Below are 72,089 nucleotides of genomic sequence, written 5' to 3'. Positions count from 1 at the left end.
GCACACTGAGCGCTGGCTCCCTGCTCTCCTAGTTACAGCACACATCGGGTTAATTACCCGATGTGTACTGCAGCTAAATGTGCACAGAGCAGGGAGCAGCGCACACCGCTTAGCGCTGGCTCCCTGCTCTCCTAGTTACAGCACACATCGGGTTAATTACCTGATGTGTACTGCAGCTAAATGTGCAGAGAGCAGGGAGCCGCGCACACCGCTTAGCGCTGGCTCCCTGCTCTCCTAGTTACAGCACACATCGGGTTAATTAACCCGATGTGTCCTGCAGCTACATGTGCACAGAGCAGGGAGCAACGCACACTGCTTAGCGCTGGCTCCCTGCTCTCCTAGTTACAGCACACATCGGGTTAATTACCCGATGTGTGCTGCAGCTACATGTGCACAGAGCAGGGAGCAGCGCACACTGCTTAGCGCTGGCTCCCTGCTCTCCTGGCTACAGCACACATCGGGTTAATTAACCCGATGTGTTCCTGCAGCTACATGTGCACAGAGCAGGAGCCGGCACTGACAGTGAGAGCGGCGGAGGCTGGTAACAAAGGTAAATATCAGGTAACCAAGGACAGGGCTTCTTGGTTACCCGATGTTTACCGTGGTTACCAGCCTCCGCAGAAGCCGGCTCCTGCTGCCTGCACATTTAGTTGTTGCTCTGTCGCTGTCACACACAGCGATCTGTGCTTCACAGCGGGACAGCAACAACTAAAAAATGGCCCAGGACATTCAGCAACCACCAACGACCTCACAGCAGGGGCCAGGTTGTTGCTGGATGTCACACACAGCAACATCGCTAGCAGCGATGTTGCTAGCGATGTTGCTTAGTGTGACATGGCCTTTACTCCAACGGGTGCTTCATGAAGGTTGGTATAGAAAAACCCCAGCCTTGATTAAACGCCACCAAAGGGTTACATGACATCAGCAGATACAGAGCAGGGGAGGGGTATACGTCACCAGTGTCACATCATGGTCCTGGGTCGTCCTCCATCGGCTCTTTTTTCATTCTGATGAATATGTAGCAATCTACTCCTGTTTCTCTCCAAAAAGGCAATAAGGGTTCAGGGTTCCACGGTTTATAATCCAAAGGCTCGTTCTTGTCCTTTGTCCTATATAAGAATGTAATATTGTTGCAGGGCTCCAGGGTTATATTCCCAGAGCCCCACTTACTCTTTCTGGCTGCCATGGTTCGGCTCTATCGTCCTGCTTCAATAATAAAATAGTGGCAAATGGCTGTAAAGATCCCAGGAGCGGTTTGTTTAGAGCCTTTGATCATTGTGACATCACAAAGTGATGACATAGGCAAGTGGGCGGGGCATCTTTATTAGTCATCGGATGTGGTCAGATACAATTTGCATATTCTATGAAGTTGGATGGAATTTGCATATTTCATGATGCCATAAACCTCTGATGTCACTACAATGAGAACAGACATGAACATTCCATTCGGGGCCCGGCCGTCATCATCATCTGAACCATTCATGACTGCGGCGCAGATGTCAGGGTTCAGTTTTCTTGTCTAGTTACAAAGCAGAGGACTTAGTGCTATAAAAGGCAAATGTGCGATCAATGGTCCCCTGAATTCACAGCTCTAGAGCCGGAGGATCAGCCACTAAGGATTCTGGGAACGTTGAGTGACATGTTAAAATAAAAAAAAACTCTGAATTTTTAGAAATCTGGGAGAGACCCCTGGAGATGTAATGGGGGCCGCGTCTTGTGTTATACAGTCTTGTACAAAAAACATAAAATACATAAATGGTACACTCCAATAAACTATATTATGGGTGTAGTGTCTCACAACAAGTCTCCTTTTGGTGATTTTGGTTTTGCGGTCATGCTTTGCACAGTAAATCTCCTCTCTTATCCTGTTATATACAGCCACTTACTACAGTACATCACTCCTCTCATCCCCATCCTGCAGTACATGGCTCCTCTCATCTATATACAGCCCCATCCTGCAGTACATGGCTTCTCTCATCTATATACAGCCTCATCCTGCAGTACATGGCTCTTCTCATCTATATACAGCCTCCTCCTCTAGTACATGGGTCCTTTCATCTATATACAGCCTCCTCCTCTAGTACATGGCTCCTTTCATCTATACACAGCCTCCTCCTCTAGTACATGGCTCCTCTCATCTATATACAGTCTCCTCTTCTAGTACATGGCTCCTCTCATCTATATACAGCCTCCTCCTCTAGTACATGGCTCCTTTCATCTATACACAGCCTCCTCCTCTAGTACATGGCTCCTCTCATCTATATACAGTCTCCTCTTCTAGTACATGGCTTCTCTCATCTATATACAGCCTCCTCCTCTAGTACATGGCTCCCCTGCCTAATCCTCCCCCTTGTGCAGGACTGCGCTGCTATCAGTTTGTCTTCAGAGCAGTTGAGCCCGGCGCTGTGATACAAAGATGGTGGTGCATATGGACATGATAGTTAGTGGGAAAAGTGAAGAAAACCTTCTCTATGATCTGCTGATAAACACAAAGTAGCCTCTGGACCCGATGAGCAGGTGAGTGGCTGATACCAGAGAGTTGTGATCAGTCAGCAGCTGTTCCTGGTGCAGACAACACATTGGTGGACAGGACAGGACAGGATGCGTAGCGATGAAATCACAGCAGTCTGGAAGTTGTAGTTCCAGAGTTTGATAAGTCTACCTGTTCCCATAGGAAACATAGAAGTGCACACTTGGTATAGCAACTGCCTGGGACACCTCCTGGTCAGCAAACCCCTCACCCCCCACTGCTGTGGCCACCAGTGCCTCTCCCCCCTGCAACTGCACACCTCCCAACCGTCCCGGATTCTGCGGGACTTGCACGATTTGTCAGGGCTGTCCCGCACTCCCGCGGCTCACAGCTGATGTCCCGGCTCCTCCCCTCAGTGGAGTGAATAAATTAAATGAAATTATCACTGGCTCTGGATTTTCAGGGCGGCCGGGACTCGAACTCGTGGAACTGTGAGTTCATTGTTTCAAAGGCAGCAGCTTTACCACTGAGCTACTGCCTCTGCTGAAAGCAATAGGAAGATTTTGTTATCTTGACCTCTATACTGCAGGTGAGACACCAGAAGCAGATTATTCAGCTGCAAAGATGGATGGAGGGATGGATGAATGGAGGGATAGAGGGAGGGATGGATAGATGATAGAGGGATGAATGGAGGGATAGAGGGAGGCATGAATGGAGGGATAGAGGCAGGGATGGATGGATGATAGAGGGATGAATGGAGGGATGAATAGAAGGATAGAGGGAGGGATGGATGAATGATAGAGGGATGAATGGAGGGATGAATGGAGGGATAGAAGGAGGGATGAATGGAGGGATAGAGGGATGAAAGGAGGGATAGAGGGAGGGATGGATAGATGATAGAGGGATGAATGGAGGGATAGAGGGAGGGATGAATGGAGGGATAGAAGGAGGGATGAATGGAGGGATGAATGGAGGGATGAATGGAGGGATAGAGGGATGAATGGAGGGATGAATGGAGGGATAGAGGGAGGGATGGATGATAGAGGGATGAATGGAGGGATAGAGGGAGGGATGAATGGAGGGATAGAGGGATGAATGGAGGGATAGAGGCAGGGATGGATGGATGGATAATAGAGGGATGAATGGAGGGATGAATGGAAGGATAGAGGGAGGGATGGATGGATGATAGAGGGATGAATGGAGGGATGAATGGAGGGATGAATGGAGGGATGAATGGAGGGATAGAAGGAGGGATGAATGGAGGGATAGAGGGATGAAAGGAGGGATAGAGGGAGGGATGGATGGATGATAGAGGGATGAATGGAGGGATAGAAGGAGGGATGAATGGAGGGATAGAGGGATGAATGGAGGGATGAATGGAGGGGTAGAGGGAGGGATAGATGATAGAGGGATGAATGGAGGGATGAATGGAGGGATAGAGGGAGGGATGAATGGAGGGATAGAGGGATGAATGGAGGGATAGAGGCAGGGATGGATGGATGGATAATAGAGGGATGAATGGAGGGATGAATGGAGGGATAGAGGGAGGGATGAATGGATGATAGAGGGATGAATGGAGGGATGATTGGAGGGATAGAGGGATGAATGGAGGGATGAATGGAGGGATGAATGGAGAGATAGAGGGAGGGATGGATGGATGATAGAGGGATGAATGGAGGGATGAATGGAGGGATAGAGGGAGGGATGGATGATAGAGGGATGAATGGAGGGATGAATGGAGGGATAGAGGGAGGGATGAATGGAGGGATAGAGGGATGAATGGAGGGATAGAGGCAGGGATGGATGGATAATAGAGGGATGAATGGAGGGATAGAGGGATGAATGGAGGGATAGAGGGAGGGATGGATGGATGATAGAGGGATGAATGGAGGGATAGAGGGAGGGATGGATGGATGATAGAGGTATGAATGGAGGGATGAATGGAGGGATAGAGGGAGGGATAGAGGGAGGGATGGATGGATAGATGATAGAGGGATGAATGGAGGGATAAATGTAGGGATAGAGGGATGAATGGAGGGATAGAGGGATGAATGGAGGGATGAATGGGAGGATGAATGGAGGGATGAATGGAGAGATAGAGGGATGAATGGAGGGATAGAGGGAGGGATGGATGATAGAGGGATGAATGGAGGGATGAACGGAGGGATAGAGGGAGGGATGGATGCATGGATGATAGAGGGATGAATGGAGGGATAGAGGGATGGATGGATGGATGATAGAGGGATGAATGGAGGGATGAATGGAGGGATGAATGGAGGGATGAATGGAGAGATAGAGGGAGGGATGGATGGATGATAGTGGGATGGATGGATGATAGAGGGATGGATGATAGAGGGATATATAGATACACGACAGATAATAGATAAATAGAGATAGAATCATAGATAGATAGAGAGATAGAATCATAGATAGATAGAATCATATAAAGAATCATAGATAGAATCATAGATAGATAGATGGATAGATAGTATCATAGTTAGATAGAATCATAGATAGATAGAATCATAGATAGATAGATAGAGAGATAGAATCATAGATAGATAGAATCATAGATAGATAGAGGGATAGAGATAGATAGATAGATAGATAGATAGATAGATAGATAGATAGATAGATAGATAGATAAATACTGTATCTCAATGTTGGTGAAAGAGTCAGATTCATTTGTTCCCATAAAACTACTATAAAGAAATGAGGAAAAAAATACAAATACAATTTTTTTATTTTTTTTTATCTTCACCACCTTGGATTCAAACCAGCAACGTTCAAAACTTGTGTCCAGCAACCTCCTGGCTTTCCTAGCTGCTCTAGCTGTTGAGCCACTACGATTGATGATGTCAGAGGGAGGATTTCACATAAATGAACCTACAATGCAGCCTCTTACACAGCAGATTACACAGGACACAGCTCCATTGTACAGAGCAGCATCTCTATGTCCTGTATTCTAGAGGGAGAGGAAAAGAGGATTTTTTTTTTTCTAATAAAGTTACTAAAAATAATTAAAAAAAATAGAATAATGTCATTTTATTGCACTTTTTTTATAAAATAATAAACATTACAAATCAGCAAATAACATGGACATATTTGGTGTCTCTGTAATCGTAATGACCTGAACAACACAGCGATCAGATTATTTATGAGGATCGGTAAATGGCGGGAAAAAAGGCGCAATTTATTATTTTTCTTTATTAAAACCCATAAAAAATGTAATAAAAATGGATCACTGAGGCCGTGTTCACACATAGCGTAAATGCTGCATTTTTTTCTGCAGGTGTCCGCACCACGAGTGCAATAACAATGTTCTCTGATTATTGCGTGTTTGCGGTATTTTTTATACATTGTCCCCCTTATTTGATACGTTTGTTGCTGATGTGAATCCTGAAGCTTATAAAGAAAGAAACACCAAATCCGCACAGTTCAGCGGCGTCTTTCCACGCACCAGGAGCGGAGATTTCAGGACGTCTCATCCACTTTGCTTGGACAATTAGTCCATATTCACATGTAGTGTAAATGCTGCATTTTTTTCTGCTGTTTCTTTGCACATTATTCTGCTGTGTTAATTGTCCAAGTAAAGTGGATGTGGTTCCATGAGAAGACGCCGCTGAATTCTGCGGTTTTCGGGGGGGGGTTTCTCTGGAGGTTTCTATGTGGAGCTTAAAAAAGTGCAGGAAAAAGCTTCTCTGTACGATAAAAACACTTAAAAACGCAGATTCACATGTGAACCAAAAACACATTAAATAATGGAGAAAATGCAGCAAAAATGGAAAAAACAGAGAAGATTGTTATTGTGTAGTTTGGTGCAGACAGAAACAAAAAGAAACAGAATTTATGCAACGTGTGAACACGGATTGATAGGCACAAATAAGCAACATGTCATATAGTGACACATAGAAATATAAAAAAATTCTGACTGCTATAAATATGAATGAACAGTTCGGGGCATCTGCTGAATGACCCTTACTGCTAAATGGGTGTGGCTAGGGGTGTGGCTAGGGGCGTGGTCAAAATATCCTTTCTTGAAAAGTTGGGAGATATGCAACTGTCTCTGGCAATGTGTTTCCTCATCCCTCTGCAACTGTACCTGGCAATGTGTCCCTCTGCTACTGTGCCTGGCATTGCGCCCATCGCCCTCTGGAACTGCATCTGGCCTTGTGCCCCTTTGCTTCTTGCACCTGACAGCACACGCCTCTGCTACTTACGCCTAGCTGGCCGCCCCTCTGCTACTGCGCCTGACAGTGTGTCTCTCATCCCTCTGCTTCTTACACCTGGCAGCACTCCCCTCAGCAACTGTGCCTGGCAATGTTCCTTTTGCCCCTCTGCAACAATGCCTGGAATTGTGCCCCTCGCCACTCTGCAACTGCACCTGGCATTACTCCACTTGCCCCTCTGCTACTGTGCCTGGAATTCTGTCTCTTGTCCCTCTGCTATTGCGCCTGGCATTGGGTCCCTTTCCCCTCTTGCTATTTGCGCTTGGCATCACGCCTCTTTGTTACTGCACCAGGCAGAGTCTCCCTTGCCCATCTGCTTCTGCGCCTGGTGGCTTGCCCCTCACCCCTCTGCTGCTGTGCTTGGCTGCGGTGCCTGACAGCGCACCCCTCTGCATTGGCACCTGGCAGCACACCCATCTGCTGGGCGCCTGGCAGCATTCCACTCTGCAGTGGTGCCTGGCAGTGTCCCCCCCCAGCTGCAGCGCTCCCCCTGCTGCGGTGCCTGGCGCTTCTCACTGCTCTTTTACTATGGCTGGCAGTGTGCCCCTCTACTGCAGTACCTGGCAACAAGTCTCTCCATTGTGGTGCATACTAGAGCACTCTTTGCCCTCTGTCATTTTTGCTTGGCAGCACGCTCCTTGCCTCTCTGATACTGCGCCTGCAGCATGTGCCTCGCCCCATCTGCTACTATGCCTGGCAATATGCCCCTTTGATATTGCACCTGGCAGCTTGCTCCTCACCCCTCTGCTACTGTGCCTGGTAATATGCACCTCTGCTACTGCACCTTGCAGCTTGCCCCTCTGCTACTGCGCCTGGCACTCTCTGGCAGCACATCACTCTGCTGCAGTGTCTGGCAGTGCCCCCTGCTACTGCACCCAAATCCTTCTATGGCCTATTTTCGGGGTAGGTCTTATTTTCAGGGAAACAGGGTAGGTGTTGGCCGAATGACAGCTGCCAGTTATCGCTCCAGACTCTCCCACACAGGATAACTTGCTCAATTAAACTGTCCTGTGTTTTATATGAGAAAGCCGCTTTCCTTTCTTTTTTGACTCCTAGAAGAAGCATCGCAAGTGCGAAACGTGCGTCGGGTGTGTGGGACGCCATTACACTTTGTCTACCGACCTTTTTATAGGTATACTATATGTGACCATGGGATATTTAATATTTACCTGTTATTCTTTGTTACTTTAAACAACACACTTGTGTTTGTATAATTTGTCTGATTGTAATACCAGGTATTATTATATTATATTATTCCCATTATTACCTTTGGTTGTTATTATCAACACGACAACACGATATAGGGGGGTTGTTTGACTTGGTGTTCCCAACATAAATTTACATCTACTCTGTTGTGGGGGTCTCTTTTTTTTTTTTTTGAGGCATCCTTTTATGTTTAAAAAAAAAAAAAAAAAAAAACAAAAAGCCAGCACCAAATGTGCACTGCGGCACTAAACATTCCAAACTGTACTTATTTTAAAAATTTTGAGATTTTTGGCAAAAACTTGCAATTTCTTGAGCTGCTTCGCCACGTCACGGCAAATCTCATTTGAAGCAGTCCTACACTAAAATATTTTTATAAAATGTGCCATACGGCCTCACATATGAATAGTAGAACTGCTCTTAGCAGCACTCACCTGGTCTATTTCAATCCCGTACCCATGACTGAGTCATGGCTGTGGGCGGGACAGGTCCAAGCAAATGCTGCATGAAGTAAATAGCCTGTGGACAAAGCCTGATGACTTAATGTGAACAGTCACCAACCGCCAAAATCCAGACAGATGGAATAGATCCCAAATTGGGGTGCATAGCAAGGTGGAGGTCAACCACCGACCAATTCAATGAAGAAAAAACAAAAAGCCAGCACCAAATGTGCACTGCGGCACTAAACATTCCAAACTGTACTTATTTTAAAAATTTTGAGATTTTTGGCAAAAAATTGCAATTTCTTGAGCTGCTTCGCCACGTCACGGCAAATCTCATTTGAAGCAGTCCTACACTAAAATATTTTTATAAAATGTGCCATACGGCCTCACATATGAATAGTAGAACTGCTCTTAGCAGCACTCACCTGGTCTATTTCAATCCCGTACCCATGACTGAGTCATGGCTGTGGGCGGGACAGGTCCAAGCAAATGCTGCATGAAGTAAATAGCCTGTGGACAAAGCCTGATGACTTAATGTGAACAGTCACCAACCGCCAAAATCCAGACAGATGGAATACATCCCAAATTGGGGTGCATAGCAAGGTGGAGGTCAACCACCGACCAATTCAATGAAGAAAAAACAAAAAGCCAGCACCAAATGTGCACTGCGGCACTAAACATTCCAAACTGTACTTATTTTAAAAATTTTGAGATTTTTGGCAAAAAATTGCAATTTCTTGAGCTGCTTCGCCACGTCACGGCAAATCTCATTTGAAGCAGTCCTACACTAAAATATTTTTATAAAATGTGCCATACGGCCTCACATATGAATAGTAGAACTGCTCTTAGCAGCACTCACCTGGTCTATTTCAATCCCGTACCCATGACTGAGTCATGGCTGTGGGCGGGACAGGTCCAAGCAAATGCTGCATGAAGTAAATAGCCTGTGGACAAAGCCTGATGACTTAATGTGAACAGTCACAAACCGCCAAAATCCAGACAGATGGAATACATCCCAAATTGGGGTGCATAGCAAGGTGGAGGTCAACCACCGACCAATTCAATGAAGAAAAAACAAAAAGCCAGCACCAAATGTGCACTGCGGCACTAAACATTCCAAACTGTACTTATTTTAAAAATTTTGAGATTTTTGGCAAAAAATTGCAATTTCTTGAGCTGCTTCGCCACGTCACGGCAAATCTCATTTGAAGCAGTCCTACACTAAAATATTTTTATAAAATGTGCCATACGGCCTCACATATGAATAGTAGAACTGCTCTTAGCAGCACTCACCTGGTCTATTTCAATCCCGTACCCATGACTGAGTCATGGCTGTGGGCGGGACAGGTCCAAGCAAATGCTGCATGAAGTAAATAGCCTGTGGACATCCTTTTATGTTTGTGATTTTAAAAAAAATGTATTCAATAAAATTCTATTGTTATATGCATATGCAAATGTTGTCCTGTGTTTTATATGAAAAAGCCTCTTTCGAACAACTTTGGTATTGGTTTATCTCACTGGGAACAAAAGGAACGACAGTCCAAAATTGGACATGCCGGATCGTTAACACCTGCCATGACTAATCTAGGATTTAGTGGCTGCTATGGGCTGCCATTAACTCTTTATTACCCCAATTGCACAGCATCAGGGCAATTGGGATGAGCTGGGTAAAGTCCTGGGTCTGTCACATCTAATTGCTGCAGCAATTCTGGGTGGCTGCTGGCTGATATTTTTAGGCTGGGGGGCTCCCAATAATGTGGGTCTCCCCAGCCTGAGAATACCAGTCCCCAGCTGTGAGGCTTTATCTTGGCTGGGTATCAAATTAAGGGGGACTGCACGCCATTTTTTTAAAAATTATTTATTTATTTTATTGTACAACATAGACCCACCCACCCGCATCTGTGATTGGTTGTCGTCAGACAACTGTCACTCAGTGTGGGGTGCATCTGACTGCAACCAATCATAGGCGCCGGTGGGCGGGGGAAGCATTGAATATGAAGTGAACCTAAAGAGCGGCTGGAACTTTTAGAAGCAGAAGAGGCCGCGGAAGCAGTGTGACAGCCGCGCCGGTGATCGGTGAGTATGAAGCGGAGAGAGAATGGAAAATAGTTTGTGAGCTACATTTTTGTTAACAAAAATGCATCCAAAACGCAGTGCAAACACACAGCTGACATTTTGGTTGCATTTTGACACACCTCATTCATTTCAATGGGTGACAAAATGAGACCAAAACGCAAAAAGAGTGAACATGCTGCTTTTTTTTTTTTTTCAAGGATTTTGACAAATATTTGTCAATCAAAACGCTGCCTAAAAAAAAGCAACGTGAGGATGGAAATTGTGATTTCTCATAGACTTTGCTGGGGAAGCAAAAGCATGCAGTTTGTCAATGACACAGCGCAGTTTAAAACGCAACCAAAAAGCAAGAAAAAATGCAACATGCGGACAGACCCTTAGTGTTGCCAGTTGGACAGCATAAAAGGAACCCTGAAAACCCATACACATTGGACTAATTGCGGGCGAATCTGCTGATTTCTATAGGTTCAACCGACAGTCTAATGTGCACGGTCCGCTGGCCAACTGATGACCTAAGGTGATGTCAATTGGACATGTCTGATTTGGGACTGCTGATCGCATTGTTCATCTGGACATAAGCCTCTGGCCAATGTGTCATTCTTTATAGAGAATACAGGAGCGCTCAGCTGACCGAGCTCCTGTACATGGGAGATTTGGCGGACATGGTGTTGGCTGAACAATAAGCAAGAGGATTTTCTGGCTACTGCGATGTACGGGTCCCCTCCACACATCAGGGATTCTGGTGTGTATGTTGCTGTTTTCATACATACCAGAATCACGGACTGACACAGACCCATTAACATCAATAGATCTGCGCATACATCAGTGATTTCTCACTGATCGTGTTTCTCTGCGGTGTACATGTGTGTCCGTGTCTTCCGCATGGAGACAAGGCCATTTTTCTCTGGCATCACTGATGTCACGTGGACTACACAGTGATGTGATCCATGTGACACGTAGCAGAGAAGGCACGTGTCTGTGAAATCAAATGATTTTCTATACTCACCTGTCTCCAGTGCTGCTGTCTTTGGCACTGTTGTCACTTGGTTTGAGACCGGCTCATTATGCTCATGAGTAGTGTTGAGCCACTCCCCTAGTGTTCGAGTTCGGTTCGGTTCGTCAAACGGCAGGTTAGTTCGGCGAACGTTCGACGAACACCTTCGAACCCCATTGAAAACAATGGCAGGCAAACACAAACACATAAAAACACATTATACATATACACATACAGTTAATAAACGTTGCCATTATACTTACAGGTCCCCGCAACGCATCCTGCACTCTGTCTCCCGCCGCTTTTCCTTCCGATCATCGCTGCACCCTCCCGGTAACCAGCACTGATGATAGGACCTTCTGTGGTGTCGTCATAGCATGTGACCAGTCACGTGTGTATTTTCTCATTGGCTACAAACTGGTCACATGGCTAAACGTCATGCTAGGTCCTGTCAGTGCATCTCTTCGGTACGTGGTGCTTGAGCATATCTGTGTATCGGCGAGATGCTTGGGCACATGGTCAGCTCCCCGTTCCTGCATGTTGGCGCTCTTTACAGAGTCTTTACAGAGTCAGCCCACATGTAAGGACTGGATGCCACAGCCGGTGAATAGTGGCACCGTGACTCAGCTGATCAGAGATCACCGTTGCTATAGTAACCCGCCTGTCAGATTACTAATTCAACGGTGGCAGTGGTGACGTCACCGCTTACAACCCGCAGCCTCTGCTCACTCACTGAGTGATTAGACTGCACGGGAGCAGCAGCGTCTTCCTCCCATGCAGTGCTGTCTGATGTAGCAGAGCTGCATGGGTTGAAGGAGAAAGAAGACAGAAGACCAGGATCGTGGAGGGGTGAGAGGGAGTAATAAACATGGAGTCTCTAAGTGTGTCTGTGTATTTATTTCTATTAAAGTATTTTTTCTCTGTGTAGTGTCTTTTTTTTAACCCTTTATTGGAGATTCTTAATGGCCGGGTCAAACATGCCTGACATTAAGAATCTCTGGCTTAATACTAGCTAGTAAAACAAAGCTAGTATTAACCCATTATTACCCAGCGAGCCACCTGTCACCAGGGCAGCTGGAAGAGTTGGATACAGCGCCAGATGATGGCGCTTCTATGAAAGCGCCATTTTCTGGGGCGGCTGCAGACTGCAATTCGCAGCAGAGGGGCCCAGAAAGCTCGGGCCAACCTGAGCTGCGGATTACAATCCCCAGCTGCGAAGCCCATGTCGTTTTTTTTTTTAATTATTTCATGAAATTCATGAAATAATTAAAAAAAGGGCTTCCCTATATTTTTGGTTCCCAGCCGGGTACAAATAGGCAGCTGGGGGTTGGGGGCAGCCGTACCTGCCTGCTGTACCTGGCTAGCATACAAAAATATGGCGAAGCCCACGTAATTTTTTTGGTGGGCAAAAAACTCGTGCATAAAGTCCTGAATGGAGTATGCTGAGCCTTGTAGTTCTGCAGCTGCTGTCTGCTCTCCTGCATACACTAGTGAATTGAGCATGCTGAGCCTTGTAGTTCTGCAGCTGCTGTCTGCTCTCCTGCATACACTAGTGAATGGAGCATGCTGAGCTTTGTAGTTCTGCTCCCCCTGTTTCTCCCTCCAGCATACAGTCCTGGATGCAGCATGCTGAGCCTTGTAGTTCTGCAGCTGCTGTCTGCTCTCCTGCATACACTAGTGGATGAAGTATGCTGATCCTTGCAGTTCTGCTCCCCCTGCCTCTCCCTCCAGCATACAGTCCTGGATGGAGAATGCTGAGCCTTGTAGTTCTGCAGCTGCTGTCTGCTTTCCTCCATACAGACAGACAGCAGTTGCAGAACTACAAGGCTGAGCATACTCCATCCAGGACTGTATGTATGTATGTAGGAGTTTTTTGCCCCCCCCCCCAAAAAAAAATTACGTGGGCTTTGCCATGTTTTTGTATGCTAGCCAGATACAGCAGGGAATCATGAATGGATGAGAAAGTCGGGTTTAACACTGCGCTAAAACCATGAAGCCAAACAATGTGAGGAATTCTTTGCTATATTTTCTTTATTTAGGCCAAGTCTACGCGTTTCAAAGGCATGTCCGCCTTCTTCATCAGGACAAAGGAAAAAACAGCATGATTTTTTCTTTTTTCCTTTGTCCTGATGAAGAAGGCGGACATGCCTTTGAAACGCGTAGACTTGGCCTAAATAAAGAAAATATAGCAAAGAATTCATCACATCGTTTGGCTTCATGGTTTTAGCGCAGTGTTAAACCCGACTTTCTCATCCATTCATGATTCCCTGTTGCATCATCGGGGCTGCTGCTTGACCATTTTCTGCATACATAGGAGTTGTGCCTGTCACAACTTCCATAGGTGAGCACCTGTTTTCATTTTCTAAGCCTGCATTGTTTGCCAGATAAGACCCTATGTGCGCTTTTTTCTCCACAGCATTTTGAGCCAGATACAGCAGGCAGCTACAGGCTGCCCCCAACCCCCAGCTGCCTATTTGTACCCATATGGGAACCAAAAATATAGAAAGAGGAGAGAGAGAGGGAAAAGAGAGAAAAAAAGAGAGAGAGAAAAAGAGAGAGAAAGAGAGAAAAAGAAAGAGAGAGAAAAAGAGAAAAAGAGAGAAAAAGAGAGAGAGAAAAAGAGAGAAAACGAAAGAGAGAGAGAAAAAGAATGAGAGAGACAGAAAAAAGAGAGAGGGAGAAAAAGACAAAAAGAGAACAAGAAAGAGAGAAAAAGAGAGCGAGAACGGAGAGAGAGAATAGAGAGAGAAGAGAGAGAGAAGAGAGCAATGCAGCCTCATTCCGTGAACTGCTCCGATTTTAGAGGTGTGTCCCGCGGCTCACAGCTGATGTCCGGCTCCTTCCCTCAGTGCATAATTAAATTAAATTATAATTATAAATAAATAATAATTCTAATTTAAAATTAAAAATAAATTAAATTCTTTATCGGGACAGCTGGGACTCGAACTCGTGAACTAATTCTCCTGAGGCAGTAGCTCTACCCATTGAGCCACTGCCTCTAATGAAAAGCATAGGAAGATTTGTTAATCTTGACTTCTGTATTGAAGTCTCCGGTGACAGCGCGGCTCACTTCAGTTGCTACGTGGAGCTGACAGAGCGCTCGTGTTCTACGGCGCTCCCTGTCAGCTTCATGTAGCAGAGCTGAAAGCGTCGTATGGATTACTTCGGACCTGGAATGTTGTTTGGGGATTAATAAAGAGGTAAATGAGGGTTTTTTTGTTTTTTATTCCAAATAAAGGATTTTTCGTTGTGTGTGTTTATTTACTTTCACTTACAGGTTAATCATGGACGGTGTCTCGGGGAGACGCCTCTCATGATTAACCTAACCTTATTACCCCGATTGCCACCACACCAGGGCAATTCGGGATGAGCCGGGTAGAGTCCTGGGACTGTCGCATCTAATAGATGCGGTAATTCCGGGCAGCTGCTGGCTGATATTGTTAGGGTGGTGGGCTCCCCATAATGTGGCGCTCCCCATCCTGAGCATACCAGCCTTCAGCCGTGTGGCTTTATCTTGGCTGGTATCAAAATTGGGGGAACCGCAGGGTTTTTTTTGTTTAATTATTTATTATTTATTTTACTGCACAATATAGACCCTCCCGCCGGCGGCTTTGATTGGTTCCAGTGAGACAGCTGTCACTCAGCGTGGGGGCGTGTCTGACTGCAACCAATCATGGGCGCCGGTGGGCAGGGAAAGCAGGGAATACCAGATTGAATAATGAGCAGCAGCCATTTTCAAAAGAGGAAAAGCCGCTGGAGATTTATGACAGCCGTGCAGTGCCGCGCCAGTGATCGGTGAGTAGGAAAGAGAGAGGGATTGTGCTGGGGACGCAGGACGCATGCAGATACACAACATGCCCACATAGCCTTACTTAGAAATGCCCCGCTTTTGGTGATCGAACCGTTATCGAACGGTAATTGGAACGGCCGAACTTGAAGCAAATCGTTCGAGTTCGTCGAACACCGCCCAAAATCACTCGAATTTGAAATTGGCGACCGGTTTGAATCGAACATCGCTCATCTCTACTCATGAGCTTAAAGTTTTGCACCAGGAGTTACATAAGGTCACCCAAATGCAGTGTGAAAGACTTTTGGAAAGCATGCCAAGACGCATGAAAGCTGTGATTAAAAATCATGGTTATTCCACAAAATATTGATTTCTGAACTTTTCCTGAGTTAAAACATTATTAGTATTCTTGTTTCTAAATGATTCTGAACTTGTTTTCTTGGCATTATCTGAGGACTGAAAGCAGTGCATTTTTTTATTATTTTGGCCATTTCTCATTTTCAGAAAATAAATATAAATTTATTGCTTGGAAACTCAAAAATACACCTATACAGAGAAAAATGAAATAAAATGAAAATTTTGCTGCGGTCTCCCGTTGAAGAACCTGCGAAACACGTGTCGGAACCGGGTCCACATGTGAGGCTGACAGACTCCCCTCCTTGGGTGGTATACATACCACAGGTAGGTCCTTCAGGTGCCAATCTCCACCATTGTATGATTTTTTTTTTCTCTTTATTTGAGATTATGCTATGTACGGTGTATGTATGGTGGTGTTACATACTATTGTGTTCAGGCCCTGATTTGGACCTTATCCTGTTGGTTACTTTTCATGTATAAGCACTCCATTACTCTACTATCTTAAGCCTGCTTTACACGTTGCAATTAGTTGTACAATCGCATTTGCGATGTGACATGCCCAGGTTGCATACGGGATCTTATGAGATTGCACGTAGGTCGTTCATTTGCTGTCACACGTGCGTTAGTAGTCTATGTTAAATTGATCAATTTTGTGTGCGCGCCTTTAGATCATGTGTTCTGTGTCGTATGCATTGGGCACCCTTTTTTTTTTTACTTATTGACTTGCCAAGCGTGTGTAATGTGTAGGGATGCGTTTTTACTATATCATCTGCCATTCAGCTCTGCTACATGGCCGCTGACAGCAGCCACAGACAGCCATGTAGCAGAGCTGAATGGCAGATGACAGCAGACACAGACAGAGCCGCACTGTCAGAATTAACTCGGGTGAACTTCACCCGACTTCATGGTCATTCTGCGGCTCTGTCTGTGTCGCGTCCTGATTAGCGGTCACCTGTGAAGGACTCACCGGTGACCGCTAAACTCCTGAGTAACTGAATTGAGCAGCCCTTTCTCATACTCACCGATCCCCAATCTCCGGCGCTGCACGGCATTCACACTGCTCCGGCGGCTTTTACTGTTTTGAAAAAGCCGGCCGCCCATTAAACAATCTCGTATTCCCTGCTTACCCCGCCCACAGGCGCCTATGATTGGCTGCAGAGAGACACGCCCCCACGCTGAGTGACTGGTGTCACACTGCACCCAATCACAGAAGCCGGTGGGCGTGTCTATACTGTGCAGTGAAATAAATAATTAAATAATTTAAAAAAACGGCGTGCGGTTCCCCCCAATTTTAAAACCAGCCAGATAAAGCCATACGGCTGAAGGCTGGTATTCTCAGGATGGGGAGCTCCACGTTATGGGGGCCCCCCAGCCTAACAATATCAGCCAACAGCCGCCCAGAATTGCCGCATACATTATATGCGACAGTTCTGGGACTGTACCCGGCTCTTCCCGATTTGCCCTGGTGCGTTGGCAAATCGGGGTAATAAGGAGTTATTGGCAGCCCATAGCTGCCACTAAGTCCTAGATTAATCATGTCAGGCGTCTCCCCGAGATACCTTCCATGATTAATTTGTAAATTACAGTAAATAAACACACACACCTGAAAAATCCTTTATTAGAAATAAAAAACACAAACATATACCCTGGTTAACCACTTTAATCATCCCAAAAAAGCCCTCCATGTCCGGCATAATCCAGGATGCTCCAGCGTCGCTTCCAGCGCTGCTGCATGGAGGTGACCTGAGCTGCAGAATGCACAGCCGCTCCTGTCACCTCCACACAGCAACTGAAGACAGGCGCGCGATCAGCTGAGCTGTCACTGAGGTTACCCGCTGTCACTGGATCCAGCGGTGGCCGCGGGTAACCTCAGTGACAGCTCAGCTGATCGCGCTACTCACCGCCGCTCCTCTCACCTCCACGCAGCTAATGAAGGCAATAGCGCGATCAGCTGAGCTGTCACTGAGGTTACCCGCGGCCACCGCTGGATCCAGTGACAGCGGGTAACCTCAGTGACAGCTCAGCTGATCGCGCGGCTGTCTGCACTTGCTGCGTGGACGTGACAGGAGCGGCAGTGTCTTCTGCAGCTCTGGGCACCTCCAGGCAGCAGCGCTGGAAGCGACGCTGGACCATCCTGGATTACGCCGGACTTGGAGGGCTTTTTTGGGCTGATTAAAGTGGTTAACCAGGGTATATGTTTGTGTTTTTTATTTCTAATAAAGGATTTTTTCGGGTGTGTGTGTTTATTTACTGTAATTTACAGATTAATCATGGAAGGTATCTCGGGGAGACGCCTGATATGTTTAATCTAGGACTTATTGGCAGCTATGGGCTGACATTAACTCCTTATTACCCCGATTTGCCAACGCACCAGGGCAAATCGGGAAGAGCCGGGTACAGTCCCAGAACTGTCGCATATAATGTATGCGGCAATTCTGGGCGGCTGTTGGCTGATAATGTTAGGCTGGGGGGCCCCCATAACGTGGAGCTCCCCATCCTGAGAATACCAGCCTTCAGCCGTATGGCTTTATCTGGCTGGTTTTAAAATTGTGGGGGACCGCACGCCGTTTTTTTTAATTATTTTAATTATTTATTTCACTGCACAGTATAAACACGCCCACCGGCTTCTGTGATTGGGTGCAGTGTGACACCAGTCACTCAGCGTGGGGGCGTGTCTCACTGTAACCAATCATAGGCGCCGGTGGGCGGGGAAAGCAGGGAATACGAGATTGTTTATTGGGCGGCCGGCTTTTTCAAAACAGTAAAAGCCGCCGGAGCAGTGTGAATGCCGTGCAGCGCCGGAGATCGGGGATCGGTGAGTATGAGAGAGGGCGATAGACTGACATGGACAGAGAGTGAGGGACAGAGATAGTGACCGACTGACAGAGATTAGTGAATGACAGACATTGTGAGGCGCTTCAGAACGCAGCTTTTCAGCTGCGCTCTTAAGCGGACCTTTTTTAAGCTGCGGTGCAGAGCGCACACCTGCGCACATAGCATCAGACACCGAAATCGTATGAGGGATGTCACACGTTTCAATTGACTAGGTTCGTGCAACAAAACGTTCAATTCTAGACAAAGATACGATGTGTTTGCAATCAACGGTTTTGCGTTCAATCCTGATCACACGTAGATGTCACACGCAGATACCTCACAAACGATGCCGGATGTGCGTCACTTACAACTTGACCCCAACGACGGATTGTGAGATATATTGAAGCGTGTGTTGGGGGCTTTAGGGGATATACCTATGTTTCTCTGGTTATTTATATGGCCATCTGGAATTAATCTAACTATCCTGTTCCCCGCACAGAAATTAAGGGGTAGTCTGTCTTCCTCCCTGTGACCTTCTTTTCTCTGTCTCATTTAATTGGATTTTAACTATGTATGTCTAATCACTAACTGCAATCACATGTGATTTCCAGTATTTTGTATTTTTTGTAATAAAAAAAACTGTAGACTTTTTTCACAATTGTGGTGCAGTAATTCTTACTCCAAAAAAACATGGTAAATACCCCCCTTCATTCACAAGTTTTTGTATGTATTCTATAGGGTTCATGTACACTACTATCATTATGAGGTTCGCTGTACTTGGTCTTTGTTTTTCTAAAAATGTCCTTTGTTGCCTATAGCAACCAATCAGAGCTCCTATTAATGACCTGTAGCTCCCAGTGCTATTGACTTTAATGTAACCATTTTTTTGGTGAATAATTGTAAAGTGCAGTGTTAAATCTTCCCCTCAAAACATAGACTAAGACGTTCCCTGAGTTACATGAGGCGGCTGTGCAAAAGTTTGTAAATGCGACGGTGCGGATTCCTTTAGCAGACATAACACACACATACCTACATACACTCAGCTTCAGGGCGTAACGACTGCAGTCGCAGATGGGCTCGGCAGGTTAGGGGCCCGCCCTGCAGGCATGTTAGGGGCGGGCCCTGCGGGCAGGTTAGGGGTCCACCTTGCAGATCAGCAGAGCAGGCCCAGTAGATACCTTACAGAGAGGAGTCAGTTGTGGCGGCATCAGTCCTCACCCACAACAATGATGAAGCATGGAGCGGCCTGTGCCACTCCATGCTTCTTCATTCTTCCTCTGTGCCTGCGCGGTGACGTCACTACTGTACAACTGCTGTGCTGAGGTACTCAGAGCACAGGATGGGAGGACACTGACAAGAGCAGCGGGGGAACGAGGAGAGAGGTGAAGACAGAGCAGTGGTGAAATGAGAGGTGAGTACTTGTTCTTTGTTTTGTTTTAAATCAGTGAGGACACGTGGCCGGAGGCATAGGGGACTGCATTATACATGAAGGTCTAGGGGGCTGCATTATACATCGAGGCCTAGAGGGCTGGCTGCATTATACACGAAGGCCTGGGGGCTGGCTGCATTATACATTGATGCCTGGAGGCGCTGGCTGCATTATACAGGAAGGCCTGAGGGGCTGGAAGCATTACACACAAAGGCCTGGGGGGCAGGCTGCAGTATACATGGAGGTCTTGGGGGCTGGCTGCATTATACATGGAAGCCTGGGGAGCTGAATGCATTATACATGGAGGTCTGGGGGGCTGGCTGCATTATACATGGAAGCCTGGGGAGCTGAATGCATTATACATGGAGGTCTGGGGGGCTGGCTGCATTATACATGGAAGCCTGGGGAGCTGAATGCATTATACATGGAGGTCTGGGGGGCTGGCTGCATTATACATGGAGGCCTGGGGGGCTGGCTGCATAATACACGGAGTCCTGGGGGGCTGGCTGCATTATACACGGAGGCCTAGGGGGCTGCATTATACATGGAGGTCTATGAGGATGCATTATACAGCATGAAGGACACCTTATACTTGGACTATAGGGGTGCATTATACATGGAGGAGTATGGGGCTGCATAATACAATATAAAAGTTTATGGGGCTGCATTATAATACATATAGGACTATGGGGGCTACATTATAATATATGGAGGACTATGGGGGCTATCTTATACATGGACTATGGGGGTGCATAAACATGGAGGACTATGGGGGTGTGTTATAATATATAGAGAACTATGGGATGAATTAGAATATATGGAGAACTATGGCAAATGCATTAAAATAATTGGAGGGCTATGAGGGCTACTTTATACATGGAGGACAATGGGAAATGCATTATAATACATTGAGGACTATAGGGGTGCATTATAATATATGGAGGACTACGTGGTGCAGTATAATATATGGAGTACTATGGGGTGAATTATAATACATGGAGAACTATGGGAAATGCATTTTAATAGATGGAGAACTATGGGGGTGCATTCTAATATATGAAGGGTTATGTGGGACCCTTTACACTACATGGAAGGCTATGTGGGGGCCATTTTTGTATTTGGAGAACTATATACGAGCTGGGACAATTATACAAGCATGGGATGGGAAAGTTTTGTGCTGAGGGAAAAAGGCTCTTTCCCTCTGCACCCAGCTTTCCCATGCTCTGATATGGGAAAGCTGGGTGCTGAGGGAAAGATGTATAGGAGAGCATAGGGAAGCTGGATGTTGAGGATGAGATGGATATCAGAACATAGGAAGCAGGGTGCTGATAGAGGGATTTCAGATGATGGGAAACCTGGGTGCTGTGGGTAAGAGCCAAGTGTCAGTGTCATCACACACCCCAAGTGTCGGTGGCAGGGAGGGCCCAGGTCCAAACTTTGCACCAGGGCCCATCAAACTCTAGTTCCGCCACTGCATATATATATATATATACTAGAAGGTGGCCCGATTCTACGCATCGGGTATTCTAGAATTTACGTATTGTGTAGTTAATGTATGATTTTTGTTATATATATATATAGATGTTGTTGTGTGTAGTTACCAAGTGTTTGTGTAGGGCGCTGTACATGTTCTGGGTGTTGTCTGGGTGTGGCGGGGGGTGAGAGCGGTGTTGTATGTGTGTTGCGTGTGTTGCGTTGTTTGTGGAGCGCTGTGTGTCTGTAGCGTTGTGTGTGTGTGTTGCGCGGTTTGTGTGGGTGTGGTGTGTTTTGGGGGGAGGTATGTTTTGTGCAATGTGTGTGTTGTACGGTATGTGCGTATATTTATGTATGCTGCGGTGTTTGTGTGTTGGGTGTTGTGTGTGTGCAGCGTTGTCTGTGTGTGTGGGTGTCTATGTAGGGCGGTGTGTGTTGTTCCCAGTGTGTGTGTGGTGTGTTGTGTGTGTGTTGGGGGGAGGTGTGCACCTCCCATCGTGCTCCATCCCCCATGCTGCGCACCCCCCATCGTGCTCCATCCGCCATGCTGCACACCCCCCATCGTGCTCCATCCGCCAGCTGCGCACTCCCAAACGTACTCCATCCGCCATGCTGCGCACTCCCAAACGTGCTCCATCCGCCATGCTGCGCACTCCCAAACGTGCTCCATCCGCCATGCTGCGCACTCCCAAACGTGCTCCATCCGCCATGCTGCGCACTCCTAAACATGCTCCATCCGCCATGCTGCGCACTCCCAAACGTGGTCCATCCGCCATGCTGCGCAGTCCCAAACGTGCTCCATCCGCCATGCTGCGCACTCCCAAACGTGCTCTATCCCCCATGCTGCACACTCCCCATCGTGCTCCATCCCCCATGCTGCACCAGCATCAGCCTCTCTGCTCCCAGCATCAGCCTCTCTCCTCCCAGGATCAGCCTCTCTGTCCCCAGCATCAGCCTCTCTCCTTCCAGCCTCAGCCTCCCCCAGCATCAGCCTCTCTTCTCTCAGCCTCCCCCCTCCCAGCCTCCCTCCTCCCAGCCTCCCCCAGCATCAGCCTCTCTCCTCCCAGCCTCCCCCTCCCAGCCTCCCCCAGCATCAGCCTCCCCCAGCATGAGCCTCTCTCCTTCCAGCCTCCCCCAGCATCAGCCTCCCCCAGCATCAGCCTCTCTCATCCCAGCCTCCCTCCTCCCAACTTTCCCCAGGATCAGCCTCTCTCCTCCCAGCCTCCCTCTTCCCAGCCTTCCCCAGCATCAGCCTCCACCTCCCAGCCTCCCTCAGCATCAGCCTTCCCCAGCATCAGCCTCTCTCCTTCCAGCCTCCCCCAGCATCAGCCTCCCCCAGCATCAGCCTCTCTCCTTCCAGCCTCCCCCATCAGCCTCCCCCAGCATCAGCCTCTCTCCTCCCAGCCTCCCTCCTCCCAACCTCCCCGAGCATCAGCCTCCCCCTCCCAGACTCCCACAGCATCAGCCTCCCCCAGCATCAGCCTCTCTCCTTCCAGCCTCCCCCAGCATCAGCCTCCCCCAGCCTCCCCCAGCATCAGCCTCCGCCTCCCAGCCTCCCCCAGCATCAGCCTCTCTCCTCCCAGCCTCCCCCAGCATCAGCCTCTCTCCTCCCAGCCTCCCCCAGCATCAGCCTCTCTCCTCCCAGCCTCCTCCAGCATCAGCCTCTCTCCTCCCAGCCTCCCCTAGCATCAGCCTCCCCCTCCCAGCCTCCCCCAGCATCAGCCTCCCCCAGCATCAGCCTCTCTCCTTCCAGCCTCCCCCAGCATCAGCCTACACCCTCCAAGCCTCCCCCAACATCAGCCTCCCCCAGCATCAGCCTCTCTCCTTCCAGCCTCCCCCAGCATCAGCCTCCCCCATCCCAGCCACCCCCAGCATCAGCCTCCCCCAGCATCAGCCTCTCTCCTCCCAGCCTCCCACAGCATCAGCCTCCCCCAGCATCAGCCTACACCCTCCCAGCCTCCACCAACATCAGCCTCCCCCAGCATCAGCCTCCCCCTCCCAGCCTTCCCCAGGATCAGCCTCTCTCCTCCCAGCCTCCTCCAGCATGCCGTGCTCCTCTGCCGACACTCACAGATCCGATCGCATACACTCACACACACACACACCCACCCGATCGCATACACTCACACCCACCCGATCGCATACACTCACACCCAACCGATCGCATACATTCACACCCACCCGATCGCATACACTCACACACACCCGATCGCATACACTCACACACACACCCGATCGCATACACTCACACACACCCGATCGCATACACTCACACACACCCGATCGCATACACTCACACGCACACCCGATCGCATACACTCACACGCACACCCGATCGCATATACTCACACACACCCGATCGCATACACTCACGCACACACACATTGACGATATTGCACATACGCGCTCATACTCACAACATCCGGAGATACCACATGCTTCTGGCCATGTGATCCTCCGGCAGGTCCTGGAAGCTCACAGCACAGTATCGCGGCCGAGAAGCAAGCGATATCTCCGGATGCTGTGAGTGTGTGGATGCGATGTGAGGTGTGTGTGAGGTGTGTGTGAGAGTGAGTGTGATCTGATGTGTGTGTGTGTATGTGTTTGTTGTTATGTGTGTGCGTGTGTGTATTTTCCGCCGCTGCAGGACCTTGATGCGCTGGTAACTATGCTAGCATGGTTACCAGCGCATCACGTCCCCCACTCGCATGGGAGCCCACACCAGCATACGGCGGCAAACCCCAGCAATGCGAGGGTTTGTGTCGGCTGGGATGGCGGAGTATGCTGGTGTGGGCTCCCGGGGGTACAGTACTCACCTGGGAGTCGTGGCTCCGTGTCAGTTCGGGGGATGCGTGCGGGGGGCGGGGCCAGAGCGAGCATGCATTGCGTGAGGGGGGCGGGGCGTGGCCGAGTTGCCAATACGTGCAGGGTGCCGGGGCGAGAGGCCAATCCGTGTGGGGGCGGAGCCTGTGCGAGCGGCCGGCCAATCAGTGTGGGGGGGGAGCCAGGGCGAGCGACCAATCCGTGCGGGGGGGTCGGGGCCATGGCGAGGCCAGTGGCCAATCCGCTTTGTGTCACCGTAAGGACACAATTTTGGAGCAAGACAGACAGACAGACAGACAGACAGAATAAGGCAATTATATATATAGATATATATATACTGTACATATATATATATATATATATATATATATACGCACATATATATGCACCTCCCTCCTTTTTCTTCTCCGAACCTGCACATGTTTTACATGAACGAGAGAACTAAAATATAGGTCAGAAAAGAATGCCTCATTGACTTCTATAGAAGAGCATGATGGTGTGCCAAATACTCTCTTTTAGCAAAGTCAATGAGGCATTTTTTCTTTTTTTTTTGCTTAGATTCCTTATATTTAGGTACGTGCTGCAAAGCACATCTCTGCCATCACAGTTAGGCTGCTTTCACACTACGTTTTTTTAACATCCGTCATGAACGTTTTTTTAACGCAAAAACGGATCCAGTGCGAATGCATTTTCATTTCAATGCATTTGCAATGGACTCGCGTCAACATGCGTTCACCTGTGTTTGCGTGCGTTATAGTAAGGATCCAGCGACTTACAGTTTTTTTACTTTTTTCAAAAACGCTACTTGTAGCATTTTTGAGCTGCGTCCAAATACTGCAAAGTGCTGGATCCTGACTATACTGCACGCAAATGTATGCGACGCTGGCATGCTGATAGACAGGATCCTGCTTGCTCTACTGAGCATGCCCAGAAACCAGCCTCACGTGATCAGTCTCCCTCTCCACCTCCCTATCTCCCCCTCTCTCCACCTCCCTCACTCTCCACTCCCCCCCGCCTGAGAGCGGAGGACGCTCATAACCAAAGTAAACGTCGGGTAACCGCGGTCTTAGTTACCCGATGTTTATCTTGGTTACGTGTGCAGGGAGCAGCAGCCCTGCTCCTAGCAGTTGCAGACGCTCGTAACCAAGGTAAATATCGGGTAACCATGATTTTAGTTACCCGTTGTTTATCTTGGTTACGTGTGCAGGCAACCGGCTCCTAGCAGCTGCAGACGCTCATAACCAATGTAAATATCGGGTATCCAAGCAAGTTACCCGATGTTTACCTTGGTTACGAGCCTCCAGAGCTGTTAGATGTCGGCTCCCAGTCTTTCACGGTCAGTTCCCCTCACTCCCGATCACATGACTCCAATGCCCGCCCATGAACTTAAAGTGACAGGATCCTGCAAAATAACACATGCGTTTGCATGCGTTTTTCTTTGCAAAAACAGGATCCGCTTTTGCAGCAAAAAAAACGTTCATGACGCATGTTAAAAAAACGTAGTGTGAAAGCAGCCTTAGGCTATGTGCCCATGGGACAATGTACCCGCGGACTTTGCCACAGGTTTGTCTGCAAGTTTAGCTGGTCTCTGGAATCCGCAGCTATCCATTGCTGCGGTATATCTGCGGAGTTGTTGCGGTAAACCTGTGGAAACAGTGGCGATTTTGTGTAGAATTCCTGCAGAATTCACGACCTCTATCCCCATAGTTGAGGAGTGGGAATTCCACAGATATTTCTGCATGAATAATTGACATGCAGTTACGTGCGGCTGCGGGACATCCGCAGCATTTTCTGCAGCCGCACATACCGCAGCATTGATACAGCACTCCCCAAATTCCATATGGTAACAAGGGGAGTGTCTGTACTTGCTAGAACCTGCGGATTTATCTAGAAAATTCAAATAAATAAAATAAATAAATTCCGCGGGTACATTGTCCCGTGGGCAGATAGCCTTAACGTCCAACTTATGCACAAAGACAAAGAAAAATCGAAAATATCTGCGATCACAAAAAAAAAGCCTATTTGAAAAAAATAAGAATTTGCATCCCTATCAAATCAATGTGTAACAGGAAAAAGGTAAAACAAATAAGTAAATCATTTTGAAATTCTAATCCATAAAAGACCCTCTGTTAGGGCTCATTTTTACCCTCCCTCTTTATACACTACACAGTTAAGCGAAACGCGTTACCCGCCTTTTTTCAGCTTATTATTATACTTACACCTTGTCTACTAATGCAGGAATAGCTATACATAGCATATCCAAACTTGTCATTTACCTCTTTTTTTTTTCCCGATGGCTCCACTTTACTTGGAGGTCATTTTTAATGAGTACTTATACGCACCTGAAAATTCAGGTGCATAAATTAACTGCCAATTAGAGCAGCGAAAAAGCACAATTTAATTACTAGTTGCTAAATTTAAGTCTGGTAATTAGGATGCTTGCATGTTTGTTACGCAGCATTTAGGCTCTACAAGAACTGAAAAGACTTTCATTCCATCTCGTGCTAGGGAATAGATAACGAATGCTGCAGAAAATCGGCTTTTCATTTGGAATGTTCCTTGGCAATGCTGAGAAAGTACTATTACTATTTAATAGAACTGACGGATAATTATTTCTGGTGACTTTATTCTCATAGTGATATCATTATCTAAGTTGAGTTGGTGCTGACCTAGTTTTCACTTAATTACATTGAGAATTTTGATTCAAGCCATATTTCTTTGGTGACTTCTCCTGATTTCTAAGACACATTGTTAAATAGTTTAATTAATAATCAAGTTTGGATGAAACTTTCAGCCAATCAGATTACTTCAGCATAATGGAAATTATTATTTGGACCAATGTTTTTAAGGGGCAAATGGAACTGTATTTTGGATTATTTCTGTAACTGAAAGAGACATAAAGAATAGCAGTCATTATTAAAGAGGTTGTCCACTACTTTTAAATTTTTGGCCTAGGTCATCAATATCGAAACAACCAGGGTCCAACACCTGGAACTCCCAACGATCAACTGTTCTTGATCCTCAAGCAGGCAGTCGGAAATGCTCAGCTCCGGCACTGTACCGTCTTCTGATAGTGACCGTGTACTGCACATCCGCTTCCTACTGATCTGAATGGGAGGCGGATGTGCAGTACCAGGCCGTGGCCACTATCAGAAGACACAGCAGTGCCGAACTGAGCAATTCCGACTGATATAGTTTCTTTGTGGTTTTTCTAACTAATTCAGTGTAGGGACTCGCAAGTGTGAGAATCCTTGACGAACGGATTACGAGCTTACATAATTTGGGCCAAAATATAAACTAATATCTCACTATTTGAGGTATGGCACATTTTATCCATTTTTGCAGGATGTGTGTGGACCTTTTGAATTCAGGTGGTTAAATGGTGAGCCTGTCATGTGTTATGTACTCATAGTGCTAACTGACCCCGCCTGGACCTGGTGTTGTGCGTCATTTATAGGCCATTATTCAGACACTGTGCGTCTCGTGTATCCGTGCGAGATGCACCTATATAGTGCTGTTTTGCCCGCCTGACCTGGGTTTCTGGCGTCATTTATAGGTCACAGTTCAGACACTGTGCATTTCACTCATTATATGATGGGCTCCCAGTGCAAGCCTTATTAGTGTGCATGTCTTATGCTAAGCAGCCGCCCCTCCCCCCTAGTGTGGAGGTTGAGTGGCTGTGACATCAGCATCTTGCACCTCAGCTGCAGCCATCTTTATGAGGAAGGCTCACCACATTCTGTGTGTGCACATATCATTTGTCTTGGCTCCTTTTTGGTGTTTTTTTTATATAGTGCTTTGTGGTTTTTTCCAATTCCGACTGCCTCCTGCCACCACTGAGACCAAGAGCAGCTGATCGGTGGGGAAGCGGGGTATCGGGCCCCAACTGATCAGACATTAATGGCCTATCCTAAGGATAGACCATCAATGTAAAAGTAGTGAGTCAGCCCCTTTAAATGTTGGGATTCGCATATATAAATAAAACATAATATGAGATATTGTGGACATACCTCATAATTTTTAAATTGCCCTGGTGGCACTGCAGGAAATTTGATCACTTGTTGCCAAGTTCTTCATCCGATCACAGCTGCTCAAGAAGGCCACCTAGGTTTTGAGCAGCCTTTTAAGAGGATCTGTCACTAGGTGAAAAGTGCCCAGTTTTCGCCTGGCATCTAAGTGGTGAAATGCATGGCATGCCACTATAAAGAGGCTTATAAGCCAAGCAGTGTTCCTCTGGGAAATTAAATATGCAAATTGCCTCTGGATTTGAACCCTTGAGCCTGTGCTTTGTGGTCAACTTGTCTTTCCACTGAGCCACAGCGATACACCTTCTCTTTGGGTGTTTGTTATCTCCTATCCTTGCTTTTAGATCAGCACATGTTTTCATTTGCTTATTTGTCTGGCCAGTCACCTTTCGGGTGAGGCTATAAATACTTTCCCCAGCTGCTAGTTCCTGATGGTGATATTTTAATTTTGATGTCCAGCAATACTGCTGTTGTTTTATACCAGTCAATGAAAAAACAGCTAGGGGATTTTCTCTCTGTTTGTTTTACCCTGCACCCATTATCTGCTTCCCAGTAGGGAATAGGCGGCATACACTCTTGCAGTATTGACCTTATCATTTTTTTAGTATTTTGTGGTCTCTTCTATCTCAGCACTTCTTCCTTTCTGTTAGTACTTTACACACTGATCCGGTTCCTTGTAAAGAACGTGAAGCACTCAATGGTCATTTAGGAACCATAGGTCCAAGTTTCCACCTTTTTAGTCTGGGGTTAGGACCATTCCAGTCCATGCAGGGACCACTAAGGACTGCAGGGATCAGATCTCTAGTCAGTACAGGAACCAGCTTGGTCAATTGCAGTATTTTCTGTGCTTTAATCATTTATCCCGCTTAAGTTTACTTCATGATCATAACATTGCATATTCAGACAAAAAGAGGACTTAAACTCTAGTACCACCTATCATAAGTAGCAATCATAAACGTCGATATCAACCAATCAATGAGTTTACGTCCTGTTCCTTACTGAAGAGGTGGTTTGCATATTTAATTTCCCAGAGGATCATTCCAAGACTTATAAGCATCTTTATATTGTCATTTCTCCACAATGTGGACAAATATTATCCCTTAGAACCCAGTGAGAAGACTCTCATACAGCCAGATCAGCTCTCATGCTTTGCACTGATGAGGAGCAACAATCCAAAACACTGTCTGCAAATAGAGATTATGGTTTGATTTTTATCCTAAATCATGCGGGGTGTGGCTCATTAGATTTTGAAAGGAGGGCATGTCTAGATTATGACCCTTTGAGTACTGCCCTCTTGATAAAAATCCATTAGCACTAAAAAAGTCCCTTATTTCTGGAGCAATTGGTGTGCTTAAAAAAACCTGGAATACTCAGGGGAACAGCTGAATGAAAAATAAGAGCAAAAAAACTGGACACTTTAGCTCTAGTGACAGGTCCTCCTTAAGCTCCTGGGTTTCAATGGAAAATCCATAAGGGGCCATCTATCGACAAGTGCCATTTATAAAACTACTCTCCATCAGGCACAAAGGTCTCGGTGCAACTGTCGCTTTTAGATCTTTGTCCCAACCTACACTTGAGTTGTTGTCATGTTTAAAATTATGTATATGTGACGCCCTGGGCAAGCCAGGGATCACAGGTCACAACACCACATGCACCCCACATTCCCTGCAGGAACACCAGCTAACCCCAAAATCCTTGTTGCCTTCCTCCAGGGGCTGATGTCCACACCAGGGGGTGGGCCAGGCGGTTGGCTCCGCCCACCGAGGAGTTCAAAGCCCTGGAGGCGGGAGGAACCAAGCAGTTTAGCTCAGGCAGAGATGAGTTGAGGAGTGTGAAGTAGAAGGAAGTGGTAGTGGAGCTAAAGAGGAAAGCTGAAGTAAAGTGGAAAGTGAGAGTAGTAAAGCCTGAAGTTGGTCCGGGTGTGTGCCCCGGACTGTGACAGCAAGGTCAGCAGACGGTGGTGATAGTCTGCAGTGGGACTGTCTGGAGGTTGCTGGAAGGACCGCGGACGGGTGGTGACCCGGCGGTACTGGAGCAGTATACGAAGGACAGTCAGCACCAGGGCAGGGGCTTTTCGGATCCCGGCAAGGCTAGGATTCGCCATAATTTGCCAAATCCGTCAGTGAAGGGGACGTCTGTCTCCTAACAACCAAGTCCCGATTGAAGGCAACAGTCCGACCATTTAGGGGAGACACCGCCACCGCCAAGACACCAGTTTCACAGGGCCAGCGCCTGCGGGCAAGAGAGAGGCTCCTCCGGCCCAGATTGAAGCCGGGGAGCGGGTAACCGGTGGGGACCCATCGCTACCAAGGAGACATTCCATAGGTGCAGGGAAGAGACCGTCACCGCTAACTGCAGGGAACCGCAGCACCGTGAACCGTCCGAGGGACCCGTCCAACCAGCCATTTGTTTACCGAGAACTGTGTCGTGTTTACTGGCTGAGTGAGTACCTCCGTGCCGTGCGGCACAGCGCTGCCCCTGCACCCCTGCACCTCCACAGGCCCAATACCCGCCTGTCCACCATTCCAATCCCATCACCGGGCCCCGGGAGCACCACAACCCCTACCCACGGAGGGGCACATCAACAACTGGCTGCTCCATACCATCACTCCCGGGCTCCCCATACAGAGCAGCGGTGGTGTTAACAAATCACCACAACCGTGGGTGGCGTCACGGACAATCGACTATCCCAAAACCCAATCCCCTTTTCACTCACGGGCGAGGAGCGCCGCTCGAGTCCCCGGGATCCGGCCCATCGCTAGAGCCACCGAGCAGCGGCAGCAGCAAGCCGCAGCGGCAGCCGGACCCGAGCAGTAGGGAGAGCGCGGCGTCCCCTCCTCCGCCCGCGACATATACCTAGCACAATGTACAAGATCATGTGATCTTAAATACCAGCTTTTCGACCTTAAAACATGTGTCGTCACTGCTACATGCACTGACTCAAGTGCTATTTCAGGTAGCTGGTTTAGAGCAGCACCACATTCGACATTTCACATGCCTCTAATCTGTACATCAATGCACAGAGAGTAAGGCGGGCTTTACACGTTGCGACATCGCTAGCAATTGCTAGCGATGTCGAGCACGATAGAACCCGCCCCCGTCGCACATGCGATATCTCGTGCTTGCTGCCGTAGCGAACGTTATCGCTACGGCAGCTTCACACGCACATACCTGGTCGGCGACGTCGCTGTGACCACCGAACAATCCCTCCTTCAAGGGTGAGGTGCGTTCGGCGTCACCGCGACGTCACTAAGCAGCCGGCCAATAGAAGCGGAGGGGCGGAGATGAGCGGGACATAACATCCCACCCACCTCCTTCCTTCCGCATTGCTGGTGGATGCAGGTAAGGAGATGTTTGTCGTTCCTGCGGTTTCACACACAGCGATGTGTGGTGCTGCAAGAACGACAAACAACATCATATCTGCAGCAGGAGATGAACATTATTTCATTATGGAAATGAACGACGTGACACAGATCAGCGATTTTTTACGCTTCTGCGCTCGTTCATTGTCGCTCCTAGGATTTACACATTGCGATGTCGCTACCGGCGCCGGATGTGCGTCACAACAACCGTGACCCCGACGATATATCGGTAGCGATGTCGCAATGTGTAAAGCCCACCTAACAAAGTGAACAAATTAGCTTTCTTTTAACATAAAATACATGGCTGCTGAGACCTAAAAAAAACCTTATCAAAACATTCCCCATGTAATAAAAACCATACTCGCATTAATATGAAACTAAAAACTCTCTTTAATATACAGCTCTGGCAAAAATTAAGAGACCACTGCAAAATTGTCAGTTTTTCTGATTTTCCTCATTATAGGTATATTTTTGAGTAAAATGTAAATTGTTCCTTTATTCTATAAACCGACAACATGTCTCAAAATTTCCAAGCAATAAATTTTGTATTTATTTTCTGAAAAATGAGAAATGGTCAAAATAACAAAAATATGCATTGCATTCAGACCTGAAATAATGCGAAAAAAACAAGTTCATAATCATTTAGAAACAACAATACTAATAATGTTTCAACTCAGGAAGAGTTCAGAAATCAAAATTTTGTGGAATAAACATGATTTTGAATCACAGCTTTCATGCGTCTTGGCATACTTTCCACCAGCCTCACACTGCTTTTGGGAGACTTTATGCCACTCCTGGTGCAAAAATGTTAGCAGTTCTTCTTTGTTTGATGGCTTGTGACAAACCCTCTTCCTCTTGATTACATTCCAGAGGTTTTCAATGGGGTTCAAGTCTGGAGATTGGGCTGGCCATGACATGATTTTGATGTGGTGGTCCTTCATCCACACATTGATTGACTTAGCTGTGTGCCATGGCACATTGTCCTGCTGGAAAAACCAGTCCTTAGAGTTGGGGAACATTACCTGAGCAGAAGGAAGCAACTGTTTTTCCAGGATAACCTTGTATGCGGCTTAATTCCTACGTCCTTCGCAAAGTTTAATCTGCCAAATTCCAGCCTTGCTGAAGCATCCCCAGATCATAACTAGAGATGAGCGAACCGGTCGCGGTTTGGCTCGAGCTTGGTTCGTCGAACGGAGGTTGCATTCGAGTTCGGTTCGGCGAACCGGTTCGGCGAACCACTCGAACCCCATTGGAAACAATGATAGGCAATCACAAACACATGAAAACACCTAGAAAACACCCTCAAAGGTGTCCAAAAGGTGACAAACAACTCACAACACAACACAAACACATAGGAAAGTGACAAGAACAAATTCTCATGCGAAAAGAAAACAGCGTTACGAGGAAAAAGAGGACGAGACACAGATATAGGCATGGCATGCCCTTCTAAAATAATGTAAAACACTGCAAGGTGACTCCAAGCGGAGTCTCCCTTTTTTCCAAAAATTGGGCCCCACACACACCCACCCCTTCAGTGGCAGCACTTGTGCCCCAGTTGTACACTTCACAGGTAGATTTGCATCAAGCACATTCAAAAATACGCCATCCTTAACTGTCCCCAGGATGACCCCGGGGTAGGTAGCAAAGTCTTTGCTGAACCATGACTTGTTCATCTTGGCTTCTTTTTAAAAACACAGCAAGGGTTACTCCAAGTGGTCTCCCTTTTTTCCAAATATTGGGCCACACAGACACCCACCCCTTCAGTGGCAGCACTTGTGTCCCAGTTGTACACTTCACAGCTAGATTTGCATCAAGCACATTCCAAATACACAAGTATTTACTCTCCCCAGGATGACACAGGGGTAGTAAAGTCCTTGCGGATCCATGACTTGTTCATTTTGGTGAACGTTAGTCTGTCCACATTGTCACTGGACAGACGCGTGCGCTTATCTGTCAGCACACACCCAGCAGCACTGAAGACACGTTCTGAGACAATGCTGGCAGCTGGACAAGACAAGATCTCCGTAAGTGGCGTAAGTGGAGAGTTCAGGCCATTTTTCAAGATTTGAAGCCCAAAATGAGCAAGGCTCCATTTGCAAAGTCATGGCATCGATGTTCATTTGGAGATACTCCTGTATCATCCTCTCCAGCCGTTGACTATGTGTCAGACTTATTGTCTCTGGTGGCCTTGCAAAGGATGGTCTAAAAAAATTATGAAAAGATTCCATAAAATTGCTGCTACCAGCACCAGATACGGTGCTGCTGGTACGGTTAGACTGTTGATGACGAGACCGTCCCATGTTTGTTAAGTTACAACTGGGAGATTCCCTCCGTGCACCACGGTTGTTTGGTGGAAAAGCCGAGCTAAGATCGAGTAACAGCTTCTGCTGATACTCCTGCATACGTGCGTCCCTTTCTATGGCTGAAATTATGTCACAAAATTTGGACTTGTACCGGGGATCTAATAGTGTGGCAAGCCAGTAGCCACCATCACTTCTAATTTTGACAATACGAGGCTCATGTTGGAGGTAGTGCAGCAAGAAGGGGCTCATGTGTCTTGCGCTGCCATGCGGACCAAGTCCACGCTGTGTTTGTGGCATAGAGGTGCTAACCATTCTTTCTTCCTCTGACATCTCCCCCCAACCTCTTTCAACTGACATTTGACCAAGGTCTCCCTCATCCGCTGAGTCTTCCATGTCCATGGACAGTTTGTCCTCCATTTCTTCATGTTCTCCTGCACCTTCCTCAACATTTTGCCTGCTACCATGCGCCCTTGTTGATCCCTGTCCCCCATGGTCCCATGCCTGCCGCCTTGGTGATAATGAACGTCTGGACCTTGGTGATGTTGTTGTCCCTTGCGCATATGAATCCTCCTGTAGTTCCTCCCCTTCCTGTTGTCCCACCCCCTGACTCCGAATAGTGTTTAGCGTGTGCTCCAGCATGTAAATGACTGGAATTGTCATGCTGATAATGGCATTGTCAGCGCTAAACATATTCGTCGCCATGTCAAAACTATGCAGAAGGGTGCAAAGGTCCTTGATCTGAGACCACTCCATGAGGGTGATCTGCCCCACCTCTGCATCTCGTTGGCCCAGGCTATACGTCATGACATATTGCACCAGTTCTCGGAGGTGCTGCCACAGTGTCTGTAACATGTGGAGAGTCGAATTCCAGCGTGTCGGCACATCGCATTTCAGGCGATGAACCAGCAGGCCGAAAGACTTCTGGAACGATGCAAGTCACTCAGCTGCGGCGGTTGAACGGCGGAAGTGAGCAGAAAGTTTTCGTGCCCTGTTTAGAACGCCATCTAGGCCGGGATAGTGTGTTAAAAATTGCTGGACAACAAGGTTCAACACGTGAGCCATACAAGGCACGTGTGTGACCTTGCCCAGTGAAAGGGCCGCACTCAGGTTTGCAGCATTGTTGCACACGGCCTTACCAGGCTGCAGGTTGAGTGGAGACAACCATTTACCAAACTTAGTCTCCAGAGCTGCCCACAACTCAGCCGCCGTGTGACTCTTATTTCCAAGACATTTCAAGATAAAGACCGCCTGATGCCGTTGCGCTCTGCTGCCAGCATAGTAATGAGGTGTGCGTGATTCCTTATGCGCAGTTACAATGCTGGTGGCCTGACCAGGCAGGCTTGGGGCGGAGGTGGAGTACCCAGACGAGCTTGAGGAGGCAGAAGCAGTGGCGGAACTTGGACAGACAGAGGATTGACACACAAGTCGTTGGGACGGCAAGACTTGTGCAGCAGACCCTTCACCATCTATCACCATAGTTACCCAGTGCCCAGTCAGCGACATGTAACGTCCCTGTCCATGCTTACTGGTCCAAGTATCAGTGGTGAAATGCACCCGTTCACACACAGAGTTTCTCAAGGAAGCGGTGATGTTGTGTGCGACATGCTGGTGTAGCGCAGGCACACCTTTCTTTGGGAAGTAGTGGCGACTGGGCATCTGGTACTGTGGCACAGCGACGGACATAAGGTCTCTAAAATCCTGTGTGTCCACCAGGCGGAAAGGCAGCATTTCGGTAGCCAAGAGCTTACAGAGGGATAAAGTCAACCTCTTAGCTTTCTCATGGGTTGCAGGAAATGACCTTTTATTTGTCCACATCTGAGGGACAGAGATCTGGCTGCTGTGTGTAGACGGTGGTGAGTAGGGTGTCCCTGGAAAAATGCAGGTTTGTGAGGAAAGTGCAGGTGTAGACATGTTGCCTTCATCCAACGTTGGTGCTATCGATGTCTGAGAGAGCTGTACACACTCACTTGTTTCCCCGTCCAAACCAACTGATGACCTAGCAAGCAAACTTCCTGTTGCAGTTACAGTGGTGGAAGGTGTGCGTGGAAAACCAGGTGTGACAGCTGTCCCCACAGTCCTAGAAGATGAAGAGCTCGCGGATGCACTGGAAGGGGCAGGCGGTGGATGGTCCGCTCCGCTAGGCCGCATTGCAGCACGGTAGCTTCCCACTGGGACATATGATATTATTCATATGACGATTCATGGAAGAAGTTGTCAAACTGCTGAGGTTTTTGCCTCTACTTATAGATTCCCGACAAATTTTACAGATCACATGATTTGGGCGATCCTTTGCAAGGTCAAAAAAGGACCAGGCTAGGCAAGGCTTAGAGGACATACGACCTGCTGAGCCACCCTGACTAGTGCTCAGAGGCAGATTGGTGGCTGAGGATGCAGTTGTAGACTTGCTAACAGTACTCCTCCTCTGTCCAGGAAGGCGCAAGGTAACTTTGTCGTCAGTTGCATCCTTCTCCACCGCCTCTGTTGACCTCCTCGAGTGCCTGACTGTGGGTTGACAGTAGGTGGGATCTAGAACTTCCTCATCAAGCGTTGTGTTTGCACTCCCCTCACCCTCAGACCTAGCCTCTTCCTGCCCTGACTGAATATTTAAGTTGTCATCCCAATCAGGTATCTGCGTCTCATCGTCATCAGTATGTTCCTCATTGTCTCTACCAACAGGTGTTACAGTTTGTGAATAAGGGTCAACATTATGCTCAGAAACTTGGTCATCACAGCCTGAATCTGAGTCACAAAGGTTCTGGGCATCACTGCAGACCATTTTCTGGTCTGTACTCACTGTAGCTTGGGAGCATACCTCTGATTCCAAGGCTATAGTGTGACTGAACAGCTCGGCAGACTCAGCCATCTCTGTTCCACTATAGTGTGCAGGGCGGATGGAGACTTGAGAGCTGGGAGAAAGCAAGTGGGTTTGGGATGACAACTCAGAGGACTGTTTTTTTTTGGATGCGGTAGTTGAGGTGGAGGAGAGGGCACTTGTTGGATCACTTGATATCCATTCAAGTATGTGCTTTTTTTGTGTATCATCTACCTTTGTTACAGTTGTTCGGGTCCGTAAAAAAGGGAGCATATCGGATTGTCCATGGAAAGTAGTAGACATCTTACTTTTGCTGGAAGATGGCCTATCTTCAGCAGATGTTAATGTAGCTTTGCCACCTTCCCCACGGACAAAAACTTTTTTTCCTTTTCCAACACGCCTGTTCCCCTTTCCACCAGCATCTGTCATATTGCCACTTATTTTGATAGCGACAAGATTGTCCACTTAAAATGTGGTAGTAAAAATTGAGAGGTGGTGTAGATGGCAGAGGTGGTCTAGCTTTATTGACAGCTGAAGAAACAAACCTGACTATCCCTGACAATGCAACTATGGCCCTTAAAGTTTCAGCATAGTTTGCAATTATAATAGCTTAGTAAAAATGAGCAGGAGGGTGGAATGCAGAGGTGCTGGAAATTGCTTGGCACCAGTGGGACACTAATGGAGTACAACAGCCACTTTTTGGATGCCACTAAGTTTTAGCAGTGTTTGCTATTATAATAGCTTAGTAAAAATGAGCAGGAGGGTGGAATGCAGAGGTGCTGGAAATTGATTGGCACCAGTGGGACACTAATGGAGTACAGCAGCCACTCTTTGGATGGCACTAACTGGCAGCACTCTTTTCAATTAAAATGGCTTTGCAAAAATGTGCCGGAGGGGAGAATGCAGAGGTGGTGGGACTTGCTTGGCACAAGTGGCACAATAATGGAGTACAGCAGCCACTCTTTGGATGGCACTAACTGGCAGCACTCTTTTCAATTAAAATGGCTTTGCAAAAATGTGCAGGAGGGGAGAATGCAGAGGTGGTGGGACTTGATTGGCACAAGTGGCACAATAATGGAGTACAGCAGCCACTCTTTGGATGGCACTAACTGGCAGCACTCTTTTCAATTAAAACGGCTTTGCAAAAATATGCAGGAGGGGAGAATGCAGAGGTGGTGGGACTTGCTTGGCACAAGTGGCACAATAATGGAGTACAGCAGCCACTCTTTGGATGGCACTAACTGGCAGCACTCTTTTCAATTAAATTGGCTTTGCAAAAATGTGCTGGAGGGTACAGTGGCCGGGTTGTGGGTCAGTGTAGAGGAAAGGAAGCCTCACTTTCTATCCCTCCTAATGGTGAAATGCAGCAAGGAATTCCCTGAGCTTAGGTACACAGAGTTATCTGAAGCTGTATACAGCATTTCCACAGACCTGACTGTCACCTATGGCTCTGAGCCAGATGAAATTAGCCCTGAAAAGGGCTGAAATAAACTTCTGTCCCTAATCTGTAGAGCGCTGTGTGTATAGCATACACAGCAGGACCGGTAACAGGAGCTGCGTGAGCAGTGACTGTCACCCATACACAGAAGGTAGATAATGGCGTCCTGAGGGAAAATGTCCGTATTTATAATGCAAGGACATGTGACATAGACAGCCTATGACACATGCCCTTGCTTGTCTGGCAAAAAGTCCACTTAGCCGTGTGTGTGTCTGGAATTGGCTGACATGCTGGCCCGCCCCACTACACGCGCGCTTAGAAAAAAAAAAATGGCAATCGGCATTTTCTCAGCAGCAGTGATCTAAAACCCGTCCCCCCCGCACACTATACGCTGAAATTAGATAATAGTGTGAATCACAGAGTGACTCACACTATTATAGTGAAAAGCCAGCTAGTAATTAGCTAGGCTTTTTGCTGATAGAACCGTTCTCGAACATAACTCGAGCTGCCGAACTTTTAGCAAAAAGCTCGAGTTCTAGTTCTATCTAGAACACCCCCCAAAATCACTCAAACCGCAAACTAGCGAACCGCAAACCACGAACCGTGCTCAACTCTAATCATAACCGATCCTCAACCAAATTTCGCTCTGGCAAAAATTAAGAGACCACTGCAAAATTTTCAATTTTCCTATTTTTCTCTTTATAGGTATATTTTTGAGTAAAATGTAAATTATGCTTTTATTCTATAAACTACTGACAACGTCTCCGAATTTCCAAGCAAAAAATGTTGTATTTATTTTCTGAAAAATGCGAAATGGTCAAAATAACCTCAAATAGTGCAAAGAAAACAAGTTCATAATCATTTAGAAACAACAATACTAATAATGTTTCAACTCAGGAAGAGTTCAGAAATCAATATTTTGTGGAATAACCATGATTTTTAATCACCGCTTTCATGCTTCTTTTCATGCTTTCCACCAGTCTTTCAAACTACTTTTGCCACATCTAGTGCAAAAATGTAAGCAGTTTTTCTTTGATGGCTTGTGACTATCCATCTTCCTCTTGATTACATTCCAGAGGTTTTCAATGTGGTTCAGGTCTAGAGATTGGGCTGGCCATGACATGGTTTTGATGTGGTGGTCCTTCATCCACACATTGATTGACCTAGCTGTGTGGCATGGTGCATTGTCCTGCTGGAAAAAACTGTCCTGAGAGTTTGGGAACATTGCCTGAGCAGAAGGAATCAACTGTTTTTCCAGCATAACCTTGTATACGGCTTGATTCATACGTCCTTCACAAAGTTTAATCTGCCCAAGTAGACACTATCAGAAAATATGAGTTTTGAATTATCCCCTTAAAGGTGATGGTGTGTTACATTAACGCCAGCCTTAAATTGTACAAAATGAGTCATTCACACATTCAAAAATTATAATTTTGTAGTTCTGATACCTTTTAATGCCTAACAAAAATAAAATAAATGATGTTACAAAGCAAGATTTTGATACGTCTCAGGTCTCTTCATCAGGTATGGTATAATAAAGTATCTGAAGAAACATAAATACAGTATATACAGTACAGACCAAAAGTTTGGACACATCTAATTCAAAGAGTTTTCTTTATTTTCATGACTCTGAAAATTGTAGATTCACATTGAAGGCATCAAAACTATGAATTAAAACATGTGGAATGAAATACTTAAAAAGTGTAAAGCAACTGAAAATATGTCTTATATTCTAGGTTCTTCAAAGTAGCCACCTTTTGCTTTGATTACTACTTTGCTCACACTTGGCATTCTCTTGATGAGTTTCAAGAGGTAGTCACCGGAAATGGTTTTCCAACAGTCTTGAAGGAGTTCCCAGAGATGCTTAGCACTTGTTGGCTTTTTGCCTTCACTCTGTGGTCAAGCTCATCCCAAACCATCTCGATTGGGTTCAGGTCTCGTGACTGTAGAGACCAGGTCATCTGGCGTAGCACCCAATCACTCTCCTTCTTAGTCAAATAGCCCTTACACAGCCTGGAGGTGTGTTTGGGGTCATTGTCCTGTTGAAAAATAAATGATGGTCCAACTAAACGCAAACCGGATGGAATAGCATGCCACTGCAAGATGCTGTGGTAGCCATGCACGTTCAGTATGCCTTCAATTTTGAATAAATCCCCAACAGTGTCACCAGCAAAGCACCCCCACACCATCACACCTCCTCCTCCATGCTTCACGGTGGGAACCAGGCATGTAGAGTCCATCCGTTCACCTTTCTACAAAGACACGGTGGTTGGATCCAAAGATCTCAAATTTGGACTCATCAGACCAAAGCACAGATTTCCACTGGTCTAATATCCATTCCTTGTGTTCTTTAGCCCAAACAAGTCTCTTCTGCTTGTTGCCTGTCCTTAGCAGTGGTTTCCTATAAGCTATTTTACCATGAAGGTCTGCTGCACAAAGACTCCTCTTAATAGTTGTTCTAGAAATGAGAAGGTGTGTCCAAACTATTGGTCTGTACTGTACACAAACAGAGTGAAGGCATGGTATAATCAATGGACATTTAAATAAACACTGAGCTTTGTTGGTGACTGCTCGTAGGAGTAGGAAGAGTTGCAACTTCCTTGTTGCCTCCCATTGCTAAAGTAGGGGGCTTGTATTGGCAAATGATGGTGAGAAGATGTACAAGATGGCAGCGCCACATTACCCATAGGACAGGGAAGGCGTGCAGGAGACATAGGAATACACTGATAGCGGGTGGGCTTGGCTAAGTCTAGGGTATAAAAACAAAAAAACAAAAAAAAAGTGTTTACTAAGTACCCTATGTTTATATGAGCTATGCTTTTATTTAGTTACAGCAGGGTATGTTTTCACAATTTTTCCCTTGGTTTCTCTTTGTCTTGTGGCCAGTGGGAATATGAGCTCACAAGCTTCATATATAACATCTCATACTCCGGCTCACTTTTTTGTTTTTATGTAGTTTTTTTGTATTCAGTACAAATAGGGTGTGGCCCCCTTCTCAGTGAGCTGGACATTTAATTCTGTGCATCCCCTGACTGTGTGTGTCCTGTTGGGACCCGGTCACTCTCAGCCCTTAACCACATTGAGGCCTATTTTAGACCCATGGTAAGGTTTTAATATTAGAGAGTGTAGGTACTATCCCAACTGGGTACACCTTGACGTTTGGTGGGATAGCTTTATGCTTTTTTTGATCAAAAACAATGTTTATATGCACTATGCTTTTATTTAGTTGCAGCAGGGTATGTTTTCACAATTTTTCCCTTGGTTTCTCTAAGTCTAGGGTATGCACATCTCTCGTGTGCACGTCTTGGGACTCATATGTTCCGGTGGGAAGATTCGCCTTGTGGGACACCGGCTGCCGAAATCTTGCGCTCAAGCTTCAGGTGGATTAGAAAACTGCTCAGCTAGAATGCAGGGGAACCAAGCATCTCCTTCCCTCCTGATTCTCTTCATTACTGCCACAGCAAGGGGTCGGTCATTTCTCTCACCGGCAAGACAACAGCCTCTAAGTCTCACGCAGTTAGGAGGCACCGGGAGAGACAGTGAATAGGGCTGCTAAAGGGGAGAGAGGAAGAAAGCAAAATCATAGGTTAGTCACAAAGGAGGAGGAGATCAGAAATCAGACACAACATTATCCATAACAGGGCTCAGCAGTCAGGGGCATACAGGCCCAAACTGGACATTTCATATTACACAACAATTTTTTGTAACTTCTGGAAAATTCATTTAATTATATCAATTTTTTAGCCTGTGGAGTAAAGCAAGCAAATTATCACTTATTGATATTAAGCAAACATTTTTACAGTGTATGAGAGAGTTGCATTGCTTTATGTTGACTTGTTCACCAGGTAACACTAAACTGTGTAAAAATACCATTTACACACTAGCACATGTTAATTGATAGTTGACTGAGCCATGATAAGGTCTTTCGACCTCAGCAGAAGGCAAAAATCTCGAGTATTTTACTTTCCGGAATCCACATTGTCACAGCAGAGTTTTTATTAATGTATCAGCCTCTCCAGTTGCAAGGGTTAAGAGTATGTTGTATTGACTTTCTGACACATTAAACTAATTGATGGCCAAAGCTAAAGTTTAGATGCGGACCATTTCCTCTTTAAAACTGAGGATAGTACGCTATAAATCAGCAATGATTATGTCTACAAATGTCCAGCTGTCCAAAGCTTACTATGCCAAGAGAAGGGAGAGCTTATAAATATATATTACCCTGTGCTCTTTTCTATTATGGGCGATAACCTCGATGCCCACCCTTACAGAATGGGTTCTAAATCACGGGAATCTGCAATAGATAAAGGCTGACGGAGGAACACAACCTTCATTGCTGAATTGTTGCACTGACTTTCAAACAAATCCTAGAAAATGTGATTTTCAAGTGGAGGTTGAATAGTTCAGAAGCTTCATTGGAATAAGACAAGATCGGCAACAACGCAGGACATATTTTCTGTAAGACTACAGGTGAATCTCAATAAATTAGAATTTCATCAAAAAGTGAATTTATTTCAGTAATTCACTACAAAAAGGAAACACATATTATATAGAGTAATTACACACAGAGGGATCTATTCCTATATATTATATAGAGTAATTACACACAGAGGGATCTATTCCTATATATTATATAGTCATTACACACAGAGGTATCTATCCCTATATATTATATAGAGTCATTACACACAGAGGGAACTATTCCTATATATTATATAGAGTCATTACACACAGAGGGATTTATTTCAAGTGTTTATTTCTGGTAATGTTGATGATTATGGCTTACAGCCGATGAAAACCCAAAAGTCATTATCTCAGAAAATTAGATTATTTTATAAGACCAACTGAAAAAATGATTTTAAACTCAGAAATGTTGGCGCTTACTGAAAAGTCTGTACAGTAAAAGCCTCAATACTTGGTTGCGGCTCCATCTGCATCAATGCGGCGTGGCATGGAGGCGATCAGCCTGTAGCACTACTGAGGTGTTATGGAAGCCCAGGTTGCTTTGATAGCAGCTTTCAGCTCGTCTGCATAGTTGGGTCTGGTGTTTCTCATCTTCCTCTTGAAAATACACCATAGATTCTCTATGGGGTTTAGGTCAGGGGAGTTTGCTGTCCAATCAAGCACAGTGATACTGTGGTTTTGGCAGTGTGGACAGGTGCCAAATCCTGCTGGAAAATGAAATTTCCATCTCCCAAAAGCTTGTTGGCAAAAGGAAGCATTTAGTGCTCTAAATTTTCCTGGTAGACGGCTGCGCTTACTTTGGTCTTGATAATACACAGTGGACCTACAGCAGCAGATGACATGTCCCCCCTAAACCATCATTTTTGTGGAAATTTCACACTAGACCTCAAGCAGCTTGTATTGTGGCCTCTCCACTCTTCCTTCAGACTCTGGGACTGTGATTTCCAAATGAAATGCAAAATTTACTTTAATCAGTAAACAACACCTCGGACCACTGAGCAACAGTCCAGTTCTTTTTCTCCTTGGCCCAGGTAAGACGCTTCTGACGTTGTCTATTGGTCATGAGTGGCTTGACACAAGGAATGTGACACTTGTAGCCCATGTCCTGGATACGTCTGTGTGTGGTGGCTCTTGAAGCACTGACTCCAGCAGCAGTCCACTCCTTGTGAATCTCCTCAAATTTTTCAATGGCCTTTTCTTATCAATCCTATCAAGGCTATGGTTATCCCGGTTCCTTGGGCACCTTTTTCTACCACACTGTTTCATTCCACTCAACTTTTCCATAAATATGCTTGGATACAGCACTCTGAACAGCCTTCTTCTTTTGCAATTACCTTTTGTGGCTTACCCTCCTTGTGGAGTGCGTCAATGGCTGCTTTCTGGACAGCTGTTAAGTTTGCAGTCTTCCCTATGATTGTATAGCCTACTGAACCAGACTAAAGCCCCTGTCACATTTAACGACTTACCAGCAATCCTGAAAACGATGTGACCTGATAAGGATTGCTGGTAAGTCGCTGGGAGGTCACTGGTGAGATGTCACACAGTCAGATCTTACCAATGATGTAGTAACGATCAGCTACCTGTATAACGATCTCAGCGGGCATTAAGGATCATGTTAGGAGGTCGTTGGTAGGCGTCAAACAGAGCGATGCGTCCTGCCCAGCAGGACATCGCCTTTGAAGAAAATGGTCCCAACCATTCGGCAACGACTAGTGATCTCACAGCAGGGGCCTGATCGCTGGTAGGTGTCACTCATAACGAGATCGCTGCTGCGTCACGAAACGGTGACGCAGCAACGATCTTGTTAGCGATCTTGTTAGCGATCTCGTTGTGTGTGATGGGGCCTTAAGGGAGCATTTTAAACTCTTAGGAAACCTCTGCAGGTGTTTTGTGGTAATTATTCACATTTTCTGAGATAACGACTTTTGGGTTTTTATTTGCTGTAAACCATAATCATCAACATTAACAGAAATAAACACTTGAAATAGATCCCTCTGTGTGTAATGACTATATAATATATAGGAATAGATCCCTCTGTGTGTAATGACTCTATATAATATATAGGAAGAGATCCCTCTGTGTGTAATGTCTCTATATAATATATAGTAATAGATCCCTCTGTGTGTAATGACTCTATATAATATATAGTAATAGATCCCTCTGTGTGTAATGACTCTATATAATATATGTGATTCCCTTTTTGTATTGAATTACTGAAATAAATTAACTTTTTGATGAGATTCTAATTTATTGAGATGCACCTGTACATATTTTTGAGAGAGGATAAGGTTTCCATTTGGGTAAAAACATACAATTTTTAAAATAGAGAAGCACAAGAAGGTAACAACTCAGAAGAAGTGAATCACATATATTATATTGCTCTGTCTTCATGTATTATCTCCAGAGCACACACGGGTCACCCAAACCATCAAAAGCTCAGCAGATTTCATGTCAAAAACCAAAACGTGTGTAAAATTCCCACTATATTAGTTTTCATTGATTAAATATTTAAAATATAGGGTTGAAAAGTTCACAAGTTCTTCAAAGGTAAAATATTTATAGTTACACTTTTCACCCCTGAGGTGTCATTCATTATAAGACTACGCTACCGCCAAATATGATTAGGATCCTTGGAGGAGAAATGTGTTGCTCAAACTATAAAGCGGGCACCCCATCCTGATCTGCACTCGATTTTTAAATATTCATCAGAGAGTCATTTTGTCATTAGGATCAATCCTCCTAAGCCGTCTATATTGGCATGCAGGTCATAAAAATCTGAATAAAATGATACCTTTATATCTGCAATAAAATGAATGGTTCTCAAAAAAATCCATGTTTTTCTTAATATGTAAATGAACTGTTAATGTGCCGCCCCCACGTCTGCCGCCGGGCTGCTCGGATCCGGATCGCGGTGGCTCGAGGGGAGTGCGGACCCGTGGGTCGTGCAGCCACTCAAATTAAGGGGGATATTTACAGGGGATGTTGTAATTAAAGTTCGTGACGTCACCCGTGGTGTGTGGTAAGGTAGAGTACCACCGCTGCAGCTGGGGAGTACCCGGTGGCGATGGAGTGAGCAGCCAGGTGTTTAACTCCTCCACCAGTAGGGGGGATGCCCCGGGACTCGGTGATGGGGACAGGGATGTGCCGTTGGGGAGGTAAGGGTCACTTGTGTAATCACTCAGTCCAATAACGCTGACACCGACAACTTAGTAAACCAAAGTTCTGGACACCGCTGCCGCTGAGGGTAGCATGTTTGGGTCCCGTTTCTGCTGGTGTTGCCTGTTGATCTGAGACCTTTCCCTTGGCACCTTGTTCTCTTCTTAGTTGGCCCCTATAGCTTGAAACTAGTCGGGTCCCGCTCCCCAGTGTGGCTAACTGAGGGAGCTTGCTCTCAGGGTTCACGCTTGGTATTTCCTGGACCGTATGTGTGGAAAGTCCTATCCCCCTTGTTGCGCTAGTACCCGATTATGGAGCACGTGGAGAGCGGATCTTGAAGGCACCGTTCTCGTCGGATAAATTGTTAGGTTGCCTGAAGCTACGTACCCTGTCGTGCCCTGGTCCCAGCCCGGTGATGGTACAAGGCTGCCGGTTGTCCTCCTCAACAGTTCCGTGCCCCTTGTCATTATCCCCAGCTCCTCTAGGCCCAGACCACCGTCTGCTACCTAATACCTCCAAGGAGCCCAGCTCCTGACCTCCTCTCTTTTTCACTTCCAACACTACACTGGCCTACTCCTGACACTCCAGACCTCCCCTTAACCAACCCCCCAAGTGGGCGACCCTATTCCACTCAGGCTGTCCACTGGTGGGTGTAGTGCAGAGTGTTCCTAGGATTTTGATTAGCTTGTTTTGGCAACACCATAGGTTAGGGACCCGTAACCAAGGAGGAGGTGGATATTGCACAGAAGGGCGGATTGCACAATACCATGTGATGACCTGATAGGCCAGGGCAGCACATTAAGATCTATGGGCCAGATACAGATCTCCCTGAGAATCTGCCTGCAGCTGATTTTAATTGACCAGTGTCACCAGTGTGAGACATGTAATGAATGACAGTCTGCTCTCCTGATATACATGTCTCACACTGGTAATGTCCCTATTAACTTAATATAATCTCTGAAGGCAGAATCTCAAGTAGCTAAATATAAGAACTAATATTTATGGAGCATTTACACCAGCCAACAATCATTTCTAGGAACACTTGTTCCCAATCATCAGCCAGTGTACCCTTACAATCAAGGCCATTGATCATTTTGATTTTTGTTTATAATAGATATCAATGTCCCAAAGCAAATGGCTGTGTATAGTAACCAAAATTCTCATTTCTCTTAATAAAGATGCACCTGACTGACATTGGGGGGAAATTGATATTTTGTATTGTTGTCACAGCTGTAACCTCAATAGCTTCTGGTGTGATCAGACATAGTAGAGCATAACTGTCAGGATACCCCTTAATTGCCAGACCAAGATGGAGGTCTCAAAACCTCAAGTATGAAAATTTTAGCTCGAGACCAGAAAGCCACTTTGAATCAAAGAAAGAAAATAAATAGATATAAGGCAAATACCGATTGCCTCTTATTTGTTTAAAAAAATCCTTCCAGACTCTGAATATCAGAACTGGAATAAATTACCAGATAAAAACTCCATCTGAAGAAATCTATCGCCTCTGAAATAGGGATGAACAAACCCGAATTGTAATGGTCGGGGTTCGTATTGAATACCGGGTGTCTGGGTATCGGACTCAAACACAGACTATGAAAGAATGTCTCAGTTCAGGTAATGTTCAAATGATAATAAAATTTGTTGAAAGGCTGCGACACAGCTATTCACCAAGCTTTATTGCATGCAGAAGCTGTCTATCCGCTGCTATGAACAAAAAAGATTTTTAAAAAATGACTGGCTCCTGCTAATTTTTGATAACCAGCCCAGGTAAAACAGACAACTGCAAGCTGCAACCCTCAACTGTTAGCTGTTACTTTGGCTAGTTATAAAAAATAATACAAAGGATCCCACGCCATTTTTTTAATTATTTATATAAATATCTAAAAATATTGTGGAATCCCTCCTATTTTCGATAACCAGACAAGGTAAAGCAGTCAGCTGGGGGCTGGTATTTTCAGGGTGGTAAGGCCCATGGTTATTTGGCCCTGCCTAGCTAAAAATTGCAGCCCACAGCTGCCCCAGAAGTGGTGCATCTATAAGCCAATTCTGGCACTTTGCCCGGCTCTTCCCGATTGCCCTGGTGCAGCCGTTTCAGGATATGTAACTGTTATTGCTTAATGCTGCCCTGTTATATTGCTGTAAGTTTTGGAAAATTTATAGTTGTGCGCCAACTGTTAATACAAAATTAATATTCACCCCTTCCCTTGCGCATCCCTTTGTGTTGGCATCGGTGATAGGTGCAGTCAGACTACTATACTTGCCCGCTATTAATGAAAAATGAATATTCTCCTCTTCCTCCGCCCACCCCTCTATGCCAGCGTAGGGTGATTTAGTCAGACTCATATTCCTTGTAGGATGATTGCATCACAATCTTTGGACTGGCCAATGGCTCTCCTGACTCGAGCATTGCAGTGTGTATTTCTATATATATGTCAAGCTCAGGTCAGGAGAGCATCGGCCAGTCCAAGGATTGTGATGTGATCATCCTACAAGGAATACAGCAGTCTGACAGAGTCTCTGACGCTGGCACAGAAGGCGCTTACAGCTACACAATGGGGCAACACACAAGAATAAAAAATATAAGATATCCCCTTGAAAAAAGGCTTTGCTAATCAATGATGAAAATTCCATAAAATTATTTTTCTCAAAAGTGTATAAAAAGTAACAAAATGATAGGTAATGCAATTGAAGTTCCAGTGAATACATTTTAATATGTACTTTTGTTCTTTTATCACTTGTTGCCATGGCTGCATTGTCTCATATGTGATACATGGTTCATGTGTATGGATCACTGTGAATTGTGCCGCACCTCCGAAGCTATTGTGGTGGCACGGATGACATCCTATTTTCTATGTGTTGATTTTATTTCACACTTTAAGCTGTTCTTTATTCATTTATTAACCTGAAGTCAGAGCGAAAAAAAGTGCTAGAATCTGTGACTCAACATTTCCAGATATGTATTTAAAGAGATAATTGTTGCCATTGACTGTAGGTGTTAATTAACGTATAAAAATAGTGCCCGACAGTGCTGTGCTATGTGTCACCTTAGCTTCCATCCCTCAGGGGGCGTTTTCCAAGGTGTATGGAAATTCTGTAAATGTAAATGTGTTCCTTTAAAACACCACTCCAGCATTTTTTTTTCCTTTCAGGGCTTTAACCCGTTCACAACCAATGCTGTACCAGTATGTCATAAATCATGAAGAGGTAATCACCGCCGGCTGCTGCAGTGAGCCGCTGGTGACCCACACATATCTTCTAATTTGAACAGCAGACATATGCGGCTAACAGGCACAGGTGGATCCAGTGATCCACCCGCACCTGGTACCCCCTTAGATCATGCTGTCAAAATACGACAGCACGATTTAAATGGCCGCAACAGGGAAATCACCTTTTCCCACCACTATCAGAGGCCCTGTGACGTGATCATGGGGTGCCGATGGATACCATGATAGCGACGGATAATGCAATGACTCCTGTCGCTATCATGATGTAGTTCCCGTTGCAGCCGACAGAGCAGCAGCTCTAACAGGAACGCAGCATTTCTGCTGATCAGAGCTGTTCAGCTCTGATCAACAGAAATGAATCAGCAATAAGACTGCTGATCCTTATAGTCCACTAGGGGGACTAGTAAAATTAAAAAAAGTAAAAAAAGTTTTAAAAAGTTTAAAAAAATTAAAAATTAAAAAAAATAAAAGTTCATATCATTCCCCATTTGCCCCATTGAACATTAAACGGTTAGAAAAATAAAAATTATACAAATAATTGATATTGCCACAATCAGAAATGCCCGATCTATCAAAATAGAAAATCAATTATTCTGATTGGTAAACGGCATAGCGGCAAAAAAATTCCAAGCACAAATATTCCGTTTTTTGGTCTTTGCAAACTTTGCGCAAAATGCAATAACAGGTGATCAAAACGTAGCATCTGTGCAAAAATGGTACCATTAAAAATGTCAGTTTGAGACACAAAATATAACCGATCATTAAGCCCCATATCCCAAAAATTGAGAACACTACGGGTCGTGGAAGATGGCGCAAAAATAGCACCACTTTTTTTGAACAACTTTCTAAATTTTAACCCCTTAAATAAAAGTTAACTTATACATGTTTAGTATCTACGAACTCGTACTGACCTGAGGCATCACACCAACACATCAGTTTTACCATATAGTGAACACGGTAAATAAAATATCCCAAAAACCACTATGCAATCGCACGTTTTTGCAATTTTTTCGCACTTTAAATTTTTTTGCTGTTTTTAAGTACACTATTTGGTAAAACTCATGGTTTCATTGAAAAGTACAACTCATCCCACAGATAACAAGATCTCATAGGGCAAGATTGAAGGAAAAATAAAAAAGTTACGGCTCTCGGAAGAAGGGGAGCAAAAAGTAAAAACGGAAAATCGCCCTGGGGTGAAGGGGTTGAATCTAAGTCCCCCTGCCACTGTGTTATACTCTGTATTATACTCACATTCTGGCAGCTTCACCTTCTATTGCTGCAGCTCCGGTCAGTCTCCAGCGATTTGTTACCTGCCGGCAGCTCCAGTATTTCATATAGCATGCCGGAGGTTACAACCCAATCCAAGTCTATGAGAGCCTCATTCTGTCCTCGTTCTCATAGACTTATATTGAGAACTTGTAATGTAGCTTCTGACTTCTGGCTAGCTAGAAGTTACAGGCACAAGATGGACATGGAGCTGGGGTCACGTCAGTAAAAGGTTAAGCTTCCGGACGGTGAGTGTCAGAGTTGTGTCACGAGTGACAGACAATCATGTGGTTTCTGGTCATAGAAGGTCACAGTGTTTGGCAACGCAAAATGCTCCCTGACTTTCCATTGTTCTTGCTGTTAGCATTCATTGGTATAGGTAGCTTTCCTGCTGGATTCATTCTCAGCTGTTGATTATCAGTATTCCCTTGGTGTTTAAATACCCCTTCCTTCCTTTCTTTGGACTGGTGCTGGTGATATTTTCAGTTCCTTCAAGCTGAGGATGCAAGCAGGAGGCTTATACTCCTCTGTGTTATCATTGCTGAAAGCTCTGCTGAACTTCTACTTGAGTCATCTAATAATAAGTTGTATGTATACCCTCTTTCACTGTAAAGCGCCATGGAATAAATGGCGCTATAAAAATAAATAATAATAATAATAATAATTAGATCATGTTTTCACCCTGTGTCCCCATTCTTTTTTCTATATTTGTTTAGTGGGGTTGACAAAGAGCTCATCCCACCCTTTCCCTATTTAGGGTCCAGAATTAGGGATACCTTGGATCAGGTATCCGGCTCGGCGCATAAGTGAGGAACATATCTAGGGTGGTGAGGGACCCCAGGAACCAGCTGTAGGTTTGGTCAGAGGTCACCATCTTCCCTCTCCCTAGACACAGGGTTTGCCTTCCCTTCCCTTTCGCCATGCGCTTGGAACTTCCCCGTACCTAGCGTGAAAGTGAGTATAATGCAGGGGCTTACATTTAAAGCACCACTCCAGTTCTGGAAAAAAGAAACCCTGCTTGCGTGGTGGTTTGAAAGGGTTTATCAATCACAATGGACAATTCTTACCTGTTAGATGGATTCCTTGACAATAATATGATTGATTCAAAGAGCTTTGTAGGATTCTAAATTTCTTTCATAATTTACTATGAATGTATTGATTTGGCTCAGCCGTACCAGTCAGGGCAAAGCTTTGACCACTTTTCAAAAATGTTGATGCTTCTCGGCAAAAAGGACATAAAAAGCAAAAAAATTACCAAATTTGCAATCGGTTTACTATAGAAAACTGTTTACGGAAAAGGGCCAAAATCTACAAGGACCTATTATGTGCATTCCAATATGAACTCCTTCATGATCAGGCAATTTTCAGCGTTTTTTTTTGTTTTAGTTTTTTGTTTTTTTCCTCCTCTTCTCCCAAGAGCCATAACTTTTCTATTTTTCCATCCACATAATTGTATGTAGGCTAGTTGTTTGCGAGACAAGCTGTCATTTTGAATGAAATCATTCATTTCATCATGTGATGCACTGGAATGCGGGACAAAAAATTACAAGAGTGTTGAAATTGCAATAAAAGTGAAATTTTGCAATTGTTTTTAAGATTTTTTAATTTACCATATTCACTACAGAGTACAACTGACCTGTCAAAATGATTCTCCAGGTCGGTACAATTCCGCAGATACTCAACATGCATAGGTTTATTTTTTATTTAATTGGTGAAAAAAAAATGTAAATTTGTGTAAGAAATGTTTTTTTTTGCTTGTGTCATCATTTTCTGAGATCCATAACATTTTCCATTTCCGAGATATGGGCTTCTATGAAGGCTTGTTTTTTTTGCGCTCTCAGCTGACATTTTTAGTGATGTCATTTTGCGGTAGATACAATTTTTTATTACCTCATTTTTTATTTTATTGCAATGTTGTGGAAGCCAAACAAATGTTATTCTGATATTTTCATTTTTTTCTCCTTATGGCTTTTAAATATTGGATTAATATTTTGATAGATCAGGCTATTACAAAATGTAGTTATAACAAATATGCATATTTTTTATTTTTCTAATTGATTTATTGTTAGTAGGGCAAAAGGGGGTGATTTAAATTTTAATATTTGTTTTATTATTTTTTATAAATCATTAAAAACAGTTTTTTTCCACTTTCTGCTGTATTTTGTTAGTTCCCTTAGGAGACTTGAACTTGTGTTCATCTGATCGCTTGAACTGCACATAGAAGTGCACCAGCATTGCTATGTATTGCAAAAATCACAATCTCCTCTGAACATCATCTAAACCAGGGGTGGGCAATTAATTTTCCCATGGGGCCGCATGAGAAGTTGGGATGGTTTTAGAGGGCCGGACTAATATAAATAACTCGGTTCTACAATATATATATATATATATATATATATATATATATATATATATATATATACAGTTAGGTCCAGAAATATTTGGACAATGACACAATTTTCGCGAGTTGGGCTCTGCATGCCACCACATTGGATTTGAAATGAAACCTCTACAACAGAATTCAAGTGCAGATTGTAACGTTTAATTTGAAGGTTTGAACAAAAATATCTGATAGAAATTGTAGGAATTGTACACATTTCTTTACAAACACTCCACATTTTAGGAGGTCAAAAGTAATTGGACAAATAAACCAAACCCAAACAAAATATTTTTATTTTCAATATTTTGTTGCGAATCCTTTGGAGGCAATCACTGCCTTAAGTCTGGAACCCATGGACATCACCAAACGCTGGGTTTCCTCCTTCTTAATGCTTTGCCAGGCCTTTACAGCCGCAGCCTTCAGGTCTTGCTTGTTTGTGGGTCTTTCCGTCTTAAGTCTGGATTTGAGCAAGTGAAATGCATGCTCAATTGGGTTAAGATCTGGTGATTGACTTGGCCATTGCAGAATGTTCCACTTTTTTGCACTCATGAACTCCTGGGTAGCTTTGGCTGTATGCTTGGGGTCATTGTCCATCTGTACTATGAAGCGCTGTCCGATCAACTTTGCGGCATTTGGCTGAATCTGGGCTGAAAGTATATCCCGGTACACTTCAGAATTCATCCGGCTACTCTTGTCTGCTGTTATGTCATCAATAAACACAAGTGACCCAGTGCCATTGAAAGCCATGCATGCCCATGCCATCACGTTGCATCCACCATGTTTTACAGAGGATGTGGTGTGCCTTGGATCATGTGCCGTTCCCTTTCTTCTCCAAACTTTTTTCTTCCCATCATTCTGGTACAGGTTGATCTTTGTCTCATCTGTCCATAGAATACTTTTCCAGAACTGAGCTGGCTTCATGAGGTGTTTTTCAGCAAATTTAACTCTGGCCTGTCTATTTTTGGAATTGATGAATGGTTTGCATCTAGATGTGAACCCTTTGTATTTACTTTGATGGAGTCTTCTCTTTACTGTTGACTTAGAGACAGATACACCTACTTCACTGAGAGTGTTCTGGACTTCAGTTGATGTTGTGAACGGGTTCTTCTTCACCAAAGAAAGTATGCGGCAATCATCCACCACTGTTGTCATCCGTGGACGCCCAGGCCTTTTTGAGTTCCCAAGCTCACCAGTCAATTCCTTTTTCTCAGAATGTACCCGACTGTTGATTTTGCTACTCCAAGCATGTCTGCTATCTCTCTGATGGATTTTTTCTTTTTTTTCAGCCTCAGGATGTTCTGCTTCACCTCAATTGAGAGTTCCTTAGACCGCATGTTGTCTGGTCACAGCAACAACTTCCAAATGCAAAAACCACACACCTGTAATCAACCCCAGACCTTTTAACTACTTCATTGATTACAGGTTAACGAGGGAGACGCCTTCAGAGTTAATTGCAGCCCTTAGAGTCCCTTGTCCAATTACTTTTGGTCCCTTGAAAAAGAGGAGGCTATGCATTACAGAGCTATGATTCCTAAACCCTTTCTCCGATTTGGATGTGAAAACTCTCATATTGCAGCTGGGAGTGTGCACTTTCAGCCCATATTATATATATAATTGTATTTCTGAACATGTTTTTGTAAACAGCTAAAATAACAAAACTTGTGTCACTGTCCAGATATTTCTGGACCTAACTGTATATATATATATATATATATATATATATATATATATATGTAAGGGCCCAGATGTTCCCTGCTATCCACCCCCACACAGTATCCACAGCTGATGGACAGTCCACAGACACGGTCTTGGGGATAACAGTTGCTTTAATATAGCAGGAACAAAGCAAATCAATACGAAATATATGTTTCACAGTCTCTCTTGGGTAGGCCACGGCAAATACAGCTTGGAGTTGAATGCTGAAGTGCAATTAGGGTACTGGAGCTTTAAGTGCACGATTTGTTTCAGAATTAATAATGGTATGCTTTAGGTTCAGAGTCTATTGAGTTTAGAGGGTAGATATGATAAGATTGTACAGACCTGGAGTCCTGGGGTTAATTTCACTGCTAGTTCAGACACGTGCAGTACTTGGAAGCAAATGAAGACAGTTGCCCAGCTCGCTACGGGGAGCGGACGGCTGGTGCGTGGACAATGGCATGAAAGCCACTAATATTGCAGTGGGGCGGGAGACCCTCAAACTTCCCCAATCTGCGTGCAGTAGGGTCTGGTATATAGTCAGTATGGTTCACAGACTAAAAACTCCTTAATTTAAAAATTATCAATTTTATTAACAGAAGCAATTAAACACACTTCCACATTATATAGAAAATATTCATTGGTGCCATACAAAAATTTCAAACATATATCCCCCTTATTTTTATAGTCCTATGTGTTACCCCAATTTAGGAGCAAGAACAAATGTCAGTAAGGCGCAATATAAAAATATATCCCTAAACAGTCCAATAGTCAAGGGTCCTACAGTCAAGATCCCTAAAGGCAGCACTTTTTACCCTAAATTAGTTGGTTCTGCACTGAGATATAATTCCATATATTTTGCCACTTCCTATATTAGGGGGGAGGCTGTCAACCTTCTACCCCTAATCGACCCGACGCGTTTCCCCTTCTAATAGAAGGTTCCTCAGGGGTCATCAAAAAGTAGTATAGAAAAATACAAATAATTTATACATTATCCTCCAATCACACAGTGAATACAGACATAGTTTTTGATGTTTTTGACAGCGGATTTTGCAGAGGCTGGGAACGCTCTGAACAGTGCAGGGAGCCCCAACTACATGCTGGTATATAGTTTTAAATTTATTTGGACCAGGACATGCCAATTGCAACCTGAGGGGACTCTAGTCCATTCATCTACACGGACACAGAAAAGGGAAAAGCTTGCTGAAGGGGAATTATGAATGGGCATGTTATTAATAGGTGACACCATCATTCACCTAGAATATACAGCCTTGTCCCGAATGAGATGACAAAAATCTGAAAAATATTTCTATAACAGGAATTCTTTGTTCGGTAATATCCACGCTAATATTTTATGGAACTTTGTATTACGTGGCAATTTTTGGAGTTTAAAGATACGCCAGCACCAGAGGAGACTATAATAGTCATATGTACAATCTGAAGATCATTTGTTTGATGTACTCTGTTTGGGGAGATTACAAAAACTATGTCTGTATTCACTGTATGATTGGAGGATAATGTATAAATTATTTGTATTTTTCTATACTACTTTTTGATGACCCCTGAGGAACCTTCTATTAGAAGGGGAAACGCGTCGGGTCGATTAGGGGTAGAAGGTTGACAGCCTCCTCACTAATATAGGAAGTGGCAAAATATATGGAATTATATCTCAGTGCAGAACCAACTAATTTAGGGTAAAAAGTGCTGCCTTTAGGGATCTTGACTGTAGGACCTTTGACTATTGGACTGTTTAGGGATATATTTTTATATTGCGCCTTACTGACATTTGTTCTTGCTCCTAAATTGGGGTAACACATAGGACTATAAAAATAAGGGGGATATATGTTTGAAATTTTTGTATGGCACCAATGAATATTTTCTATATAATGTGGAAGTGTGTTTAATTGATTCTGTTAATAAAATTGATAATTTTTAAATTAAGGAGTTTTTAGTCTGTGAACCAGTTTTGAGCTCTCCTTGCATTACTTTTTTCGTGAGAAAAAATATATAGTCAGTATGCCCTACTGTCTGAAGACATGCACAATGTCAGGATAGGAAGCCTTCAGCATATTGGCTGTAAAAATCAGGAAATGATGAAATTCTAGGCCTCGGGCCTAGGAGGAGCATTGTGGTGAAGAGATTCTCCACATAATGTCTTCCCTCAGAGGAGACTCAGCCAGAACCAGCTCATTCCAGTTGTTTCTAGACAGAGGCTGAAGAATAGCTCCACCTATTGAGCCATGTGACCAAGAACTAGCCAATAGGATAACACCCAATGAACACTTCAGATTCTTACAGTTTTCACCAGTAGATGGTGCTAGAACACAACAAATGAAAAATGCTTTACTTATAACATATAGCATAATATTACATATAAGTAAATGTACTTAAAGAAACAGACACAATCTGGACCGGGCCACTACATACTCCCCCTCTGAAGGTGAGCCGTCCTCGGCGATTGTGCGAGTGGAGGACTGCTAAGAAAGGAAGGAAATATATATTTAAGGCACAGTAACAATAAGGCAATGAACAAATGCAAAACATGAATGTGGTAGTGCCAATATGAGATAGAGTCTCTTTCCGCAATATACTATCGTCCATATGAAAGGCTCTGGAAAGGCACTTTAGTGGTCCAGTCTATAAGTCCATGGCTGTATACAGAAAATTGTGCAAATAATAAACAAGGTGCTTGGTATTACTCAGGTGCAGAGGCTTAAACACTACTAAACTGACTATCCAGCTAAATAAATAAACACAAGATTATATACTCATGGAAAAGGATATGACCTTTTAGTCTCTGTAGCGGGCTGGAAGTGTTCCTTTTGTGCTTCGCTCTGAACGCCTCAACACTTGATCTTCCTCTTGAGCAGGAAAGATATTGTTTGCTGGCTCAGGTGAAGTTGGCAGAGGAGCAGCAACTGGAGCAGGAACCGAGACGGGGACATATTGATAGCATGGAAGGATAAATTGAGTGTTGTAGAGGGACTCTTCCACCTTAGGTTGTCTGGCTGGTGTTTCCATTGCAGGAATTGGTGTGTAGACCGGCAAGACTTGTGGAGGAGGTGATGACATCACCAGTAGATCCTCTTTGGTGCATAGCTTCATGCGGTTCCTGTGCACTGTCTGTGGGGCCATTCCGGGTTTATTCACTTCATAGACATCTGACTCAGGATATGGGATAGCTGTAACTGTGTATGGCTCTGTTTCCCAGAGTGAGTCGAGTTTTCCTGTACGGTGGTACTTCTTTAGCCATACCTTGTCTCCAACTTAAAGTGGGGAAGCATTAGCTCTTTGATTGTAGCTCTCTTCTTGTTGACGGTGAGCTTCACCCATGCGGTAATCAACAATCTGTTGGGCTTCGTGTATTCTTCGCTGATGCTCTGAGACCCAATCAGTTTTTGGCAAGGGATTGATCACGTCAGGGACTTGGATTCCTAGAGAACGATCTTTTGGGAGCTGACCTTGTCTTCCAAACATCAGATAATATGGCGAGTAGCCTGTAGAACAGTGGACAGTATTGTTGTAGATTTCCACTAACTCGTCAAGCAATTGAGGCCATTCAGCTTGTTTGGTAACAGATGCTGTTCGCAGCATATTGATGAAGGTCTGGTTGACTTTCTCACAGAGGCCATTCCCTTGGGGATGATAGGCGGTTGTTCTCAGCTTTTTGCACTCATGGAATTGGCAGAGTTCTTGAAATAATTGTGACTCAAAGGCAGATCCACGATCTGTGAGGACTGCTTCAGGGCAACCATAATGTCTCACATATTCACGGTAGAAGGTGATAGCTGTAGTCCGAGCTGTAAGGTCTTTTACTGGCACAACAGCAACCCACTTAGTATAGTGATCCACCATGGTTAAGGCATACGTGTAGCCTGAACGAGTTTGTGCTAGCTTCACATGATCAAGAGCGACTAGCTCGTTCGGTTTCTGAGAATGGATTGGATGAAGAGGAGCTCTGGCATCTTTCTTACCGACTTTGGTGAGGTTGCAAGCTGGACATTCACTACACCAATTTTCTATGTCTGACCGCATCCTAATCCAATAGAAGCGTTGGCGTATGGTGGCTTCAGTTTTGTGCACGCCAAAGTGCCCAGACTGGTCGTGGTAGGCATCAAGAACAATTCTGGCATCTCGCCGTGGGATTAGAATCTGATGTAGCCTTTCACCTGAAACCGGGTCTAAGGTATTGCGCAGGATCAAGCCCTTTTGAATGAAGAGTATTTTGCGCTGTCTCCAGAGACGATTAAGCTCAACATCAGAACATCTTCTGCGTCATCTGAAAGGAATTCTCCCAGTAGTCAGGTAATCATAGATCTCACCTAGGACACGAGACTCATTTTGAAGAGTTTTCCATCTCAATGGATCTTGGAATAGGTCAGGTTTCTGTGGAGAAACATCATCAGTTTGTGTAGCAGCAACAGCATTTTGTGTAGCAAACCTTTGATAGAAGGGAGACATCTCAACGTCTTCCCACAGATCTTCCTCAGGAGGCTCTTCTCCTTCGGGCAAACGGGATAACATATCAGCATTGATGATGATCTTGCCACTGCGATACTTAATATCATAGCAGAAATTCGCTAATCTTGAAGCCCATCTCTGTTCAAGAGCACCTAGCCATGCAGTATTGAGATGAGCGAGAGGATTATTGTCCGTGTAAACGGTGAACGGTGTAGCAGCGAGGTAATCTTTGAACTTCTCTGTGACTGCCCACACAAGAGCTAGCAGCTCTAACTTGAACGAACTGTAATTGCTATTGTTTTTCTCTGCACCTCTCAAGCTTCGGCTGGCATATGCAATGACTCTCTCTTTGTCACCCTGGACTTGTGATAGTACCACTCCGAGGCCTTGGTGGCTGGCATCCGTGTAGACACGGAAAGGATGATGGTAGTCAGGGTACGCCAGAATTGGAGGTGAAGTCAATAGACTTTTCAACATCTGAAAGGCAGTTTCTTGTCGCTCAGACCAATTAATTGGAAGTCTTCTGTCGTAGTTTTCTCTAGGGCAACCTCGTAGGAGCTCTGTAAGGGGTTCTGCTATTTACGCAAAATGAAGTATGAAGCGGCGGTAGTAGCCCGCAAAACCTAGGAAACTTCTGATTTCTTTGATGGTTCTTGGGGTGTTCCAGTTGTTCACAACTGAGATCTTTTCAGGGTCAGGCTGGATACCTTCGGCACTTACAACATGACCCAGGTAGTTGACTTTCGGCTTGAGCAGATGACACTTTGACGGTTTTAGTTTCAGGCCATGTTCAATAAGTACCTGAAATACTTCTGTAAGGTGGCATAGGTGCTCTTCATAAGTGCGAGAGTATATGACAACATCATCAAGATATAACAGAACGCTCTGGAAGTTGAGGTGACCAAGACATCTTTCCATGAGTCGCTGAAATGTAGCAGGGGCGTTGCATAACCCAAACAGCATACCATTAAACTCAAAGAGTCCCATTGGGGTGGTGAAAGCTGTCTTCTCTCTATCCTCAGGAGCCATGGGTACTTGCCAGTAACTGCTGGTTAAATCAAGAGTGGAGAAGTATGCAGCTGAGCCAAGAGCGGTGATGGATTCTTCAATCCGTGGAAGAGGATAGGCATCTTTGTGTGTAACATTATTCAACTTTCGGTAGTCGACACCAAAATCTGATGTTACCATCCTTTTTCTTCACCAGGACGATGGGTGCAGCCCATGGGCTTTGACTTTCTCGGATGACTTCAGAATCTTTCATCTCTTTTAACAGCTTCTTTACTTGTTGAAAGTTAGCAGGAGGTACTGGACGGTGTCTTTCTTTGATAGGAGGATGATCACCCGTGTTGATCTTGTGCTGGATCAGAGTAGTCTTGCCGAAGTCAAGGGGGTGTTTGCTGAAAGCTTGGCTGTGTCGCTTAGCAAGTTTAGTTACACCATTGATGTATTCGATAGGAGTGTTAGCATCTCCAACATTAAGTTCATTCTACCAGAAGGTAGTGGGTGTATTAGAGCCTTTGGGAGTGGCTTTTAATGACTTTTGATGAGCAAGTGTCTCTTCATCTATGATGTCTTCTGGCAGCTTTTACCAGGGGCTGTCCTTCAATCTGGATGGAGTCAAGAAGAGCTACATAGTCCTCATTGTCAATTCCTGGTCGAGCTCGACACCAGACTAGAGTCTCGCTGTTGGCTGAGAGGGTAACTGGTCGTGCGTCGGTGATTCGAACACGGCAGATCTCACCTTTACTGTTGGCAAACTTCTGTTGGGCGCAGAGCACTTTGATAGTCCGAACAGCTTGCCTGTAAGGGGAAGAAGCAGAAGGGAGAGAAGCATGCAAGGCAGCGAGCAATTCCGTAAACACATGGCGAATGACATTCATGCCTAACACTACTGCTGTTGTATCTCCCTCAGCCTCAGTAACAATTACACCTTGACCTGGTAACTTGCAATCACCAATTTGGATTGTGGGTTCCCAGTAGCCTAGCTGGGAAATAGGTTGACCATTACTTGCAATTAAGTCTAACTTTGCTTTACCCACTGGATTCAGGAGATCAAAGTCCCAATTCTTTTCAAAGGCTCGTCGCTCAATTGTGGTGACTTGTGAACCAGTGTCCACTAAAGCTTCTAGAGGTACACCATCGATCCATATGGTTATATACGGGCATTTGGAGATGAACCGGGAAATCCATTGTGATTGTCCTTTTGGGCCCTTGTATTCACCTCCCGAGGGATGGCCCTTGGCCTCGGGGGTGTCCCGTTTAACTTATAACATTGATACTTGTAGTGTCCAAGACGCTCACAATAAGTACAGTACACACAATCACCAGATGGAGGCCTTCCAGGAGGGGGCCTATCAGGACTTGACCTACTAGAATGTGGCTCTTGTGACAATGTCCGATTTACAGATGATTCACATGATGCAGGGGGTTGGCCTTTTAGCTCCTTTAAGGCTTGGCATACGGATTCAAGGACTTGGACAAGTGCATCCGTGGTAGGAGGTGCATGAATGAGAGTAGGGGCTTGCACAGACTGTGTGGCTTGCATAGGGGAAACAGGTGAAAGAGGAGATACAGTAGAAGTTCCAGCAGCAAGGTCTGAGGAACGAGGTGCAAGAGCATAGCTGGTACAAGGTGAGTCAGTACCCACTATTCGCAGGGCTAGAGCTTTAAAGTCTAAGAAAGTCATGTTTGGATTTTGTGCTGCTAGCATGTGGAGTTGACTTTGTACTAGCCTGGAGTCTACACCTTCTATGAATCTGTCGGTGATTATGTTTTCTGCAACAGCAGGATCTATAGTGTCTATTTGCTGTAAGGCCCTGTATGCAGACTGAAGGGCTAGTGCGTAGTCCCTAAGAGTCTCACCTTGCCCCTGACGTCTGTTGTAAAATTTGAGACGAACCTCGGTGGGTGATTGGCGTTCAAATTCTTTTCTCAGGCGGGTAAGGATCTGTTCTACATTGGTTTTCTCAGTAGATGGCCAGGAACGGACTTCCTCAGCAGCTGGTCCATCAAGCTGTCCCAGGAGAAGTTGTACCTTCTGATGGGGAGAAAGTGAGAAAAGCTCAAGAGTATACATCATCTTTTCTTTGAACTCAGCAAGTGTATGAGGATCTCCTCTGTAGCTTGGGAGACTAGAGGTTCCAATGAAGAATGGCATGCCGGTAGCCATGACAGGGGCTGGAACTGGGTTGGCGGCATTAGCCCGTTCCACTGGAGCACTAGCTGATGAGGATGATGATACAGAGTTAACAGACTCGGCCTGGCCATTATGAAGAGGTTCAGACATTTTGGTGATGATGCAAGTACTCTCTCTTTAAGAATAATGATGACACTGTAGCTTTAAGGGATGCACTGTTATGCACCAACACAGTCTCTGAGATGGAAGGCTCCCCCTCTTGAAAATAGCACTGCGGTGAATGAGGATTTGCACTTATTTGAGTAACTTGAAAGGCAGCAGAGTAGAAGAGCTGGTGCAAGTGCTGTTAACCCATGAAACAGGAAACAGTCTTTGGCAGTATTCACTGGCAAGATAGAGGTTAATGAGCAATGCTGAGACTTGCAGTGCAGTAGGAGAAGATAGGCACAGAGGAATGATCCTGTTCGTGATGCCAAATTCGACCTTTGAAAGGGCCCAGATGTTCCCTGCTATCCACCCCCACACAGTATCCACAGCTTATGGACAGTCCACAGAGACGGTCTTGGGGATAACAGTTGCTTTAATATAGCAGGAACAAAGCAAATCAATACGGAATATATGTTTCACAGTCTCTCGTGGGTAGGCCACGGCAAATACAGCTTGGAGTTGAATGCTGAAGTGCAATTAGGGTACTGGAGCTTTAAGTGCACGATTTGTTTCAGAATTAATACTGGTATGCTTTAGGTTCAGAGTCTCTTGAGTTTAGAGGGTAGATATAAGATTGTACAGACCTGGAGTCCTGGGGTTAATTTCACTGCTAGTTCAGACACGTGCAGTACTTGTAAGCAAATGAAGACAGTTGCCCAGCGTGCTACGGGGAGCGAACGGCTGGTGCGTGGACAATGGCATGAAAGCCACTAATATTGCAGTGGGGCGGGAGACCCTCAAACTTCCCCAATCTGCGTGCAGTAGGGTCTGGTATATAGTCAGTATGCCCTACTGTCTCAAGAGATGCACAATGTCAGGATAGGAAGCCTTCAGCATATTGGCTGTAAAAATCAGGAAATGATGAAATTCTAGGCCTCGGGCCTAGGAGGAGTCTTGTGGTGAAGAGATTCTCCACATAATGTCTTCCCTCAGAGGAGACTCAGCCAGAACCAGCTCATTCCAGTTGTTTCTAGACAGAGGCTGAAGAATAGCTCCACCTATTGAGCCATGTGACCAAGAACTAGGATAACACCCAATGAACACTTCAGATTCTTACAGTTTTCACCAGTAGATGGTGCTAGAACACAACAAATGAAAAATGCTTTACTTATAACATATAGCATAATATTACATATAAGTAAATGTACTTAAAGAAACAGACACAATCTGGACCGGGCCACTACATATACACACACATATATACACACACACGCATATATACTGTGTGTGTATATAATATATATACACATACACACAATGTATACATACATACACACACATTCCCCATATACTACATCACTACACCCGCCACATACTACACCTGTAATATACATCCCTATACACTACACCTGTAATAAACTACACCTCTATATACTATACCACTATATACTACATCACTACACCCCTACATACACCTGTAATATACTACATCACTATATACTACACCTGTAATAAACTGCCATACTACATCACTATATACTACACCTGTGATAACCTACATCACTACACCCCTATATACTACACTTGTATTATACTACACCACTACACCCCTATATACACCTGTATTATACTACACTACTACACCCCTATATACACCTGTATTATATTTCACTCCTATATACTACACCTGTATTATACTACAGCACTACACTCCTATATACACCTGTATTATACTACACCCCTATATACACCTGTATTATACTACACCCCTATATACACCTGTATTATACTACACCCCTATATACACCTGTATTATACTACACCACTATATACACCTGTATTATACTACACCACTATATACACCTGTATTATACTACACCACTATATACACCTGTATTATACTACACCACTATATACTACACCTGTATTATACTACAGCACTACACCCCTATATACACCTGTATTATACTACACCCCTATATACACCTGTATTATACTACACCCCTATATACACCTGTATTATACTACACCCCTATATACACCTGTATTATACTACACCACTATATACACCTGTATTATACTACACCACTATATACTACACCTGTATTATACTACAGCACTACACCCCTATATACACCTGTATTATACTACACCCCTATATACACCTGTATTATACTACACCCCTATATACACCTGTATTATATTACACCCCTATATACACCTGTATTATACTACACCCCTATATACACCTGTATTATACTACACCCCTATATACACCTGTATAATACTACACCCCTATATACACCTGTATAATACTACACCACTATATACACCTGTATTATACTACACCACTATATACTACACCTGTATTATACTACAGCACTACACCCCTATATACACCTGTATTATACAGGTGTATATAGGGGTGTAGTATAATACAGGTGTATATAGGGGTGTAGTATAATACAGGTGTATATAGGGGTGTAGTATAATACAGGTGTATATAGGGGTGTAGTATAATACAGGTGTATATAGGGGTGTAGTATAATACAGGTGTATATAGGGGTGTAGTATAATGCAGGTGTATATAGGGGTGTAGTATTATACTACACACCTATATACACCTGTATTATACTACACCACTACACCCCTATAAAATTACACCACTATATACTACACCACTACACCCCCCCATATACCACTCCTGTAAAACTACATTCCCATAAACTACACCACTACACCCCAAATATATGTCAACAGTTAACACCCCCCCCCATTGTCTCCACAGGTTACTAGTAACCACTCACCTCTCTTCTTATCGTCCCCGTCCTCAGGCACCTCCGTACGAGCCCACCGCTGAGCGGCTTCTCTTTCACATGCCCAGGCTCTGCCGACGCTGTATGCCTAGGAGCTGCTGCTTCTCTCCGTACAGGCCCCGCCGCTGCAGCTTCTTCTCCTGCCGGGTGGGAACTTTTCAAATGACACACGCGCACTGTACTGACGATATCAGGGCGTGCATGTGTCACAGAAAAAGGTGCCGGACAGGGAACGGAGGAGAGATTCCTGCGTTCCGCTGCCTGCACTGACTGTGCGGAGCTACAGGATCTGTCCTCTGTTTCCTACCCGGCACGCAGCGTGAGCTGAGGGCAATCTGACCACGTGCCTCCCGGAGCCTGGAGCTCCGGACAACAGGTCAGATTGCCCTCAGCACTGACCGGCCAGCAAGGACGCCCTGAACCAGGCAGGCCGGTCACAGAGAGTAGGCGGGCCGGATGTGGCCCGCGGGCCGCCCCTTGCCCAGGTCTGATCTAAACGCTGTCTGTCACAGGAGAACCATCAGGACAAGCACGAGGGTCTTCAGAAGAACCCCTGCTTTCATGGTAACCTTTTGGCACCCTGCAATTATGTCAGGGTGCGCTGATGGGTGCGTGGAAAGACGCCTGCTGGTGCAGATAAAATGCTTCTGTCAGAGATTGACAGCATCATTTAACAGGTAACACTCACAGGCAGAGGTCCATTTCAGTGAGGCAGATAATGGCTGCATAATTCAGCCATCATCTGCCAGGAAAGATGCAGGGTCAATATACATCATATCTGTCACAATATGAGTGCAGGGTAGCAAGGGACAGGGGTCTCCAATACTATCTCACCCTTGGAGACCCTAGGCTATCTCTAATCCTAGAGTTATGTGGGCGTCACACGGTACGATATATCTGGCGATATGTCATCGGGGTCATGTCGTTAATGACGCACATCTGGCATTGTCAGACATATCATACCGTGTGACACCTCCGAACGACTGTGAACGGGCAAAAATACTCACCTTATCGTTGCTCGTTGACACGTCGTTCATTTTCATAATTTCGTTCCTCCTTCTGCGCGCTGGTTGTTCGTCGCTCCCGTGGCAGCACACATCGCTCCGTGTGACACCCCGGGAGCGACGAACACAGCTTACCAGCGTCCCACCGGCAACTAATTGCCCGTGACGCACAAACGATGGGGGCGTGTGCGATCGCTTATGCGATCGCACGATTTATCGTCCAGTGTGACGCCTGCATTATCCCTGATGGTGGAGATGCCTGAGTCTCATGCCTGGCTATTCTCCCCTGCCAAAGCTAATCTGTTCCACCCTCTTCCAGGGTAGGAAGGGGCAGGAGTGATGACAACACAGATTTAGACACACAGGGAAAAACCAAAACTCAGACAGACTATGCACAATCATTGTTGCAGAGTAGATCTAGGGTGTAATGTAGGCTACTCTTACCTTATTGATCATTGTCATTGTCATTTTTTGGATGCATTTGTCCAGTTTCTTTCCGGGCCAGCAACACCTCTGTGAATTTAACTAGGTATAGTTTTTTATGGGTTTATTTATATGCGTGTGTAATATTGGGTTTTTAGGTTTTAATCATTATACTTACTATATATTAAAAGTTGCCTTTTAATAAATACTAAATTTTTGCTGGTCTACTCATTATCATTCTGTCAACACTTTAGGTGCTGGAACGTCTTTTCCCTCACTTTTCAGCATGCATTGCACCTCCCATTAGCTAATGGTTTGCTTTTCCCAAGTTGAAAGTCCACCTCTCTATTTTGCCTGCATACAGTTTGACAGACAGGAGAGCAGGAGCAGAGAAACAAAAAACAGCCACACTTCCTATATTGTGTCTCTGTATTGTGGCTCAAGATGGAGTTCAATAGGCAATGAACAGCAAATTAGACAGAACAAAGGCACTTGGTGGCAGGCACTTTGGAGACATTTTGGGCACAATACAGCATAACTTTTTATTGAAATGATTTGCAGATCACAATTTATCAAATGAGATTTAGGTAAGTGTAGCGATATTTTAATGAGGTACAAAACCAGCCCCAGGTGCGTGTGCAGAAGTGTGACATAGATTGTGGGCACAATTTGAAACAGAGAACTACTGTATATAACTTATGGAAATCTCTCTAAAGCTTATATTGCAGCTGTATATATGTGTCACGGAGGTACCACGGCAGGCTGACAATACAGTGGTAGCGAGTACTAGAAGATCACAGAGATTGGCAGCATGTGTTGCTCTTTGACAGTTCCTTGTTTCTGCAGCCAATGGTCTCTATGTCCCTGGTGAACTGTCGTTCTGCCTATTAGTTGCTATCCTCTGACTTCTTTTATTAACCTCACCCTGGGATGGTTTGGGTGTGGTTCATAGTTTGTTCCTTGCTGAGCTCTGGAGAGGTCGTCTTCTTTTGCTTCTGAGACTTCTGTGGTTGCTGATGCTCAGATAAGTGTTGACTTTTGCTATCTACCAGGACTCTGGCGATTGCAGTCGTGATTCCCGTATATTGTTCCCTTGTGTCTACCTATAGTATTAGTGGTGTTGACTTAGCGCATATACCCTCCATCCTTTTTTAGGGCCCATTTGCCAGAATAAGACAGGGCCCCAGGTTTCCAGCTTGGTGACAGGTGCAAAGCCTGTATAGGGTCGGCAAGGGTACTGAGGGTGAGCTGCAGGTTTTTGTCAGGGGTGGCTATTTCCCCCTTTCCCTAGATATAAGTCACTCCTTCCCTCTTCCTGTGTGTTGTCCTATACGGCTGCTATAGCCTCTCTCTCCCGCTGTGCCAATATAATACATAAGTAAAATACTGCTTTGTTGCTTCCTTCTAGGAAACCCCTGACTAAGTTCTCTGGTCGGGAAACGTACGTTCAGCTCATTCAGCAGCACAGACATTGACACAAGCTGCTTTGATATTTACTATCCTCACAAATTGTCCTCATAAATACTCCCATTATTGTGTACGAGGAAAACAACAAATAGCACATTGTCTACAAAGATGAAGCAAATTCTCAGCTGTTATAGTAATAGACGCAGAAATAGTAACAAGCCCAATTCTTTATCTAACAGAAGTTTATTTGCTGACTCCGCTTGTCAGGTGCATTACGAGAAAAACAAAATAAATCGAAGAATAGGTCAAAAGAAAAAGATGAAGGTAGCGGCAGATATACAGAGCCTAAATAAACCGATTGTCTATAAATATTTGTATAAGCAAGTTTCACCGCCCTCACCCTGACACGTGCGGCATCTCTTATTATTTATCTCATGAACACCATTGTTGGAATTTCCATAGAAATGCATGTAATACAACGCTAATGATCGTTTCACAACATCAGGATTTTATCCCTGCATATTTTAGCTGCATTAAAGAAGACTGAACAGTTTTGATGTTTTAGAGAATAACCAAAAGAAGCATGATACTTATTCCAACACAAATAGTTCTTAAATGAGGGAAGGAAGAAAGCCAGATCTGAATCAAAGAGAGTTTTCCTTTTTATTTGACCTCTTCTTTTTTTCGGAAGTAGAACAATAGAGCTTGAAAGAAGATTGGCAAAGATTTATTTTTCTGTTGACACTTCAACATTAGCAAAAAATCTTGATGCATAATGTTACTTCTGGGTTTTGACCTATTAATTATGTGTTTTATCCATTTTTTGTTATTCGGGAAGGAGGTGGGGAAATTTAGAAGTTAAAAGGAGATGGTCTATAGCTCAAGAGGCATGGTAAAAATTCACACAACTATACCTATATAGGCTTCGCTTTGTGCACTGGGTCAGAGCACAGTCATGAGGAACATAAAAGAACCTTCCCCAAAATGATCTTACGAAGTTGAAAGTTACAATTGTTCAAAATGTCTTGCTAAGCGAAAACATTAAAGTGAATCTGTCGGGTCCCATATGCTCTCTAACCTACAGTAAGATGAGGAGCTCTGGATAAAGGAGCGCAAAATAGGGTCTTACCCGGTAGGGATGTTGAGGGTAGTACTATGGTCGTACTCACCTGGTTCAGTTGTGAAAGTCACAACTGCTTGTTGCACATATAATGGTGGTGGTCAGCAGCAGCCCCGAAAGAGATTCAGTAAAGGAAGAGTAAGTACGGGTTTAAGCCGCGCTGGAATCATAAGAGCCAAGGGTTAATAAATTCCTTTTTAGTTGTTCACAGGTCAACGCGTTTCAGAGACATATCCATCTCCTTCATCAGGACATCCAAATAATCAAGTATCCTTAGTATCGGTTACTTGATTCCTTTGAATGTCCTGATGAAGGAGATGGATATGTCTCTGAAACACATAGACCTGTGAACAAATAAAAAGGAATTTATTAACCCTTGGCTCTTGTGGTTCCAGCGTGCCTTAACCCATACTTACTCTTCCTATACTCTAACCTACATTGGAGCAAATAAGTATCCCTTGCTGATTTTGTAAGTTTGCCCATGGAGAAAAACATGAACAGTCTATAATTTGAAGGGTTAGTTAATTTTAACAATGAGAGATAAAATAAAAATAAAATAAAAAAAAAATCACATTGTATAAATTATGTAATTTTATTTGCATTTTGCAGAAGGAAATAAGTATTTGATCCCTCTGGCAAACAAGACAATACTTGGTGGCAAAACCCTTGTTGGCAAGAACAGCAGTCAGATGATTTTTGTAGTTGATGATGAGGTTTCAGCACATGTCAGGAGGAATTTTGGTCCACTCCTCTTTGCAGATCATCTCTAAAACATGAAACAACTCGGAGCTTCAGCTCCTCCATACGATTTCTATGGGATTAAGGTATGGAGACTGGCTAGGCCACTCCATGACCTTGATGTGCTTTTGTTTGAGGCACTCCTTTGTTGCCTTGGCTGTATGTTTTGGTTCATTGTCATGCTGGAAGACCCAGCTAAGACCCATTTCTAATGTCCTGGCGGAGGGAAGGAGGTTGTCACTTAGGATTTTACGGTACATGGCTTCATTCTATGTCCCATTGATAGGGTAAAGTAGTCTTGTGCTCTTAAGCTTAGAAACACCCCAAAACATAATGTATCCACCTCCATGCTTGACAGTAGGGATGGTGTTCTTTGGGTCATAGGCAGCATTTCTCTTCCTCCAAACACGGCCAGTTGAGTTAAGGCCAAGGAAGTCAATTTTTTTTCACATCTGACCACAGCACTTTCTCCCAGTCACTTTCAGAATTATCCAGGTGTTCACGGACAAACTTCAGATGGACGAGCTGCACATGTGCCTTCTTGAGCAGTGGGACATTGCGAGCACGACAGGATTTTAAGCCATTACGGCGTAATGTGTTACTAATGGTTTTCTTAGTGACGGTGCGCCTAGCTGCCTTGGGATTATTAACAAGTTCCCCCCGTGTAGTTTTAGGCTGATCTCTCCTTCCTCATGATCCTGGATACCCCATGAAGTTAGATTTTGCATGGAGACCCAGATCGATGTCGATTGACACTCATTTTGTATTTCTTGCATGTTCTTACTATTGCACCAACAGTTGTCTCCTTCTCACCCTTACTTATTGTTTTGTAACCTATTCCAGGCTTGTGGAGGTCTATGATCTTTTCCCTATGAAGAAAAATAAGCACCAGGCACTCCAATTGATGTGAAAAAAGAATAAATATTATTATTGAACTTCCTTTGTTCGCTTTTCAACCATCATAAGACAGGTTCTTGAAGAAGGTCCAATCAGCGACCAAAACGTTGAACTGTTTGAAGTTGCAATAAAATGTATTCTTTTTTCACATCAATTGGAGTTCCTGGTGCTTATTTTTCTTCATATGGACTTGGACCCTACCTGAGCACCCATACCCTCACAGAAGTGCCGTGACAATCTCTTATTATGATCTTGTCCCTCACACCCTTAGAAAGCTCTTTGGTCTTGCCCATGTTGTAGAGGTTAGAGTCTGACTGATTAATTGAGTCTGTGGATAGGAGTCTTTTATACAGGTGACAATTTAAGACAGCTATCTGTAATGCAGGTAACAATTTAATTAGGAGCGTCTTACTTGGCTGTAGGAGCCAGAAGTCTTAATGGTTGGTAGGGGATCACATACTTATTTCTCTCTGCAAAATGCAAATAAATTTATATCATTTATCATGGATTTTATTTTTGATATTCTATCTCTCACTGTTAAAATTAACCTACCCTTAAAATTAGAGACTGTTTATGTCTTTGTCAGTGGGCAAACTTACAAAATCAGCAAGGGATCAAATACTTATTTCCCCCACTGTAGCAGCAGGGACATCTGTGTCCTAACAATCCCTGGCCTAACCATCCCTGTCTAATAATACTGTGTAAAAGCAAAGTATAACATAAGGGTTTGTAACTCACGTTTTCCCTATGCTAATGAGTGCTGGGACTGGTTGCAAGGGCGTTGCATAACCCCGACAAGTGTGCCCTGTTTCCATGGTATCACGCCCCTGTGGGCATGATACAATGATTTTGATGAGCCAAGATCACCGCCAGCTTATGGAAATCTCACATTTGCGCGCATCTCATTCCCGCAATGTCACTTGGCCTCCTGAGCCGGGTGTACGCTTGTCGGCTTGACAAGTGCACCGCGCATGATCTGAAGTCTCCTGCACTTCCAACCATGCAAAGAGCGCGTTTGAAGCCAGGAATGAGATGCATGCACGAGATTTCCATGAGCCGGCAGTAAAGCACAGCTAAATTGCCCAATGGCTAGGGCCGTCAGGTTCTTTAGTGGTGCTGTACTTTGCTTTCAACCAGGTGCGGCCATTTCACAATCTGTAAGATATGAAGTAACCTCTTATACATTATGATTCGGCCACCAGATATCTCAATGCATTGGGCAGCCCTAAACTGTAACTGATAGACTGGCCCGGAGGGCAAATGCCTCTCTTCCCACCGGCCCAGCCCACCCCTGGGTATATGGCCTTTTCCTAAACAGAAGTCCGCCGGGTATTTATCTATTCACCAGTGGGCCAGTGTGGGCCGGAGCATGGTACAGAAAATTAATTTTAAGGCTATGCAAAAAGGGTATGGGATAAATTATTGTACCATTTCTAGGCTGCATAGTCAAGCAAAAAAAAGGAAATTGAGTTGCTAGCTTTTAATATTGGTTATTAGCAAATAGAACAATATTGCTATGAAGGCATCTGCTATGTACAATACATGCACCCCAGGATTGGCCAGTACTTTGCTTTAATATGATGGATCAATAGTGGTTAGCAGGTCCGTGCCTTCACCGATCTCTGGATTTACTTTTATACAATATGACAAGTCCAACTCTATAATGAAATGTATTTAAATTGACCAAAAGCAGCGAGATGTTTCATCAATGTCTGCT

This window comes from Anomaloglossus baeobatrachus, chromosome 5, assembly GCF_048569485.1.
Source record: "Anomaloglossus baeobatrachus isolate aAnoBae1 chromosome 5, aAnoBae1.hap1, whole genome shotgun sequence".
NCBI classification, from domain to species: Eukaryota; Metazoa; Chordata; class Amphibia; order Anura; family Aromobatidae; genus Anomaloglossus; species Anomaloglossus baeobatrachus.
Note: the sequence above shows the minus strand (reverse complement) of the source record.